At 39.8% G+C, this 59527-nt stretch overlaps 1 protein-coding gene, 1 long non-coding RNA gene and 1 pseudogene across 2 annotated transcripts; 1 reads left to right on the top strand and 2 right to left on the bottom strand.

Annotated features, from left to right (window-relative positions):
• Positions 1-2688: 2688 nt before the first annotated feature.
• LOC115797335 (uncharacterized) lies at positions 2689-5188 on the bottom strand. The gene is made up of 4 exons (XR_004021403.1): positions 5073-5188; positions 4392-4534; positions 3551-3697; positions 2689-3312 (listed from the first exon to the last, which is right to left on the bottom strand). It is a non-coding gene; the product is annotated as an uncharacterized LOC115797335 (long non-coding RNA).
• A 595-nt stretch (positions 5189-5783) lies between these two features.
• Positions 5784-8390, top strand: LOC115797334 (uncharacterized). The gene is made up of 4 exons (XM_030753890.1): positions 5784-6315; positions 6570-6674; positions 7084-7291; positions 7434-8390. Exons 1-4 carry the CDS (start codon positions 6143-6145, stop codon positions 7896-7898), a joined length of 951 nt encoding a protein of 316 aa, XP_030609750.1. The 5' UTR covers positions 5784-6142; the 3' UTR covers positions 7899-8390.
• A 6696-nt stretch (positions 8391-15086) lies between these two features.
• Positions 15087-51701, bottom strand: LOC115796621 (G2/M phase-specific E3 ubiquitin-protein ligase-like; annotated as a pseudogene).
• Between the last annotated feature and the right edge of the window lie 7826 nt (positions 51702-59527).

The following is a 59527-nucleotide window of genomic DNA, read 5'->3' as shown; positions in this document are numbered from 1 at the left end:
CACACACACACACACACACACACACACACACACACACACACACACACACACACACACACACACAGGCCATCCCACTACTTGCTGTGGTGCAGAGCTGTTATCGCTGTTTTGTACTGTTTATTTATCAGTGATTCTAGGTTTCCTGTGCTGACAGCTGTTGTCATATAATGATGTGCGCATTGTTGTGAAGATGTTTTCCCCATGAGCTGCCTCATCAGAAGTCATATTTTTTTATACAGAAAATAATAGGTTTCGGTGAGTTCAATTGCAGCACCGACATTTCAGGATGATAAGGTGGATGCTATTTCCCCAAGTGAAGCCTGCCCCATGCAGGCTGACTTTCATTTATCCAAACAATGAATGAGCTTGTGTGCAGTTTCCCCTTTTCAGTGAGAACAGGCGTGCGAGAGAGCTGAGCGGTATCAAACATAAGGCTTTTCAGCAGCTGACAAACAATTAAAATGTGTTGAGCAATTATTTTATTTCCATAAAACTGAATTTATAGGTAGAGAGGTACATGCTCTTGAAATATAGGACAACATTTATAGTACACAGATCACCTTGGTTGCTGCCCACTCTTTCTACATGACTAACTGGTTTTCACACATTCATGCGTTCAGGACTGAAAGCAGCCAAATGTCATAAGAGGCTTATCTAAACAGAAAGCATTCTGATATTGGATAAACACTGGCTGTTGATCTTTTCTCCCCATCCAGTCTTGTTTGATAGCTCCAGGATGAAGATCGTGCCAATGACACCTGTGCATCCTGGTTATACTTCCTAGTAAGAGAACGTTTGTGTCGAAGAATTGTTTGAGGTTATCTTTTCATCAATTACAGCTAAACAAAACACTCATTTGAAGAGAAGAACATAATAAAAAAATGTCAAAAGGTGAATTGAACATTAGACCTCCACTTTTTGCCCTAATGAATTATCTTTGGGCTGTGCACAACCATTTAGCAAGCAAATTAATTTTAAATAAAATGTCTTTGTTTAAAGCAAAGAGAGATACATTTAATCCTGTCATTATAATAAATTGATCAATATTTCTTACTTTGGAAGAGACTGTCTGCCCAGACCTGTATTGAACTTGGAAACGTCAACATTTGTCTACGGTTCAATTTTTGCCCTGACAGAGCGATCAGTTTTTCCTGATAAGATAACGTCACTCTTGCAGCCATGTTTACACCATCTGGATGACAGGGAGGAAGGAGTGCTACTGAAAACCTGCCATGAGACGGCAGTGAGGCAGGCAGGATGTGGATCCAAAGTGCAGGACAGACGTGAACTCAAAACACAGCTTGGTAGCACTTTCTATTACAGCTCGGTAATAATGTGGTAATAAGGGGGTAATAATGGGGTAACAAGCTGGAAACAAAAGGTAATAATGGGGTAATATACAGGACATTATCATCCAATTACCAAGGTAATTACCAGCTAATATCCAAGTAATACCACTAGTAACAACAGCGAAAAAGCTGGAAACAGAAGGTAATAATGAGGAAATTTAACGGTTATTGCCATCCAATTATCAAGGTAATTACCAGCTAATATCAAGTAATACTGCTGGTAACAACAGCGGTTACAATTGAGTAATATTCCACTGAAATTTATGTAAATGGATCGTAAGGCCCCCAAAACTGATGGTAATGCTGTGGAAACAGAGATATGCCCATGAGGCTAAACCCTTTAGTAATAGTAGCTTAAAAATGTGGTAAAAATATTGTATGGAGATAGCAATAAGGAAGTAATGTTTATGCATTTAACTTTTCATAATTTTTAATAAATTGTAATAAACGCAAATTTATGAAGTAATATTGGCTAATGTTTTAACATAATAGGATGGTATTACCATGTTATAAGGCTTGAATTAATTATACCTTAGGTTCTCAGCATTCTGCTTTGCTTAATAGCCTAAATATTATGCTTAATGCTTTGGCTTATTAAATGGAAATATTTATGGTAATTTCTTTGTAATAAGCAGGAATCAGGGCTGCAAAATGCAAAACCGACTGTTTCTATGCAATAACCTATTAAATCAAACTACAAGAAGTGTGAGCATTATCTGGAAATGCTCATGGTAGTTTCTGTGTATTAAGCAGGAATCAGGGCTGCAAAATGCAAAACCGACTGTTTCTATGCAATAACCTATTTAAGTAAACTACAACAAGTGTGAGCATTATCTGGAAATAATGGTGGTAGTTTCTGTGTAATAAGCAGGAATCAGGGCTGCAAAATGCAAAACCGACTGTTTCTATGCAATAACCTATTTAAGTAAACTACAAGAAGTGTGAGCATTATCTGGAAATAATGGTGGTAGTTTCTGTGTAATAAGCAGGAATCAGGGCTGCAAAATGCAAAACCGACTGTTTCTATGTAATAACCTATTAAAGCAAACTACAAGAAGTGTGAGCATTATCTGGAAATAATGGTGGTAGGTTCTATAGCAATAACTGCAAAAACCATCAGATTACAAGAAGAAATTTCTGCTTGTTTACATATACTAAACTAAAAATGCTGACCAAATTCCTTCATGAACTTGCAGTTTTATTGTCATTTTCCTTAAAGAACAAAGCAATGTCTGTATAACACAACATGGATAAACTTGAATCAACCTTATAAAAATGATAACTTGATCAATGCCTGAACATAAGTAAATAAAGAAATATTGTATTCTAAGATATGAGATCAGGATTTACAAAATGAAAATACAAACAAACAACCAACATCAACAACACAAAGACATGCGAAAAAATAAAACAAAGTAAATCAATAAAACAACCCTATGGTTTCACTTCTTATGGGTAATATTCAAAGAAAAACTTATCACACATGAATAGTTATCACAAAGAAATTAATAAAACATCATCCAATCCTGGAAATAGGTGGAAAAAACAGACTTCTCATTAACTAAACTATTCATGTTAAAACTGCAAACATTTTCTCAAAAGGTTGTGACAAAAAAATAGAAAAAAGCAAGAAGAACTTCCTAATTCCCTTTGATTTTGTAAGAGATGGGCAACAACTCTCTCTCTTTTTTCTTTTTGTCTATTCTTGCTCTTAACTCTGGCTCATCATCAAGGAAAACCTTCACCTCTTTTGCATACTTAAGGAGTGAGCCGCCAGTAAAGGGTGGAACCCTACATTTCTCCTCGCTGTCCGCTACCAAAAGGACTTCAGCAATGACGGCTGTGTAGGCAATAGTGTTTCGATCCACGTTGAGTTTTTCACAACTTCGGTTCAGGCTGTGTGTTTTCTTGAATGTTTTAAGAACAAACATATACCTGTGTTTGACATCTTCTGGGTGTTTCACTGTAAAAGCCAAGAACAAAACAATCACAACACATCCAGAGGTATGAACAAGTAAGTATATATGTGTTGAATTGTTTCCAATATTTACACTCTTAATACCTAAAATGTTAAATCACACAACTGAGCAGTCATACAAGACAGAACTCACTGTGACACATAGCTATATGACTGTGTCAGCAAATCTGACATTTTCTAAAAAAAAATGTAAAAAAAGAATGTTAACTGCTACATAACATACTTCTTTTGCCAAACTGTGACACTTTCTTCTTCTTCTTCTTCTTGGCCTTCTTGCTCTTTTTCCCGTCACTCGGTGAAGAAGACGACTCAGAGTCTGAGGCTGATGAATCTGAGGAACTGGAACTTGAGGGGGAATGATGTCGTTTTGCTGAGAATTGTAAAAAATAAATAAATAAAAAAATAAAATAAAGTGTACTGTGAAAAAGAGACAAGTGGAGTATACAGTTGTGATCAAAAGTTGTGACAATGGCACAAAGTTTTGTATCCATCTACTTTTACATGTTTATATTAAATTATTTATAAATGTGTCTATGACACAGTGAAAATCTATCACAAACAATTCGTCCGTCCATCCATCCATCCATTCTCTTCCGCTTATCCTTTTCAGGGTCACGGGGGGGCTGGAGCCTCTCCCAGCTGACATAGGGCAAGAGGCAGGGTACACCCTGTACAGGTCGCTAGCCTGTCGCAGGGTCAACACAGAGTGCTAACTCGCAAGCAATTCATATTTTTCAAAAACTGTTACTGGCAAATAAATTTTGCTTTCTTAGTGTTGCAACTGCTGAAGCCTTTGGCCACGACTCTAAAAACAAACCATTTTTTTCATTGACCGGACTGATGGAAGATGACTGACAGTTGAAGTTCTTCAACAGGTTAGATTATAAACTCTAAAAAAATGGATGAGGCTTTAGATTGTAGGTGTCCTCTGTTTTTATATATATATATATATATATATATATATATATATATATATATATATATATATATATATATATATATAAGCCATATTGCATTTTTAAATTATCAATCAATCAAAGCAGATCACAATTTCTGTGTTTCACCTGAAGTAGTAGGGATGTTATCCAGTGCTTTTTCAGCTGTTCTCTGAGGAAATTTCTTTCATCTTCAAGGACAGTAATTTTGTCTCTTAGCTGCTGAATTATTGCTGTAGCAGTTGGAGCCAACGTAGATGGAGTTCCTGGCGCTATAATGGTAAAAAATATATATATCATCACAAAACAAAAGAAAAAGGACATGTTTAGATACAATGAAAACCAAGGAATCAATTTTGATGTTTTAATTGTATTATACAATGTATGGCAACATTGTTGGGTTTTTTGTTTGAGTTTCTCTTTTCCATAATGTTCTTCTTCTACAACAATTAAATTATTTCGGTGTCTTCACTGTTGTGTTATTAGCAGATTCTAAAATATATGTTACGTTTCAGTCTATGGCTGCCAATAAATACTAACTTTTGCTTCAAACTTTACTTGTGAATACAGTCAAATTCTACAACAGAATGCTTTTTAACATATATGACAGTTTGCGCTTACAAAAATGAGTAATGATAGGTATTTTCCCCCTGTATTTTTGAAGACTTAATAGTGAACTGTAGGAAGTTTGAGAGGAGTATAGAATTAGGGGGTAGTGATTTATAAATACTGGTGCATTAAAGGTGTCATACTGAAAAAGCCTACATGAGTGTAGTCAATTAATGCTTGTGGATAAGATTGTATACTTACTTTCTCCTTTACCCTCTACATTGTCAAGTTGTTCCACCTGTGCAGATCCAGCACTGCCATCAGCACTCACAGATGGATGTACCTGGTTGGCTGTGTTGTACCTTCTTCTTAAAGGCATGGCTCTGAAATGTTAGAATATTGTATTGGAAACATTCAATGGTTTACTGGTAACTTTGGAATATTTAATGGCTATCGTTAATAATGAGCCAGTAATATAGTTAAGCAAATACAAAGTGCAGAATTTAACTTTTTTTTTTTTTTTTAAATAAGGATACAGGAAATACACCTGACTATAAACCAATAACCCTCTGGGTCTACACATATACACAATGGTCCAATATCAAGTATTTTTGACAAACCTCAAAACATCAATTATCAGGATCAAAATAAACCACACAGTGATTCAGACTGACACAAACTAGTTCCTTCGTTGTATGTATGTATATATATATATATATATATATAATAAAAATGTGCCAACCCCGAAACATCACAGCATGTTATCAAAAAAAGACAAAAATGTGCATAATTTTCTGTAATATTAAGAATTCATGTTCTTACCTTGCAACCTTACAACAGTAGAAAGTATGGCGATTTTATTCCAAAGACACTCTTGTAATCCAGTGGTTTTTGCCAGCTTGGAACTGTGAGGTACGCCAAAAAAGGAGGCAAAGTGTGGCTGTTGGCGCCAACTTCTTCTTTCTCTCTCCTCCAGAGATAAAAGAAAATGTGCATATTCCCACCAGACCGCAGTCTGCCACCTACTGGCAGCCGGTTCTTTCCAGCAGAGCTTAGTTTGGAGGGGGAAGATTTAAAGTGATGCACAGGCACTCCTACGGCTGTAACGAAAACAGGGTACATTGTCCCACTTAACTGAATCTAAATTGACAATAAATCCAAATAAATTTGCTTTTTGCACTTAAAGAATGAAGTTATTTATTATTTTTTATTTACTTTTCTTACTGCCGTGGAAGCAGAGTGAATGGGGGACCATTAACTGACGGACCAGACAGCTGCTTTACTATCTGGCGCCAGTATGTGATTCATACTCGACTTGCAGTCCATTCAACATGAACACCGCTGAAAAATTATTAAACATAACACAAAGGGGAAATAAGAAGAAGCTTGTACTTATAAAATGGCTTCAAAAACTGAAATTACTCTCAAAAAAGAAGAGATGCTCTCTGTGTGAAAGAAAAATGAAAATGAGAAAAGGTGGCAACACAAGAGATGGATATCGCTGGTAAGTTCTTGATTTCCTATAAATTTCTTAAATTTGACCTATGTCTTCCATATGCCTGAATTACACATTTCTAGGTTAGTTACTTGCATTTGGAGAGTACTTTGAAAGTACTTTAGTAAGACATTTTGTAAAATACCATCAGCTAATCAGCACAGTCACAAAAATTTAAAATATTATTATTGTTGTTTATTGATATTTAATGTATTAATTCATGTATTCATTATGTTTTACCAAATGGCATATTTTGTTCAAAGGGTGTGTCGAAGACATAATAGATTCATGTCCAAATCCATAAGAGATGGGTCTATTTTCTCAGGCTCTCGCTCCTCCTTGACTTCTTGGATGATGTTCATGCATAGGTTTGTTACACAGACATACATATAGTCATGATAAACAGTAAGTACATATGTACTGCATGTAGTAAACTATTTTGACTCATAGCATAATATTAAACACAAACTGTTGTAAAATTAGGTAAATGCAACCTTGAATGAGCAGCAACAACATTTCATTATTTATTTAATAAAAGCTACGCAAAAATGAAGAAGCAGTATATGAAAATTAAGTACTAACTAAGTACACCCCATGATTAAGTAGTGTGTAGAACCACCTTTAGTAATATCCCTTCTATTCTACCACATTATTATTTTATAATAATTTCATACATGTGACATAACAGTAACACCTTTTACATGATTAAGAAGTCAGTAATAAACTGTGTTAATATCACATTAACATTATTCATATAGGTTTACTACATTGCTGCAGGTTTGCACAAGGGCTAAGACTGAGGCAAGTGGACTTAATTGAAGAGGGAGTCTGTGGAAGCAGCCGCACTTTGTCCAAGATGTCCAAGACACTAAGGAGGGTGTGTGTGCAAGCAGTTAAGCACCTGAAGAGGAGGGGGAAAATGAGAATAGGTGGAAGACATGGTTTTGTTGTCATTGATGAGAGCAAGTTTTGTCACAAGAGAAAGGTAAAGATATGAATTTATTTAAGATATTAATTGGTGAATAATGGTGATAGGTACATCTGTATCTATGAAATTGTTGTTCAGACAACTGCAAATAAATCATGCCTTAACACTGTCCTCTTTCCAAAAACTTCTAATTTTTCAGTATGCACGCGGGCGATTTGGTGCTACTTGGCGCAGGAGAGGCTGGGTTTTTGGATTGTTGGAAGTCAATCAACGGAGAAGGAGGCCTGTGTTGAAATTTGTTCGCAGACGAAATTCTGAAAGACTACTTCCTATTATACAGCGATATGTTAGACCTGCAAGTACAATTTTGAGTGACTCTTGGCGTTCCTACTGCAGACTGAGGCAACATGGGTATATACACTACCAAGTCAATCACCAGAGGTTTTTTGTTCACCCTGCTACAGGAGCACATACCCAGCATATAGAAAGGTCCTGGAGAACCTTTAAGCAAGAGGTGTACCGTTTCAGAGGCAACATGACTGAGAAGTCACTGAGAGAGATCCTACATTTTATTGAGTGGAACTACTGGCTGGGTAGACAACACAGAAATGGACCCCTTGGTCGCCTTTTCAAGGATATAAGAGCCATACATCCAGTACAATAACATCACCCCTGTGGCTGGAGCCTTTTTGCATGGAGTTTGTATGTTATCTCCAGATCTGTGTGGGCTCTCTCTGGCTACTCTGGCTTCCTCCCACAGTCATGCATGGGGTTAGATAAATTGGTGATTAGCTCTAGGTCTGACTGTGTAAATTGACCCTAGTTGTAAATGTGAATAGTTCGTCTCGGCATTAGCCCGATGACAGACTGGTGACCTGTCCAATGTGTAGCCCATCTCCCGCAAATGACAGCTGAGACAGGGTCCAGCTCCCCTGGAAAAAATGCATAGATGGATGGCATTTTGTTTTTGTGTATTGGACATTTAAAATATGTATTCCATTGTCATCCAGATATAAAATGTGCTGTGACAGAGGATCTTCTACACTCCTATGCAATTTCAAAAACTATTTTAAATAGACCTCTTAGCTATGCTTAATATTGTGATCCTCAAACAAATACAATGCAGTTATTTTCCAGCGAGCTTTTAATGAGTGTTTTATGCATGTTTATTTTTTTAAATCTAATACTTAATGTTTTTTAAACAGGTAGTTTAGCATTTTCCATGTGTTTCCAGTTCATCATCAGAACTCTTGACTTTTGTTTTATTCAGTGATTAACTTGGCAATAAATACAGTCAGTTTACAAGCCTGATTCTTGCTTATTACACAGAACCTACCACCATTATTTCCAGATAATGCTCACACTTCTTGTAGTTTGCTTTAATAGGTTATTGCATAGAAACAGTCGGTTTTGCATTTTGCAGCCCTGATTCCTGCTTAATACACAGAAACTACCATGAGCATTTCCAGATAATGCTCACACTTCTTGTAGTTTGCTTTAATAGGTTATTGCATAGAAACAGTCGGTTTTGCATTTTGCAGCCCTGATTCCTGCTTATTACAAAGAAATTACCATAAATATTTCCATTTAATAAGCCAAAGCATTAAGCATAATATTTAGGCTATTAAGCAAAGCAGAATGCTGAGAACCTAAGGTATAATTAATTCAAGCCTTATAACATGGTAATACCATCCTATTATGTTAAAACATTAGCCAATATTACTTCATAATTTTGCGTTTATTACAATTTATTAAAAATTATGAAAAGTTAAATGCATAAACATTACTTCCTTATTGCTATCTCCATACAATATTTTTACCACATTTTTAAGCTACTATTACTAAAGGGTTTAGCCTCATGGGCATATCTCTGTTTCCACAGCATTACCATCAGTTTTGGGGGCCTTACGATCCATTTACATAAATTTCAGTGGAATATTACTCAATTGTAACCGCTGTTGTTACCAGCAGTATTACTTGATATTAGCTGGTAATTACCTTGATAATTGGATGGCAATAACCGTTAAATTTCCTCATTATTACCTTCTGTTTCCAGCTTTTTCGCTGTTGTTACTAGTGGTATTACTTGGATATTAGCTGGTAATTACCTTGGTAATTGGATGATAATGTCCTGTATATTACCCCATTATTACCTTTTGTTTCCAGCTTGTTACCCCATTATTACCCCCTTATTACCACATTATTACCGAGCTGTAATAGAAAGTGCTACCCACAGCTTTTATTGTTTTAACACAACGAAAAGATTAACAATATCAGGGCCGCAGCAAACCCAAAAAAAAACACACTGGGGAAAAGGCTCAGGACCATGACAAACCCACCAATACTGGTTAATTTGTCGTGTAGTTTGACACGTACGCTGTCAAATATGCTTTAATTTTGCAGAACTTTAGATCTTAGTGGAAAAGTAGAGAAGGCGCTGTCAGAGAAGAAAATTAAAAAAAAAGAATTTAAATTATATCATAACTGTGCGGTGGTCCATGTAAACTCCCCCCCGCTGTCAGTTACCTACAAAGCTCCACTCCAAGAAAATCTTTCCTTTTGAAATCAATGCAATCCGAAGAGCCACCTGTCTTGAAATTATGTTCAGTCACATTTGATAAAAGCGTTAAATCTTACATTCCCAGCAGTGGACATGTTTTAACATCCAATCCTCTGCTATTATATCAAAATGAGGAATTATGCTCATATTGTTCTCCAGTGTGCAGGCACATGCAGTAATGCCTAAAACTGAACCTACCCATCTACAGTTAATATGCTCTGCAGTTGATATCTTTAAGCTAAATTCACAGAGAAGCATTTCCATCGTAGCTTTGCATCTGTTGACATCAAACGCCAAGTTTTAGCTTGATGTCGGTGAAGCCTTCTCTGACAACAAAGCTCTTTATGGTGCATTTTACACTGTGCTGTCATGCGTAGTGACAGTAAATCATTGTCTTGATGACAGTCATTGCAAACAGAGTTCCCTTCCTACCAGCTTTGTCAATCAAGATTGCAAAAAGTGTTTTTGTATGTTTTACTATAAATGTCAAACCTAATTTGACTTTCAGCTTTTCAAAGAGTTTTAAAGGCGAGCAGTTTATGTGAGGACTCTGCTCACATGCAGGCTTGTAAAGAAAGTCCTTACAAGGTTACATATTTAACTTTGAGTTTTAAGCATAAAGTTGCCATTTAATTATTCTTACTGACATAAATTTCATGTCTGTGTGTAGTGAAGATGAAGTTGGGGAAACCCCCAACAAGTGTTCGAGTGCTGACCCCCAGCATTATAAAATAAAGCCAACACAGAAGTGACAAGAAAAAAAATGCAGTTCCTCTAATGATCACTTGAGGCTGGCTTCAAAAAGTATGAACAGCCCATCCAGGAAATCTGTGCTCCAGTTTTGCTGCGTAAAACTCACCCATTTTATTAGTCTCTTACTTAGCCCTGATTAGCATGCATCTGTGTCTGTGTGATGCACAGTGGTTCTCAACTCCTGGCCTCCTGGCCCGGTGTCCTGCAGATTTCAGATGTCTCTGATCCAACACACCTGAATCAAATGGCTGAATTACCTCCTGAGTATGCAGTCAAGTTCTCCAGAGTCCTGCTAATGACTTCTATATTTGACTCAGGTGTGTTGAAGCAGAGACACATCTAAAAGCTACAGGACACCGGGCCACGAGGCCTGGATTTGAGAACCACTGGTTTAAGGATGCAGCTTGATAAGACATCCGTCACACTAGCCTGGAGATCAATTGGCAACACCCTGGCAAACAAGAGTTGCTAGGAGAAAATGTAATGTGTATTCACTGGTTGGTGAGTGGTTGTTGTTGGTTTCTAGCAGTTGTTTGATTACAAAGAGAGTGTTGCACAAAAAAACATCACCTCAGCTTTCATTGCTACCAGATTGCTACAGTTGCCTGTATTTTGCATTAAAAAAAAACTTGCTAGCAAACACTTGCCAGCTGCAATTACAATCTTTTTTTAACTGATTTAACCCTGGCCCTCTAGCAATCACTTACCAACCGGTTTGGGAATACGCATTTTTTTGACCTGTGGCTGCCAGGGGGGTTGCAGATTGGCCTTTAGCCTTGTGTAACAAAGGCCTAACCAAGCTAGCAACTTATCCAAATACGGTCACTTCTGGGTTAAAAAAATCCAACATGGTGGTGGCCAAAATGCTAATGTTGAGGCTTCAAAATGCAGAGTTAAAAAAACAATGGGTGATGTCAAGGTTGCTATTTTTCAATCTATGGTTTTCTCTCAATTGCTGTTCTCAAGTCAGCTGGTTTTCCCTGCTAGAGTGGTTTCTATTATTATGACCTATTGCTATCTTTTTCAAGCATATTTTGACGGCAACAGATTTAATTTGGGGTCAAAAAATGACCCCAGGACATTACGAGGTTTAAAATAAGTGGCCAACTGTCATGTACATAGGAGCAAGTAAAGTGTGATCTGGTGTTGTCATCTCTGGATGAGGCGGACCACATCACACAGCCTAAAAAAATGGGACTTTTTCCACATACAGTTTATGCTTGCTGTTGTCATCTTTGCGTCCTTCCATGGTGGCTTATGCCAAAATCTTTGCCAAAATGCTGTTATGGCTTATTGTGAAACTCACATTTTTTTCATGTATTATTAAATTGTTACTGTTTTAAGATACAAGAATCTTAAAAGTCACTGATGGTTATAAACAAGTTAAAATCAAGATAAATGGTTTAAAGGATTTAGCTGTATAGTTTACTTAAAGATGTCATCAGTTTTCATATGTTCAATAAATGCTGCTCCCTTCTTCCAGCAGTACCAGCAAGTGTTTCCTCAGCCAGGAGGTATCAGCTCAAGCCTCCTCATTAAAATCGATCTTTCTTTATTTTATATGATCACCTTTACAGCGGCAGATTCCCAATTTGGGGGCCTTTTGGCTTTTAAAATGACAGTGTGACCTATTTCCAGCTACATTTAAAAAACAAACAAACTTAAAGCCAGTTTTCTGTTTTAGGCAAGCGAATGTACTTATATTCACCTTGGTGTTCTTTTTATTTGTGGCAATAATGTATTTACTGTATGTACACCTATATAATCTCCAATAGACACTAACTCTCGCCCTATGGAAGCTAGGATGTTGGCTGAATGATGGATCCTTCAGCTCTTGTCATAAATGCATCAAGGATGATGTAGCATTGAAAGAAGGGACATAATAGCAACCTTGTGTCTACATGCATCAAACTTTAAGTCTATTGGATACATATTGCACTTCAGGCTTCCAAGAGAATGACAGGATTACTAAACTCTCACAGCCTATAGGCACTTTAAGACCATGCTCGATATGATCCATTATTACATTCAGAAATAGGAATTTAAATTACAAACTTCACATGAATCCATCCATCATCTGTTTTCCAGTTTTCAGATATGACAACAGACTGATATTGTAAACAATATGCCAAAGGAAAGAGAAGCTGATGGAAATGCAGAGAACCAATATAAATGCAGAGTACCAGCGCTGTTTGCCACAGTAGTAAATATTTCTTGATGTTTTTCCTCATTGCACAATATATTTAAAGAGAAACTATGCTCCTGACTGACATGAATAATTTGTGTTTCCGTTTCAATCTGACAGAAGAGCAATAAGGGCAAATGCTGAGGGGAAAAGGTGGACGAATGCAGTGAATGACAGTGCGTCACATTTGACGTATGCAGACGGGTGAATGCTGAAGGACCAGAGATGATAATAACAACAGAAGATAGCAGGAGAGGATGTGACTCGATTAGTAATGGAGCCGTGAAGGAATGTGGACGTGTAAGATGCGTAGAGGTGAAGCACAGTGGATGATTAAAACAAGTGTTTAGTTTAGAGCTCCGTTGATGAATGAAACGAAAGACTAAACATGAATCTTCAAGTAACCCATCGCTCTGTTTTAAAAATAAATCCTCGGGGTGTTTTGAGTTATTCTAAAGGAGACTCTAAGAATTAAAGGAGAGGTGAATGCAGGGGATGCATGAAAAACAGCATCTGCATATTATGTGTGTGTAACCTTATCAGGTTGTTTCTATTTCTAATGAGTTTGGCCCCTCATGTGTTTCCATTGCATTCCCATCACAGGGTTTCAGGGTGTTAGCCTTAGGAGGTAAGAATGCTTGTTTGGGTTTAGGAAATAAAAACTAGTCTGTTAGATTTAGGGAGTAAAACTGATCACTTTAGTTGAAACAGTAAAACTGCTTGGTTAGATTTAGAAAATGAAAACTACTGTTAGAGACAAGTAATAAAACTGCTCAGTGATGTTTTGGCAATTAAAGCTACTCAGTGAGGTTAAGGCAATAAATACTTGGATAGAGCCATCCATCTATTTTCGGTCACGTATCCAGGGCCAGGTCATGGGGGCAGTAGTCTAAAAACCCTCCTTCAGCTCATCTGGGGGGGGACACGAGGCATTCAGGAGCCCGCTGGGAGACAGAATTTCTCCAGCATGTGTGGATTCTGCCTCGAGCTGCCTCTGATTGTAACATCAAACTGTTTTTGGACCAATACAGCGTCGCAGGATGCAGGATTGCTGTCTTTGCAATTACCTTCTCTTTTTGTTAACCAACAAACAAGCTGACAGTCTTTCACAAACAACCATTTTGGACATGAGTATTATTTTCAGTGTGTCATTGATGAGTTTTCATCACATCCCAGCAGGTCTGTGAAAAAAAAAAAAAAAACTCCAAAAAGACCCTAAAAATCGGGGAGCAGCAGCAGGGAGCCGAGTTCATCTGGAAAATCTCAGCTCTGCTGACCTGCTGGGAAACAAAAATGAGTGGGAATGAATCCCCAGAGCCAACAGCTCCTCAAAATGGAAACCGTAGTTTTGCTGACATTTAAGGTTATCGTGTTTGTGTTGTAAGACGTGGTTCTGTATCTAACAACCTTGTGCCTTACGTTGGGAGACGTAGGAGAGAAAAAAAAAAACAGAAACGGCAGCACAACAACAAAAGTTCCAACACGTCTGGGAAAACTAAAACACTGTGCAGCGAGGAGACAAAAAGGTCACAAAAAAATGTAGTGACGGGCAAAGAGAGGCTTTATGAAAACGGTTGAAGCAACTGTGTGTGAATTGTACTGAGGCTTGGAAACAATCTGGGACAGTCACGCCTAATAACTACTTTTGCTATTGTCACATCTTGATGATGTCAGAAATAATTAAACACACAAGTACTGAACAAGTTTAAGCGAAGCTGCTTATTACACCAAACCATCAATAATTATGATCTACGCATGTTTTGGGAGAAATCTCCACAGAACAAAGCGAGAAAAACTGTGTAGTCAAAGACCGTAAGCTGTGACTGTAAACAACTGCGTGTTTCAGCAAATACTATTTTCTCCCTGTTGTGTTAATATGAATGAGGGAGTTTCAGTTGCTTATGGATTCGGGGTAATGCACAGCAAACCAATTTATGAAATAAAATACATTGTAAAAAGGCTGCTGTTTCTTGTGACGAAACGCAGGTTTTGTAGATTTAAATGTCACCTAGTAATCTACTTATGCTTGTAGAAATTAAGAGACAAAATCAAGTAACAGTTTTTATATGTAAAGATTTTTATTCAAAAACATTTTTTTTAGGCTGAGTCTGGATCTCTTTTTGTTAATTGCCTCCCCAGGCTTGGAAAAAATGCATTCACAGGCCCCACTTGAGGGATGCAAAGGTATTTTTTTTGCCAATAAATAAAGGTGAGGATAAACAGCATGTTGTTCTTGCCAATAAATCAGTGGCTCGTGTGTCCTTGGAACAAATGCATCAGTTAGGTATTTCTTGACATCTACTGTGGCATCGGCAGTTGCACTGTGGGTACTCTGCGTTTCCATAAATCTGCTTTCAAAAAGTTCCCACAAACTGTAGAAGTTTTTGTTGCTGTGGTCGATGCTGCCACGTCTGCTGCTCCTGCTGCTGCTGGTGGTGTTTTGTGGTGAGCCTGCAGATGTCGATGGCTGTGGTTCTGAATTAACAAAAACAGTTTTAATGGTAGGGTCAGCCAGTTCGTTAAACAGCATACAGTAGACATAGCAAACACAAAACTTTCATTATTTTTTATATCACCTCATACAGTGAAATGAAAACATACCGGGAATGACATCTGGTGTGCAGGCCATCCTTCAAGTGTGAGCCTAACATAGAAAACAGGAACAAACCATGAAACATTAATAAAATTAACTGACATATCTTGATGGTCAATTATGTACCAACTCCAAGACTATCCTGTTACTGGAACTTACCTGCTTGTGTAGCGGGCTCTAGTCCTACATGTTGAATTGTTGCTGACAGTTTGTACTGCAGCTTTCTGTAGAGTGGGATCACTTTTGATGCTGACACTCTGCTCCTCTGACATTTCAGTTGTTGCGAGCTTAAATGGCTGAAGCAGTGTCGCGCATTCATGAATGAGTCCATGTTCTCAACTTGTCAGAGGAACAATATCAATGTTGAGATTGACAAGTGCAGCTCCCACAGGCTCACGTTGCTCATACAGCCGTTGCAGCATGTCAAATGTGCTGTTCCAGCTTGTCTCCACCTCTTGAATCGGTTTCAGTGGAGGTCTGCCCATCAAGCCCAGCATGTTCACCAGTTTTTGTTTTTTTTTTGTTTGTTTTTTTTGGCCTTGGTGCTGAATCTGAACAATCCAACTATTTTTGGGGCTTTGTTGCGGATTTCTTGCAGAGCGGGTGTCTGGTCGAGAGCCTTCTTTAAATAAGATTTAGAGCGTGAGCAAAGCAGGGTACGTGGCAGAGGTTTAACTATATGCTTAAAGCCATAGTTGCTCCATTATCAGTGACCATGCACTGACCTGGTAAAACCTGGTCACCCTGAGGAGAACTGTTGCCATCTTTGTGTCACTTGTGAGATAGTGGCAAGTGACCCCAAAGTATCCATCCATGACCACGTCAGCTGTAAGACTAACAAAATCAGCCTTCTGTAGGTCAGCCTTCTTTTTCTCCTTGGTGATGGTGTACGTCTCCACTTTTCTTGATGGCAGGATATAGCTGGGGTCAAGCTGTTGGACAAAAGCCCTGAAAAGTTCATCCTCCACAATAGTGAAGGGCTGCAAATCCTTCACCACCAAGTTCACCAGAGCCTCATCCAACTCTCTCTGCCTGCCTTTTAAAAGAGAACATAAAATCAATCCCAAAAGAGTTAATTAAGTAAATGTAGCTTCAAAAACTGTTTTGGGTATGAGGCTATTAGCTGAAGACACAGCATTGCCAAAATACACTGAACAAATAAGCACCGTGAGTTTTAATGGCTTGAAGCTCAATCTGAATAATCTTTCAAACAATGCATACTGTGATTGCATGGCCCAGGAGCCAGCCTATCTACAGGGGGAACATTACCTCCCCCCAGCACCCTCTAAAACGGCAGGATGAGCACTCCTTAAATGGTCCATCATGGAAGATGTATTACTGCAGTAGGCCAGCTGCCTATCACAAATCACACACCTGACTTCATTTGGAGTTTCCAAATGGAAATGCTCGCACACTACAGATCGAGATCTCTCATGAGCATTTTACATCTTAATCTATCCTATCTGGCTACACCTATGAAATTATTATACTCTTTTTGTCACTACTACTGTGATCAACTCTATTTTAAAGCAAATTAATTTAATGTAATCGTCCCTAACTTTCTGCTTTTAAGTAACCAATTAGTATACTAACTTAACTAATCTATCACTTGCTAAATCATGCTATCAATTGCCACTCTGCTGTTGCTATGAAGTGTCAAAATCTTCCTATCAAAATCTCTCACCTCTCTTAAAAACCCTCTAAGTTTACTTTTAAGCTTTCTGGGAGTTTCAGCAGGTAAGCCACCTATCGAAACTACAGTGAAACACACCAAAGCCTCTGTTAGCTGTGGCCACATGATGTGGGTGTTTTGAACCACGAGTCGAGCAGTGTTTTGAAACCTCCGCGCTTCGGAAGCTCGACACAGTGTCGAAACATCTGTCTCGAGTGTCCCATCGCTAATTCATGTGTTCAGATGCCCTGTGCTTTAGGCTAGACTAAGAGGAGAGAGTTATCTGGGAGTGAGAACTTAGAGGCCGGTGTGATTGCTGCTGCCACAAACTCTGATAAATGTGCCACAACAAAATATTCAGTATTGAAACACAAAAGTGTGTCAGCCATTCACACACATTAATAATTAGATTGTTTCCTACAGAGTACATAGAGCATCATTGCCATCACTTCTTTTGAGTACATTTTTTTTGTCTATTTATTTCACACTTGCCAACTAGTACTTTGCATTTCTAGTGAATGCTGCTGAAGAAAAACAACTCTGTTTTGTTCTCACAAAGTGAACTCCCATTATTTGAAAATGTTAGGTAGGATACCTGATATTTAAAAAAACACATTATCAACAGACAGTATTTACATATATAATCTATAGATATACAAGGCATGGAAGAAAGGAAGAATACCTGATAAGTTTGTGGTTTGTATCCACATGAACCAGTGAGTGGGAACCTTTGAGTATGTTCTTCTAGCATCACAGCCTAAATGAGTCATTCTCTCCAGAATCCCTGCAGAGTCCACCCTGTGCATGGATGCTGAAACCTGCTCCCATCTGACACTGCGTCTCATTGCTTGCAGTTCTCTCTTCATCATTCTATAACCTATATGAGGCATCCTCAGTTTAACTAAATGAACAAGGTTGTCCAGCTTCTCAGCTGTGAGACAACAGTATGATCTCTTCACTGAGAGTTCAAATTCACGCATCTGCCCAAATCCTGTTGACACCCAGTACCTTGGCTCTACTGGTGATGGACAGCTGCATGTTGACGGGGTATTCAAGACAGAAATAAATTTAGATTGTTCCGTAAAGGTGTGAAGAACCTCTATTAGAGGAAACTTGAGGTCTCTTCTGTTTTTCCAAATGAAGAAGTTTTAATAAGTCTGATAAGGCATGAACATGTTGTGGCAGTTCAAATACATTTGCAAAAGAGTGAACAAGTCTAATTTCATGACTTAAAATAAAGTTAGAAAAAAAAAAAATCAGATTCCAAAGGCTGATGCTGCAGCATCCGCTCCATCAACTGTCTCCCAATCAAAGGAGCCTATAAGCATCAAAATACTGCATATTAATGATGTGAAGATATTCTATATCTTATCTGATATCTGTGCTCTTGTTTGATAGATTAGCTGAACACAGTACTTTAAATATATCACAGCACATTGCGAATGACTGCGGTATTCAGCACAGATTTTTAATGAGAAAGTAAAAAGTAGTTGTGATTGCATCATTTATCATATGGCAACTTTTTTTTAACAAAAGAAATAAGAAAATGGTCATTTTAACTGTAATTAAGGAGGATTTCCTACACACACACACACACTACACACTGTGTGTGTACATTAATAGTGAATGAATAGACATATGGCTCACCCCTGTGTCTTAAGAGTCTGCTATGGTGCTCTGCTTTAGCAATCCCACCAGGGACCTGAAGTAATCTGATTCCTGTGCTCATTAATGTGCTGTGCTGGGCCCTTATGGCAGCAATAATCACACCGTCCTCTAAGTACTTGTGTGAGGGACAGAGGGAGGGGGGTCAACAATAGCTCCTGCTCTTACAGACCTTTGTAAAACTAGGATGCAACTAATAAACTAGTTGGGGGGAAAAAACTTGTAAAACCTCAAAGCCAATCAAATTTGTTGGGACCAAAAAAGGGCCAATGAAAGAGATTTACATGCAGCTAAATAGTTCTGCCTGAACTTGTGGCAGCCATTGCATAGATTTAGATAGCTGAGACTTGAGGTGGGTAAATTAGAAAAGCCCCATCCTTTAGTCTGTCCTCAACATGCCAAAGCAGGGGACTGAAACCAAAGTGTAAGCAAAAAAAAAAACCCACAAGTGTGAAAAAACACTGGCATCGTTAAAAAAAAAAAAGTTAGCATATTTCTGTGCTTCAAGCAAGGATTTTTAATGTTTAAATTTAAATGCAGCTTTTTTAGTACCAAAAAAAAACCTTCTTTTACTTTGTGTATTTCAGTGCAGAGTTTTCATTTTTCAGTTTTAGTTTTTAGTGGCACTGTTTGGGTTCCTTAAGGATCAGACTCAAAGGAGAGGGGATGTATTGGCACAACTCTGAGCCATCCATCAACCAGGAGATTTAGAAATGTTAAGGGATCAGCTGGAGAAGTCTGTCAGGGATCAGATGATACCTTTTTGAAGCACTGGAAGTGATCAAAGCTCCAACACAGAAGTAAGCAGGTGCTAACTACATGAAAAGTCAAAATGGGCAAAATCAGAGGACGGTGTTTGATGTCAGATAAATTACAGCGAGTTATCCATTTGCATTGTTGCCTTTCATATTCTCTGAAACTGATTGTTGTGTAACAACAAAGGTTTAACTCCATTATAAAGTCTTCTACAAAGATTAAGAAATAAAATTTAAATAAATATAACAGCTTGCATACAGCAAGGTTGCAGTTTTACTTTATTCCACCATGAAAACTGACCTTTCAAGCACACTTGCTAATCAGACATGATAATCACATGGTCCAGTAACATGAACACTGGGTCCACCTGGACCATTGAAATCCACCTGACACTGATCAAAGCATCCATCTAAGTTCTGGTCACATTCTTTGGTATAGTGTGCATACAGTGGTGACACAAAGTGACAGCCAGAAAAATCATCAAGAATTTGTCTCAAAGGAAAAACTAAATGATAAATGAATTAAAGGAAAAAATAGGAAATGAAACAAATTATATAAATTAAAATAAAGTTATAAGGGCAATTAAGTAAAATATAAAAACAAATTCACAAAAAGAAAAAACAAAAAAAAAATAGTTTTTTTATATCAACAAATCAAAAAGAGGAAAAATAGAAAAAAGGGGAAAATAATGAAAGATTTATTGAAAAGAAGTCATTAAAATAACATGATTTCTTTAAAAAACAAAACAAAAAAAAAACAAACACATAACAAAAAAATAGTAGTATAGAAGTAGAAGAAAAGTACAGATAAACCTTCAGTAAGCGGTCCTTCCATCATGCTAATTAACGTTCATCAAAAGCAGAAAAACACCACAAAAGGTGCACAAACAACAGAAGGCATGAACAATTTGAACAGAATCACCAGTGAGATGAAATCCTTTCTCAGGTTTTCTCTCACTTCCTTTCAGCAGCGCGGAGAAAAGCTCTTAAGAGGAATCAAAGATGGAACTCGTGCTGCGGGCATCAAACAAAACCGCAAACAGAACCCAACAGTTTGGAGGCGTTCTGCATCACAATGGTGGTTAGTAGATCAAATCTACACTTCAAGGACACAGGCTAAACCCACAAGTATGGCCGGACTGCCACAGAGTACTAATGACCCAGCAGCACCAACACTGAAGCTGGAGGAAGCCCATGCTTGTTTGTGTGGGAAAATACAACTAAGAGCTCAGAATTTGTGCTCCCGTCCTTGGGGTTGTTTTCTTGTCACATTTCCAGGCATCAAAATGTATTTGTGTTGTTATTCATCACAGCCACAATATTAAACAGCTGGCTAATGGCCACATTACGAGACAGTAAGTGAAGATGACAAACTCCAACTGTTGGGCCGCAGAACAAAACTTCATCAGCAAACAAATACCCAAACTAAACCAAACTTTTAATGAGTGCACTGTGAATTCACTAATGTTAAAATGGTTAAATTATCCTGTCAAATCCCGTACAAGATTTGTTTCTAATTAGTCATTTATCAGCCAGAAAAAAACAAAAGCGACCATTAAATGTTTTAACAAGTGTTTGCATTTAATCAGTGTTTGAATCTCATTTTCTTCTCTGCTCAAGTAAGTTAACCGATGGTGCTAATGGAGCATCCTTGTGTTGAGGCCATTGATGGTCTGAGGGAAAACCAATCACGTCCATGGCCACCTCACACAAATTAAACATTCATATGGTCTGACTCCGGTTTAAATAGATTTACATACATTAGGAAAATCTCTGCTCACTTCTCTGAGAGGTTTGTTTTGCTCTAAGACAACAGGAGGATGTTAAGAAAACAATTAATTGCTGCCCGCTCATATTGTTTACAGGCTGGATTATTATGGGGCTCGTCTGTGACAAGAAAACATGATGTGAGAACAGAAATGCCCATGTGTCTGGTTTCCTAACTCAGTGCCCTGACATGACTGCAAGCTATTACTTCAGATAAAACGTGGTCCAGTTATTAAATGGACCACGTGAGCTGTAGGTTTAGGTAGGTGGATGGGTGGTTGGTTGGGTAAGTGTGTGTGCCATTAATTAAAATGACTGAATTGAGGTGTGCTTCATGTCACACTTCAGCTATTAAATTTAGTTTATTTTGTGTCATATTTGTGATTTGTGTATTAGCTATGAAAAAGCTGAATGAACTTCCTCTAAGTGCGGCGATTCCATCATTTTCCCCGGATTGTTTCTGTCTGCCGTTCATGTGAAACAAACAATCGAGCCTGAAAAACTAATTTAACTCATCCAGCTTCATGGCAGCATTTTAAAGGTAACACAACAGAAAAATAACCAAACAAATGGAATACTTTAATTTGTACTCTGAAGGATTTAGAAAGGCATTCTGGGAAATTAAGTAAATTGCTCAATTAACCAGAAGTAGATTAGGCATGTCTAAGGAACACGAGTAAAACAAATCAATTCCCTTAATTGGGACTTTGGTTGTTTTTATCAGAGTTTCTCTTCCATCTCTGCACCAGTGAACAAGTAACTCATGACAATTCTAAAGACATCCAGGCTGAATGTGTGAAATTTAACTTGTATGTCAGGTATCCAATTTCCCATTGGGAACATTAAAGTTTAATCTCCTCTGATCCAGGGTAGCTTGTCTTTGCAATGTCTCTCTATCACCCTAAAATTATTACACCATCTTCCTCCTCCTGGTTTCACTCTATTGAGGTCTTTCACCTTTTCTTCCCTCTGTGCCTCGCAGACCTTCCTACCTCTGTTTTATATCTTTCCTCTACGCTTCAATTGTCGATTCTTTTCTGATTTCTGTCATTTCTCCTTCAGCTCTGTCATTATTATTTTTCATCATTTTTACTCACCTCCCCCCTCATTACAGCCCTTTTTGGAGAGAGATATATCTGTCATCCAGCCATATTTCCCCTCAGGATTTCCACTCTGCCTTCTTTCATTATGTTTACACTCCCTGTCCTGCCATCCTTTTATCCAGCCATTGCTTCCCTAAGGTCTGCTTGCCACTCATGTAAAAGCAAAAACAACTCCAATTACCATGCCATCACAGCAGGTGCATGTGTACAGTAGCAGTATATGTACATACGCTATATCTGTACAGACACAGCACAGAAGTATGCCATGGGATTAGCTGCGTCCTGGGCAGTGAATCCTTGCAGGGAAAACGCAGCGCTGTGACTCACCAGTCATATGTCACATTCAGTCATTCAACTTCTATTTATTCCCCAGAGATATGAGAGGGGCAACCTGAATTTCAGTGACAGTGAATCAATTTCAAAAGCAACAAACAAGAAAAATAAATGAATAAAAACATAGAGTAACCAAAACAGAGGAAAGGAGTGATCACTGTAGGATTTGGTAATACGCTAATATAAGAAACTCTTATTCTCATTGTTGCAATTTGCAAGTTAAATGATGCAACATCAGGTGCTACTGCCATGCAAGTTTATTATAATCTAACTCAAGGCAGTTTTCTCCACAGAGTGCACTTTAAGTAAATGCTGAGCATCCACCTGAAAAATGATGCCAATGCAAAAGTATCAAAACAGGAAGTGCAGTTCCTCTAGTGGCCACTTGGGGTTCACTTCAAAAGTTAGTTAATCCAATGGACTCAAAATGTCCAGCAGAAATAAACTTGGTATCAGGGACATTGTATTTAGTTGGACTGATTCTTATAAACATTCAGTCACAGAAGGTAAAGCTCTCGTTACCTGTGATGTACTACAAGATTTTATTTTTATGCCCCGTTTTATTTTTTAATCACTAATTGGGGCAAAACCAGAATGTCTCTTTCCACTTTTACATGGATGGCACATAGATATACTTACCACTGAAACCTGATGACCCTGGCTGTAAATTTTAACACAATGCTCTTAACAAATCCATACCCTGCTTGGTAAAGAATAATTATTGCAAAGTATTCTTATAAAAAGAAAATAATGACTTTGGTGAGGCCAATTTTTTCTGTCAGAGGACTTGATTTTGCTCAGTGGCTGCTTTCTTTTTTAGCGTAAGTAAAAAACACCAGGGTTAAAAAAAAAAAAAAAAATTAATTGGCTACCTTAAAATGCCAAACTTGAGCAGTTAAATTTTTGACCAGAACTACAGTATAATAGTATAATACCTTTTAAAAAATAAAATTTAAAAAAATCTTTTACTGTGGGGAATGTGTAGAGAACAGGGATAAGAGAAATATGGTTAATTTACCTGTTAGCCTTAGCTAGTAATCACCATCTTAGCAGCAAAACAACAGATGTAATGAGGAGGGAGCAGGTTTGATTGTGAAACAGTTATTATCAACTTAACTTCTGATTGACATGTTGTTAGCCAGTGTTGGATGCCACAGACAAATCCGCTATTTTGAAATAGGGCATGACGAGGTTTTATAAAATCAACTTTGTTCTGACTTAGAATTTACCATTGAGCCGGCTTAAATAAAACTGTAAGTTAGATTTGTTTTTCCAAAGTTCCTGATTTAAAAAAAAATAAATAAATTCCCCTTTTGTTGTCATTGAATGTGTAATTGTGCAGCAAAAACAGCCTAAATATTAGCTTAGAACCAGATAACAGTAAAACCAGAAAAAAACAGCTCTCCTGATAACTATAGCCTAGCTTAAAAGTATTGTCTCATATGGCAAATTAATAACCACCAGCTTAAATCTCTATAGTTTAATTTATTAAGCTAAAACATTTTCATATTTTTACCTACTAACACCCTGCATCTTCATATGGGGACATCATATTTTGTTGTTGTTGCACCTTATATTTCATTCTGATCAATAATTTTTTTATATACTTTGTTAAGCTATGCAGTAAAATATACCTTTTTTTTATGTATGTGACAACCATGTAACAAAATACAACTTCCTATCAGTAGAGGAAGCTTCAAACAGGAAGTAATTTAGTTGATCTAATTTAGACCCTTTTTCTAAAATTTTTTCTTTTCCAATACAAGGACATTATTTTATAGTGTTAATATAAGAAATAAATAAGTTAAACTAAATGAATTCAGTGAACCTGCTGGTATCAGAGATTTCTCTGGTGAGCCTCAATAAACCTCCTTACAGATCTAGTTTTGCTTTCCTCTCTAAACTCTCTGCGGTAATCTCACTTTTTCCTTTTCCTTCTTTTCATCTTTTCTTTTCCTGGTTTTGGGCCTTTCTTGTTCTTCCCCCCCTCTAATGCTGCTCTTCACGCTCTGTAACCTTTTATCACTTCAGACCAGCAGAGGGGGAATTCTGATGCGTGGGCATCAATTCAAACACAAAAGGCATTTTTCTCTAATCGCTGAGGAGCTGACTGTTTCTCTTGATGTGCGATTTCCATTTTTCACCTTTTAGTCATCACCTCTGGTCTGGCAGACCACATCTCTCCATGTTGCTGTTAATGTTCTGTGGACTAGTTTGCATAACCAGATGTACAAAGAATCAGTTTCTTAAACTGAGATATTACTACCAATAGTAACAGCAACAACAATTAAAAATATACAAATATTGGACTGTTAAAGTTAAGATTTTGGGTTCACTGACTGAATTAACCACATGGTTGGTTCTGTCATCACCGTCATTCAGGAACTCAATCTTAATCCTTCAGCAAGCTTAAACTTGAGATCCTTTTAGATTTTTATCTTTCTCTAATGTCCACTTAAGACCGACTCCAAATGTGAGTCAGTCCCCATAGACTCCCATGTTCAAATGTTTAACTTTACAGTAGAAATAAACAGATTTACAGCCTGCTACAAAAACGTTTGGTCTCTACATTTAATCTGACCCTTCACAACAACTACACAGGAGCTGGATATTAAATAATAATAAGCTATATTAATAGATGTAATTGCTAACTTTATGCGAGGCTTCTTCTAAACTAGCTGGAATCACTGCATCTGTATTTGTGGCGTTGATTTCTTTTGGATCTACCGAGAAGTTTGTGCTTCAGTTTCAGTAAGAACGGCACGATCAAAATGTTTGCACCTCAGTCCAGAAAAAACAAAGGCCTCACCTGTTTGACATTTAACCACGTTGGTAGACATGTTGGCTATTAGGTTATCTCACACTGGCTCTTGGTTCAGCCCCACAGAAAAATGCAGATTTTTGAACTATAAAAGGTGCTTCTTGTGTTTTTAAAAATCTAACTTCAGCTATTAACACAATGTGAGAAACCAGAGCTATGACTTCTTATAGACAGAAGAAGATAGATAGAATAAACTTTATTGTCATTACACATACAACAAAATTGATCATCATAATGTCATCCCGTCATACTATAACGAAATTTCGTTCCGAACAACCATCCAGAGATGGGTGTCCACAGCCGCAGCCACACTGGCGCCGCCGGTGTATGCCCAGAACACATGAAAAGATTTCAGCTGAAGTTGAACCAAAGTCCAACTGTACTTTCATGTAAGTCCAGTTTTTATGGTGTGGTGTGTCACATTAGGCATATCCGCTCTCTATGACATCATGGAGAACCAAAAAATTTTGTGAATCTTCTCAGATTCTCAGAGCAGGGTGATGCCTGAGTTTTTGTCAATTATTTGTTCATGCACTGACCTCATCATTTGAAACATGTTTAATATGAGCATCCACTATTCTGAAAGGATCTATATGACAGGAAAAAAAGATTAATAGCTTCTCTTAAGCTGCCTGTAAAATGAAAAACTAAATATTTACCAAATGATTAATGTTACTGAAGAGCCGGCTGCTTTGCTGAGTTAGCCCGCAGGCCATAGAAAAATTATGAATTCATATGTACTGTATATGCAGCTCAGATCCTTTTCCCTTCTCCTCATAAACAACCAGATGAGTGCACAGGCTCTCACCTGAGCTGACTCCGAGCTGCATGCTGCTGTTTGTCAGGTCATGCTTCAGCGAGCCGGCTGCTTAGTCAGATCATCCGTAGATGAATGATTGTATGGATGGATGATTGTGTAGCTTAGGGCCTCGTCATCTTAAGATTTAGTAGATGCGTACTGCTCAGGACTTTGTGCCCATCAATCTGAGGGTGGCATGATGGTGATTTCAGTGCTGTATCTCATACCTGGCATCTTTCAGCCCATGCAGGCTTTGTTCATTTCTCTTTTGTGCAGCAGCTGTGACATCTCAGCGAGGTCACACTTCTCTCTGCTGTTACCGATTATGCTAAATCTATCAAACGTGATTAAAGCCATCACAGATATGGAGCAATGTAACGCTGTGGACAAAGGCGTTCAAGCTTATTTTTCTCATGAAGGATTGGATCAGCAGAAAATGTAGATTAGGTTAGTGAATGTTGGATGATTTTATGTCCAGATGAGAGGAAGTAAAGCAGCTTTGTCAAACATACAGTGATGGATGACAGCTTGCTTAAATTAGAAGTTTCTTGGTAGTGTGCAGCGTGAGATTTAATATGGCTTCACCGGAAATACAAAAGGTAACCAAGGATATTTGTAATCTGGGAGACTTATGTTTAGAGATCATTAATCCCATAAATAAAGTAAACTTTATTTATATAGTACCTTTCACAGATAAAATCACAAAGTGCTGCATAATTAACATTATGCAGTTAAAGCTAGGCACAAATCAAGGAGGGGAAATTGATGTATATGTTTGTTTATGATCACATTAACCATTTCTAAGGTTTCTAATGGGCTCAAACCACAGCTGGGGCTGCTTGGAGTCAGAGGCAGTTCATATTAACATTTGAGGGGATTGTTTCTGATGTCTGTGTGATTCTCTTCTGTAGACAGTAGTGGTGTGCGATACTGCAAAATTTGGTATCGATCTGATACCGATACAGATACTTTTTAATAATTATGAAGAATTTTCATCAAGTTTAAGTGTTTTGTGATTTTTTTCCCTGCTTTGGATCATTAATTAGTTAAAAACCAGGATATAATTGGGCAAAGTTTATAGGTAAATAGAAAATACTTTATCAAAATAAAAGTTAACAAAACATCCATCCATCCATCCATTTTCTTCCGCTTATCCGGGGCCGGGTCGCGGGGGCAGAAGCCTAAGCAGAGAAGCCCAGGCTTCCCTGTTAACAAAACAATTTTCCCCATACATTGTGATGGCTGGATTTTTTTCTTAAAGTGGTCAAAACGATCACTCAAGAACAAATAAAAAAAATTTTCAGGTAGAGTGTTCAGAAAGTATAATACAAAAATGTAATAAAAAGCTGTACAAAATGATTACTACACAATGTTATTAAACACCAAAACACTGCAGGGAGGGGAGGAGCAAAGTGTGCCTGCTCTGTGCTGTGACAGAAGCAGCATTTAAACAGTCAGCTCGCATCTTTGATGAAACCGCAGCGCTGCATACAGCAGAGAAACTGAAGCTGAAGTATAGATCTCATTACACTGGTATTGATCAATATCAATACCAACATTGGTATCGATATTATCGATATTTGTATTGATCCGCCCGCCACTACTAGATAGTCCACCACAATCAGCTGCTGTAAACACTGAATTTTCTGTAATAGTTTAACTGTTTCTAGCATCTTATTATTGGAAATGAGCGTTATTGAGCACAGCTGTAAATCCGTAACAGACCGATCAGCATGCATGTGCAGAGTGCTGATGATTTATGAGCAGTATTTGTTTCACTGTAAGAAAAACTGAAGAATATAACTGCTTTCATTTTTGCAAACACGGAATTAATAATGTATGTGAATAGAAACAAAAATGTAAATAAAGAGGGATGTTGATGAGCTGAGATGGTTTATATTTCTAAATTTAAAAAAATCCATCCATTTTCTTCTGGTTATCCCAAAATTGAAAACTAAAAATCTACCCAACAAACCAAAGGAACCATGCAAATACACAATTTTTTTAGTACAGTCCTGCCCTCCCAGCATAAATGAGACTTTGGTTCAAAAATAAAAGATGAAAGTTTTCAAGGATGTCAAATTTGGTGAACAAGTAGGATCTCTCCTCCTTCTTAAAACCTATGCAAACTCATCAGATGATCAGCAGACTGAAACTTGGAACCATCTTACTGTGAAGTGACTGTAATAACCAGTGCACCTCCGTTCCACCCCAACAAATTTCCCATGAGTCTCATACAGAAAGTCATCATGCATAACCCCAAAGAAGCAAATGTTAGATATAATTTGGAGTGTTTTCTCACACTTTTCAGTCCTGCTCTTATACCTGACCATTTTCAGAGGAATGTTTTGTTTTTGTTTATTAAGCCACTTGATGACCTCTGAAACCTTCATGCATAAATACTGAAGGGATGAACCGGTGTTGTGTCTACATATAACAGGCAATATTTTGTCATAAAGCTGTTGACAGCATATGTAATTGGTTTTTAAAAAACAAGGAATTCTATTAACAGACTCAAAACCAAATGCTGTTTTAACTTAAGTGAAATGTGCAAAGTTGAAGGAAACCGGAGGGAGAAGCAACATCACAGTTTGGTTATTCTTTCAGAAAAACTTGTCCAGATGCTCCCCGCTGTGTTTGCATCATTAACCCAACGATCACACAGAACACTGTTTGCCTTTCTGTTTGATTCAGTTTCAAAAACCAGTCTGAGGTTACAGGAGTGTAATATTCCTACTTATCTGAGGTGTAAGAACTTCCTATTTTAAGAATTTCCTATTTTGTACAAAACTGATGTTGATATATTCTATTTTCTGCTGTATTTTCTACTCCAAGCCAAATGAAAATCATTTTATTTTTAGAGAAAAATGATCAAATCCTTTTTTGGGAAATAAAAAATAAAACAAAAACAAACCTGCAGGGTTTTCTTTTAATCAAACTTTCAGGAGCTCTGTACAACGTGGACATGTACTGACAGTTATGGTTATCTACCTGAGTAAAAGTCTAACTGGCTATTATGTTGCCTGTTACTGAAAGCAAATGGTACATCTTTGCTGTGTGCCATTACATGATGTTTTTGATGGCTAAATTCACTGTTTATATAAAATTTGTACCAGGTTGGGGAAGTAATTTGGCAGCTAGCCAACCAGCATTTTTACTGATCAGCTCCACTGATTATGATAACACAGTGAAGAGAGCTGCAGTTAGCCCGCTAGCTGTAATTTAGCAACACTAAAAATGGAAGAATGAACAAGAAGCACTCAGACAGCATAACCCTCTGCCAAGGCAACGCACTGTCTGAGCAGTATTTACTTTTAAAAGAATAGTATTATATTTTTATATAAATTAATTTTGATTTTTTTGATCTGTTAACTTTAAATTTGTAGTGCAGTAAAAATCAGATGAGCGCAGCATGACGCATGTTTTCTTTGATTACACAAACATTATGTAGTAGATGACTCATCAATAACTTTGGGTTATTATATAATTTTGCGTGTTTGTTGTATTTCTGAGTAAATATGCAGCTCATTCTCTCTTGACAATACTTTCTTTAAATATATAACATTTTGTCAACATGAAAGAAAGGCAGATGTGAAATGTAAAAGTGAGCTCAGAGGTCAAAGGTGACATATTTAGATGTAAACTATAATGTGGTATTTATAATCTCCATATACCAAAATAATTTAATTTAATTTAACTTAATAAATATGTGCATGTGTGTGTGTGTGTGTGTGTATGTGTGTGCGCATGTCCCACCGGGAGGAGGCCTCGTGGTAGACCCAGGACACGCTGCGGAGATTATATCTCTCGGCTGGCCTGGAAACGCCTTGGGGTCCCTCCGGATGAGCTGGAGGAGGTGGCTGGGGAGAGGGAAACCTGGGCTTCTCTGCTTAGGCTCCTGCCCCCACGACCTGGCCCCGGATAAGTGGAAGAGAATGGATGGATCGATGGATGGATGGATGGATGGATGGAATTTAATAAATATAATTTTCTAAATGTTGTCAATACAAAAAAAGGCAGCAGAATTTTAAGCAAACTTTTAAAAATAAAACATTCTATGAAAGTTTGACCTTATTTGACCTTAAAGAAAAGGTCAGAGGTCCAAAGTGATGTGATATTTAGAATCTCCATCATTCATTCCTATATGCCTATATGCTGTTACTACAAATGATGGCAGTAAGAAACGGTTTTAATAAATATCTCTATATAGCATTATTATGACTTTGACCTTCAGATCAATCTATTGACCTTGAAGGCGAGGGCAGAGGTCAGATGTGATATATTTGAAATCTTTATTTGGTACTCTATATGTTGACAACACATACCACACCTGTAAGAATCATAGTTTCTTAGTTACAAGCTTTTAGTCAATGCTTGACCAATAAATAATTAAGTTGACCTTGAAGCCAGATTTTAGTGAATTGTTGAGATGACTCCACTCTACTCCCTAATTCTTCTCAGAATTGATGAAAAACATTTCGAGCTATCATGATTACAGACAATGATATTCACACACGCTACCAAAAACATAATCTCCTTGGCGGCAGTGATTAGACAACCTTATCCAATCAGGAGAGTTTTATTTGTGTTGTTTTTGCCTAGCATGGTGTCTGTCATGCAATACTTCCAAGAGGTCCCTTATGAAACTAAGTTTATCTTTATTTTTTACTCTTTAGTGCTCCTTATTCTGATACTTGTGTGATTTAGTCTGTGATATTTATAGTCTGTGATGTAGTTTGGTGTGTAATAAAATGTATTTGTCTGTGTTAGCAGGCTAGTAATCACTAACATTAGCCAGAAAAAATACAGCTGATAGTCAGATTTGAATTTCTTGAATTAAAAAAAACCAAACAGTTCCTCCTTGAATTGAATCTCCTGCTCACGATAACTGTAGTTTTCCTCTGACAGCCAAATTCCTGTTTGACAACATGCTTGCTAACGCAGTCAAATCCTATCTGATTTTAGTCTGTTGTGCAGAGGAGCCTGCACGACTGTTAAACATGGCCAATTATACCCTAAATCCCAGAGGGTTAATTTAAAAAAAAAAACAAATGGATTAAAATACCTGTGTGAGGGTTGTTAGAGACATTTTTTAAAGCATAGCATATGCTCACAGAGATGCTCACCAGGAGTTACATGCTGGGATCTCATTGTCGAGTCATCTGACTTAACCTCTGGTGGAAATGGCGTCCAGTATATTCAGCAAAAATAAATAGATTGTGGTCAAATGACTGTTTACCAGAATTCAACCAAAGCATGCTCAGATTTGATTGGCCAAAACAACTCAGTCCACACACGACCCAGAAAGCATCTGGTATGCCTTCCTTTCCTACAAATTCTGCAGATTCATGTGCAAAATCTTTTTATAGACATCTCCTGGGCAGCAGTGTTTATCAAAGGCTCAAATCCATTAGTAATTCCACAGCTGGGATTGCTCTCTAGAAAAGCTACTAATGGACCTCGTAGGGCACGAGTTGTGTCAGTGATGACAAATAGGCTTGGAGTGTGGGTAATCTGCTTTGTAGAGCTCCTTCAAACTGCTGAAATTTAAAGTTGTGGGCACTGATAAGATTACACTTAGTTTAGCAGCTGAGTGAATAATTAATGCATCTTTGATGAGGCAAAATTAGAGAATAAAATAAGCTGTATAGACTGTATGTCTACAGGAGCCTGAGTAGCTGCTGAGCTCATCAATGTGGAACAAAAGATGGGAAATAGATTGTTCTTCAAAAAAGTGAAAGCAGTTTAGCAGTTTGACTGGTGATGTTTCTATAGTTGAGGCCCTGTTTTCTTTCCATTATCCTGCCTATTTTATGCAGCTGTAGGTCATCAATGCAGAGAAGGACAGCTCGATGAGGAGAGGAGTGATTGCATAACCTGGTAAATAAGGATGAAAAGAAATACAGTTCAACACAATATGAAGAAAGGGTGCAAAGAACGAAGAAGAGATCAGGCAGAAATAGAATTGAGACAGAACACAAGATCACTGCTTCACCATCCTTCACTCAATCACACACGAGTGTGTATTTCTACTATCTTACAAAGAAGACGCACAGCACCACAGGTGTCATTCAACACGAGAGCACATTTATATTATGCAAGACTGTACATTCATATTACTTCATCTTTCAGGATGTTTTGCATCAACCACTTTTGGGAAAATTTTCTTGATTATAATAAGCGAGCTGGTAAAAGGCAGCAGCTTCTTTTTTATGCTGCCTATGCTGTTTTCTATGCTGTCGTGTGTGTGCGTGTGTGTGTGAGTGTGTGTGCATGTGGGTTTTGATTTCCATTTGAAAGTGTTGTGTGTCCTACTTGTGCATATTGGCACGCTTTGGCTCTCTTACATAACCACCTTGCAATCCACCCTTGAGCTTTGGTGAAAACAAAGTAGCTGCAGATGGGTCTTTTTTTTTTTTTTTTTACAAGCCAAATGTATCGAAATGTATTTGCAAAATGCCGCCTAACTGATATGAACAATGCAAAATTATAGTTTTTGAAGAATCTGATAATGAGAAACAGCACTTTATATGAAAACAGTGGTTACCCAGAAGGCTCATGACACAGATCAGTGGAGCTGAGAACAGAATCAGGAAAGCTAGAATGAATAAATAAACCCCAAACATATTTATGGTGTCAGATATAAATACTGCACACAACTAAATCTTAATTACTTTTTGTAATTTAGAATTTTATTGTGCGAGGTAAAGTAAAATATTCTAATACATATGTATATATATGTAATGTAAATACTGACTGTGACAACTAATATCAACTTTGATATTTTTTGGCAACTACCGCAATGAAAATACTATAGTAATATTGTAATTAAGAGTACAATTCTGATACAGAAAATAAAAATACAGTAAGACTACAGTAAACACTATTAGAAACTTGCTAGCAGTAAGGTTCCAGAAAACAAATGAAAATATGCCAATCTTACTGTAGATGAAGATAATTGGTAATAAAATAGTAATATTCCAAAATAAAATGCAGTTATAACACTGCAAAGTCATGCTCTAAATGTGAAAAAAGCAATAATGCTGTAATTATAATATAGTAATATTGTAAATTAAGAGATTAGTAATTTAACTAGGAAAAAATAAAATTGCTTTATATGAAAATACAGGAATAATACTGTAAAAAAATGCAGCAGTAATACTGTAGATGTTGAGTAACATTAAATGAAAATAAAGTACTAATACTGTAAACTGTCCAATGTAATACTGTTCAAAAAGAAAATTGTTATAATAGGTTTGCAAATGATATCTGGCTGTCGGTAATTTACAGAAACCTTTTTACAGTGTAGAATTAAGCCATCTTGTGGTTACATCAGCATTAAAATGCTGTGGACTTGACATGGGCAAGGCCGAGCGTTTTGTGTACCAGATGCGGCCAAAATGTCACAACATACTTGACATGTGGCTCATAAAATGTGGGTCTGTGGCTGAGATTGGTTGGTAGACTAAACCAGAGTAAACACCATCAGTCAAGCTCAAACATGTTACACACAGCTGCAGATGTTGGCAAAATTTGCGCCAAACCTTCATTGCTAATTTAATGGGTTCTCACTACGAGAGGAATGATTAAAGCATGGAAATGCCACATGATTTAGCTAAACATGCTATGTACCTCTCAAATAAGCCTAATTGGCATATTATCTCCAAATACTAACCACTCTTAAAAGGAAGAGCAATACAGGTATATGAGTTACACTCAATTATTCATGTAAAAAAAAAAAGAACAGCAAGAGCCATTAACACTTAATTTCTCATACATGCAAATGCTGACTCAACTCAGAATGAAGCCAATACTATATGCTCACAGCAAAGGACCCAGATAGGACCCATTAAATCTACAGGCTGCTGTACCTATATCTGACTAGGGAATTTGACATAGCTGCCTTTGGGATTTAAGTTTTGGAGAATTATAGAACAGCTTGGTTATGGCTGCTTCATAATCAAATATCCATCCATCCATCCATTTTCTTCCACTTATCCTTTTTAGGGTTACAGGAGGGCCGGAGCCTATCCCAGCTGTCATAGGGTGAAAGGCAGGGTACACCCTGTACAGGTCACCAGCCTGTCGCAGGGCTAACACAGACAGACTGTTCACACGCACCTGTAGGAAATTTAGAATAACCAGTTAACCTAACCACGCTAATTGCATGTCTTTGGACTGTTGGATGAAACCGGAGCACCTGAAAAAGTCCCACACAAAAAGGCCTCAGCTTGGATTCAAACCCAGGACCTTCTTGCTGTGAGGCTAAACTGCTAACCACTCAGCCACCATGCTTCCCCTCATAATCAAATATATTTGATTAAATTACCAATTTGAAGAAAATGCTGTTTATCATCCATCAGTACATCAGTACAGAGTTTTTTTTTTCCTATGATGAAATGCTGTTATTTATTTTATCAGTGTTTAGACCTTCCCTGCAATTTTGTTGCCAAGGACAGCTACCCAGAATTCCTTTCTGCATCCCACAGGAGCTTGACCTTCCATTGCTCTGTAAGTTGTGAATGTGGGCGGAAGGAGTGATGGCACAGGTGATAGCAGGAACTTCCAGCTCTTTGAACTGAACTTGGGCTCCTGTTCATCATACAGATGGGGAGCTGTGCCAGACATCAAATCAAAGTTTGACCAGCTTTGGTGTGCATGTGTGTGTTTGTGCGTGGGCTGCTAACCACGATAAAAATTTGTATATCTGTGGTGGTACCGTCATTATGTTTGGGGTATTTTGCATGTGTGCTACTAGAAAAGCTCAGATTCATAAGAAGAGTTGTCAGTGTCTAATAGTCAGAACATAGCAATTATACAATCTGGGGGTAAGGCCTGTTTCTGTATATTTATGAACATTATTAGAAGCTGCTCGTCTTCAGCAGGAAAGCTCAAATCCAATGTGCCTCTGGAAGGTTTTCCTGACCCACATTTACACTCTGACTCTTGCTGACTGTGACTACTACAGGACTATTATATTTCTCGGCTGGCCTGGAAACGCCTTGGTGTTCTCCCAGATAAGCTAGTAGAGGTGGCTGGAGAGAGGGAGGCCTAGGTTTCTCTGCTTAGGCTGCTGCATCCATGTCTCAGCCCAGGATAAACAGAAGAGCATGGATGGATGGATGGATGAATTTTTCATCTCATAGTTAATTGCAAAGCACCAGATGTGGCAATATTACCTGCTGCCAGCTTGGTTTAGGTACTGAAAATTACTTGTATGGGTTTAGGAAGAGATTGTAGTTTGGTTTAAAATACAGCTCTTCATAGCAGCAGCTCTTTAGATTGAAATACGATGACTTGGAAATGGAAGATGTTTCTCAATAATGCCACAACTCTGTGCATCATTCACGTCCACCAAAGGACACCTTGTTTGGCCTGACAATTGTACTTGGTTTCTAGCACTTCCCATGGAAGTGCTCATTGGTTGATATATCAGACCATTCATTGGTCCAGTTTTGATGCTCATGTGACATGCAAGATACTGCCTGAGAAGAACATCATGTGGACAATTTCAGGCTTCTCAGATGTCACCAAGCCAACAGAGTTGCCCGTACTTCATCCACTGCTTATTATATTACAGTTTCAGTGTAATCCCCTTTAAATCTAACAAGCAGCAAAATTGTTTGGAATGGGTTGGGGGTGTTTTCATGAAATGTAGCCATTGCCATTCTTTCCCTTTTGTTGTATGAAGATGTGCAATGGAGGAGACAAAAAAAAAAAAAAAAAAATCACACTTGAATGGAAACCAGTAAGTGGTCCTCTATTATCTCCTGTTTGCTCTGCTTTATCCAGACGTGTCACTCCTCTGTCTTCCCTCCTTCCCTCTATCAGACCTCCATCTGCCCATTATCAGGGCTTTATGTTGTTAGCCGCTGAAATGGACAGATAAGAGAAGCAAGTATACAGCCCCAGGCTTAATAGCACATTCCCAAACCAACACATACACACACTCACACCACACAGAAATCCACAATCAATCCTTTAATGGTGATTAACAGAGAAAGCAAATGACTCTGCTTGCTGACAGATTCATAGAAGACCAGTTTAGGCAGGAAAAAAATGAACATATGGTGCTGATTTTTGCACAGAAAAAGGGAATATATTTCTTTGTGCATTTCCTTTTGAGGAGCCTCGTCAACAATAAACATTTCTCAAACCTTAATTCTTAAACTCATTGAAGGGAAAACCAGATATAAATCTGACAAATGCCCTCACGTGCCAAAAGTGTGATCAGTTTCTCAAAGTGTTTTGAGTGTCATGATCTTCAGGAAATGCAGACTGAATGTTGTGTAGAGGACCAAAATGCGGATGTGTGGAGGCAGGCAGAGGTGAACTTAAAGTGAACTGTTTATTATCAGACTGTTAGGAGTAATCCAAAAGGTAAACTAAAGTCCAAAAGAGGAACACTGGAAACTATGAACCACGAAAGACACACAGGATAAGAAACACTAGGACTCCGGGAACAGGAATAGGAATAGAAGTGGAGACAGCTGGGGAGAATGAAACACGGTTGAACTGAATTACACAGGATGAGACAAGGAAGGAAAATTAAACACAAAGCACGAGGAACTCACAAAATCAAGCAGAAAGTGCAAAACTAAAGGGGGAAAAACATAGACACATAAATGAACTTTAAAAAGAAGACCTGACACAAAAGGATGTGACGCAGGAAAGAACTAAACTCTGAAGCAACTGGGAGCTTGTAACAAAAATACATCAAACATGAAAAAAATACATGAAAACAATAGAAACATTAAACAAAGAAAATCAAAGAGAATAATTAAACAAAAAACAGCACTAGAAAGTCCAAAAAAAAAAAATCTCTCAACCACTGGATCAAAAGACCCATCCCAAACTTTTTTAAGTTAGAGAAATTTTCCCCATTTTCTACACTGCTGTATACAACATGTGCTACTTTTCCAGAAATCTTGAGCTGTTCTCTTCTTAGGGTATCAAATATGGCTGTCTTGTCAAAAGTTGTCAGCACTGCAGAAGTACTCATACGGTGTCCCTTGACTTTGCTATCCTGATTGTTATACACACAACCAGTCTTGTTAATATATGTTTTGGCCATTATTACTCATGTGATGAATAACAGGTTCAAGAAGACCTCAAGTCTTAAACAATATTACAGTAATTCAGTAAGGGAGGAGCGGTTGTTGAGAGGGATCTCCATGGTCTTCACAGCATATTTTCTATCATGCCTCCCTCCCCTCACTCCCAACTGGTCAAGGCAGATGGCTGCTGCACCTCCCTGAGCCTGCTTCTGCTGGAGTTTTTCCTTCCCACTGTTGCCAAGTGCTTGTTTTTTTTTTTTCTGTAATTATTGTAGGTCTTGACCGTACAATATAAAGAGCCTTTAGGCAAATTTTTGTTCTGATTTGGTGCTATATAAATAGAATTGAACTGAACTGAGTAACAGGGGAACAGTCAATTCAGGGACGCAATTTCTTTCAGACACTTGACACACCAAAATGTATTAATAGCAAAAAAATTATGTTTGGTGTAGTACTAGTGCAAGACAAGCTTGTATCGTCTATCCAAAGGACATAACTCCAAAAGAAAAGGGAGAAAAAGGTGAAAAGAGCAGATTTCCTATCATTTTCATAAATGGTATTCAGGAAAATAATTTCTCTAAAATGTTTTACTTTTCAAATCTTATTTTTTCACTTTCTTTGCATCGAAGACAATGAAAAGGACAGAAAGTAAAAAAAAATGTTCCTACTTCCTAATCTGCCCGGCCTTTATTTAAAATGTTCACATTGTGTAACTGTCCTCATTAAGCAAAAGATGTCTCCAACGTACATTCATCTAAAAATGACCACTTACCAAGAGAATCCTCACACTCCGGATCTAAGACACAAAACTGAACCTCAGAAAGATAGAAATGCAAGAACGCACAAATAGTGTGTTTCTCTTAAACATCAAAAGAAAGGAGAAAATGTACTATGTGAGCAGAGCTGACTGAGCACACTCAGTGAATCCACCCTGAAGAGACAGGGATTAGAAATAGAAATGATGTGGAAACATTTCCACAGTGGACAGAGTTGAAGTACGCTGAGACTGCTACTCAAGGACCAGTGAATATAAACAGAGTAAAAGCCAGAGCTGACTGGCATGAATATGATGCAGTCTGAAAAACAGGATTCCAGAGTAAGCAATAAAAATAATAAGTGAATGTAACAGTAATCAACACGATGAGTCAGACACTTTTTTGTGATCAAGGCGTTTAAAAGTAAAGATGGACCTTTGCCTTAAAACCAGTCAGCCTTGCCTGTTTCTACCCAATCTCCTGATTTCCTCCCAGAATGACTTCTGACTTTCTGCCGGACAAACTGGAAAGCTTGACATTTACAATTTGATCTATTTTCCCACCACTGATCCTCCAATCCAAAAAAACACTGAGTGACAGCTTGAGTCGGCCTACGTCTGGTCAATTTTCTCTGGGAAGGAGAAAGTGGTTTGTGTGTTTTATGTATTTTACTTGTTTATTTCGTTTCTTTTTGTTTTGTTTGACTTAGTAAAAATATGCTTTTCAGTAAAAACAACAAAAAAAAAATTGTAAAAATTTCCTGAATTTTTATTGTACAAAAATTCCTACTTTGTAAAAATGCTCTCACACTGGGCCTTATTCACTAATTAATGTGCAGAAATGTAGAAAAAAACAGCAATGATGTTGAAAGAAAGAAGCCTGCACAGCTGCTGAGTGTGCAGGCAAATAAGGATGGTGACTTTAAAAAAAAACAATGGTGTCTGAGGAGGAAGCCAGAAAAGTTGCAGCTTTCCAGAGTTTTTCCACAGGAGTGACAATAGTTGAAAAAAATAAATGCAAGGCTCAGGCTGAAAATGAAAAAAATTAATATTGGTTCCCTTGAGACACTCACTGTGGCCCAAGTAAAAAGAATGATAATTAATAGTAGAAGTAGTAGTCTAGTAATAGGAGAGGCAAGTTTATTGATCTAGCACCTTTCAAACACTACAGTCATTTATTCAGGATAAAATAAAACCAAAAATTAAAAGGGAAAAAATAATCCAAATAGTAAAATAACACTAAAAATAATGTTCAGTATAAAATGTGTATTTAAATTTACTACAGCCAGGTCTTTATGATTTGTTCCTATGCATGATCTGAAGTAAATCTAAATTTGTTTGTAGAATGCAAACAAATTCAGATAAGAAGAAAATATTGATAAATCACAGATTTGTAAATGAGACCCATTATACAAAAGTCCAAACATTTTAGAATATCTTTGTTTGTATATATGTCCTTGGTTGGTAAATTAACCTGTGGGAAAAGCCAGGTATTCCATATTTACCAAAGCAGGACATTGTTTAGTAGCATTTCTGCAGTTTTTGTAAATTTTTGTCATGTTGGGAAATGACCACAGCTCATGATGTAAAAACCCCATAGTTTCTAAAAGTTTTCTCATTTAAAAATGCCATTACTTTGTATGTGTCATAATTATGAAAAATGTATTTACTTGATCAAAATGTCAGCCCTTGTGAAGAATAGCCCCTTTTTGTAAAAATAATCATGTTAACTCACTGTAAAAGACTATAAAGGTTACACCAACAGTGCTTTTTTTAACTACATTTGCTGGGTAATTAGAAAATTAGCGCCTCAATTAAAAAAAAAAAAACACTATTGATTTCAATATTTATGATGAAAAGTGTTCAACCCTCAACTCTAGCATATGTGGTTGCTTGGAGTACTGACCTCTTCCCCTTGTCTTCTGCTGTAAATAGAAAGGTTCTCAGAGTTGACTCAGCCTGGTTAAAGAAAGCTCTGAATACCCGGATACGTCTCCATAATCTGCTTAGCGACTGGAAATGTCAGAGGGCTGATGGCCAAACATGAATTGAGCTGAGCTGGGCATGAGCGGCTCGCCTGTGGAGGAAGTTGCAGGCTCTGCGAGAGTTTAATGTTGGGGATCAGGCAAGGGAAAGTCAGCCTTTATAATACATAATAGCTTCAAAGGTTCAATCTGTGACAAACACTTTTGATTATGGTGCTATACTCTGCTGCTGTTACTGCTCTTTAGTATTTTAATAGCCACCTGCTGGTTATTAGGCTTGTTCAAAGCGTGCAGAGAAATGTTGATCACTGCACAAAGTATGACAGTTCCTTTTTTTTTTTTTTTTTTTTCTTGACTTGAGCCTGACAAGCTCTGATGGCAAGCAAGCAATAACCTCATGAGGTCAAGGCAGAAAGCCAGAGAGGCTGAATGCATTCATATTACATTATGGATCATAGACTGTTAAATTGTTCAAAATTAATTCCTTTTAATGTTTAAATTAATCAAATTAACACATAAACCTGTGATTTTTGGCACCTTTAGACAAACCCAGGCCTATTAGCTGTGGCTTCATATTTAAGAACACTTTTGCTTTTTTTTTTGTAAATTTTGGATATGCTTGAACAATTCATTGTATAAAAATTATAATTAAAAAAATATATTATTTTTAATAACATCCCCACTTTCTAAAAGTCTGTCACCACTCAAAAGTGTGCCCAATCTGGAAAATGTCCGCATTTAGTTAAAAATGTTGCACAAATTGCCCCCACTTTGTAAAAAAAAATTTTTGTAAAAATGTCCTCACTTTGCCAAGAATGCCTTCACTATGTTAGAAATGTCCTGCCTTTGTAAAAAAAAAAAAAAGTCCTCCATTTAAAATAAACAATAATAATAATAAAATTACTTTTTCTAATGAAGAATGTCTTCACTTTATAAAAATGTGCTCCACGTCGAGTTAACACTCTTTTATAAAATCCCCACATTATAAAATGCCTTCACTTTGTAAGAAGTCTGCACTTTGTAAAAAAAAAATGCACATATGTTCCTACTTTTTTAAAAATAAATAGATAAATAAAGCCTGCATTTACTAAAAAGTCCGCACTTTTTAAAAATGTCCATACAATGTCCAAAAAAAAGTCCTCATTAAAAAAATCATCAGTTTATGAAATATTACCATTTAATAAATAATTTTTTACAATGGCTTTCCTTTGTGAAACTGTCCAATGTTTGTGAAAAGGCTTCATTTTGTAAAATAGCCTCACTTTGTAAAAAAAGGGGGAAAAAAAGTCTTTATTTTAAGGAAATGCTTGCTCTCTCTAAAAAAAAAAAGAAGAAAAATGTCCCCGTTTCCTCAATGTGCAAAAAATCCACATATTGGAAAATGGCACAACTTGCCAATGAAAATAAAATGTCCCTACTACGGAAAAAACAAAACAAAAAAGCCCACACTGTAAACATATAAGAAATCTACACTGTAAAATTCCCTCACTTTACACTAATTATTTTTGCATCAAATAATTTATGAATACATTGTGTTTAAACATTAGACTGGTTGAATTTGTAAACCGTAACACAAAACTTTGTCTTTTAGAAAAAAAAACTTTACAAACAGCAGATTACTTTTCATAGAGTGGGCAGTGACAGCTGGCAGATCTATGAGCCTCTACGCTGTTCTGCCACCAACAGTTTCTGTTCATTATTCTGCTTAACATGTAGCTTTCCACTGTTCTGCTAGCAGTTTACTGACTGGAGCCAGAATCACCAATCATTACAGTCAACCATGTAAAAAAAATTTCCTCTAACGGGACTGTGATTCGATCTACCCACTATCACACTGAATTAGACGGGAGGATGTAGAAAATACAGTTTGTTTTCCTCTGCATTTTATCTTTGGCCCGCACCTTCATTTGTGCCTGCATAATGATGTGAACTTTCATCCCATCAAACTCTGCTTCGTTGGTTTATCTCTAGATGCACATTTTAATGTGTGTACTGTATGTCTGTGCCTTTGTGTTGTTTTGTTTGGACATTAGAGACTATCTTATCTAAATGCACTGTATAATGATGTGTGCATGCCTGCAGGGTTGTGCTTGTGTGTGAGCCGGTACGAATAAAAATGCTCAATTAAATGGAGCTGCTCCTTACTTCTAGCACATAATGGATTTTCCTCACTTCTGCCTCCTACAACAGACAAATATGGAAAAGTGAAACAGCAGCGTAGGACTGGAAAAACTGGGATCAAAAATACAAAATAAAAGAGGCAGAGGAAAATGTGGAAATTCTATAAGGCTACAAGCTGAAAACACGCTTTGATATTCACCTTTCAAAAGGAATTTTAAGGGCTTTGAACCCGCCAACATTAGCATTTTTTACACTTGGTCATGTTTACTGTGGAGATGGTTTCTGATCTGCTGCTCTTATGTTTACAGTTTGATTTGTCCAGATCAAATTACATGGTTAATCTCAGGGGGAAGTCCAGTCATAGTTAAAAAAAAAAAATCAACATCAATTAGCACAATGTCCAACTTGAACTTTCTACCAGAGATTTTCAAGTGTTTTTCTTTCATTTTCATTCAATTTAATCCCTAAAAAAAAAGTCTAACATATTAAAGATGATAATAATAATAGCAGTAGTGTCATGTCCTGGACCGTTGGCCCAGCGTTTTGTGTTAGTTTATTTCCTAGTGTTGTGATATGTCTGCGTCTCTGTCCTGAGTCTGTGCCTGTTCCCCGTGTTTAGTCAGTATGTTCCTTGGTTTGTCACTTCCTGTTTATTTTGACAGTCTGGTTTTCCTGTGCTTTGTGTTCAGCTTTGCTTCCCCTGTGTAATTAGTTTCATTTGCCTCACCTGTTGTTCCCTGCTGTTTCCTCTTGCCCTGATTACCCAGTGTGTACTTAAGCCCTCAGTTTTGTTTTGTTCTCTGTTGCGTCGTTGACGTTGTGTGTCCGTGTGTTCCTGTATTCCTGTGTTCTTGTGTTCCTGTGTTCCCTGTGTCTGCCCGTCGTCTCCCTTCCACGGTTTTTGTATTTGTTTTTTCCCCGTTGAAATAAATCCCTTTTATGTTACGCTGACTTCTGGAGTCCTTCGTGTCAGCCATTCCTCGTCCATTTCCTCCCCGGCCATGACAGAACGACGCAACCAAACTAACCCTGCAAGCTCCGGCTGCTACAACGGCACTCGCCTGGCGCTGGGGGGACCAGCTTTTTTGAACGGTCCCCGGCGACGCCGCTCACCGCCCCCGCCTAAACCGCAGGTCTGCCGCGTGGGCGGACTGTTTTTGGCGCCGGCCGCTCCCTCACCTGTCACTCCGCTTGCTGGTCCCTCCTTTTCTCAGCAGTCGCCGCAGCCACGGAGGACGAGATACCGGAGGAAGCGGAGAGACGTTTTCCTGGAGCCGGCGCCCGGAATGACTCCAGAGGAGTCATTTTTCCGATTCCTGGGTCACAGGGGTCCTTGGCCTCCCACCACTTCCGCGTCACCACTGCCTGCTGCTGACGGAGGAAGACCAAGCTCCCAGCAGCATCAGAGAGAATCGCCGCGGGAGCAGAAAGAGCAACTTCAGCCCGTCATGTACTCTGCTGCTTCCTCCCTCTCAGAGGAGAGCAGGAAAATTCTGATCCGAAGAGTGGACCGATTATGCTTGGACTTGTTATCTGACCCGTGTAAGGAGGAACAGGAAGCCATCACCACCAGGCTTCAAGACCTGATTGCCAGTTTCCCTTGGCTGTTGGACTCCTTGCACGGGTTAGTGAAAGACTTTGTAATCACCACCCTTCACCTACAGCCAGCACCACAGACCACTGCTGCAGCCTCTCAGCCACTCCTGTCAGTTCCCTTAGCTTCTTCCCAGTGTTCCCAGTCAGCTGTAGCTCCAGCTCCCCCTCAGTCGCAGTGTTCCCAGTCAGCTGTAGCTCCAGCTCCCCCTCAGTCGCAGTGTTCCCAGTCAGCTGTAGCTCCAGCTCCCCCTCAGTCGCAGTGTTCCCAGTCAGCTGTAGCTCCAGCTCCCCCTCAGTCGCAGTGTTCCCAGTCAGCTGTAGCTCCAGCTCCCCCTCAGTCGCAGTCCCAGACCCCTCAGTTAGCTCCAGCTCCCTCTGCTCACCCTGCTCCAGCTCCCTTAGCTCCAGCTTCCCCTGCACCCGTACCTGTTCCGCGGGTGGGGGCAGCCACGGACGGGCTGACCTCTGCACCCGTACCTGTTCCGCGGGTGGGGGCAGCCACGGACGGGCTGACCTCTGCACCCGTACCTGTTCCGCGGGTGGGGGCAGCCACGGACGGGCTGACCTCTGCACCCGTACCTGTTCCGCGGGTGGGGGCAGCCAGGTCCAAGCCTTCGCATCGGTCTTCTGTGTTAGCTGCAGCAGCAGGGTCTCAGTCAGCTCTAGCTCCAGTCGCTCTCTCTCGCCTTCAGTCAGCTCTAGCTCCAGTCGCTCTCTCTCGCCTTCAGTCAGCTCTAGCTCCAGTCGCTCTCCCTCGGTTCCCCGTGTCAGCTGTTTTAGTGCCCTCTCAGTCAGCTCCCTCTCAGGCCCCAGTGTCAGCTAGCTCTCACCTCTCTGTTTCCACGCAGCCAGATCTCCCTAGCCCTCAGGCTGCTCCCACGCAGCCAGCAGCGCTGTCTCGCACTCAGTCTGCTCCAGCCCCTGTAGCTCTCCCTCGCACTCAGTCTGCTCCAGCCCCGGTAGCTCTCCCTCGCACTCAGTCTGCTCCAGCCCCGGTAGCTCTCCCTCGCACTCAGTCTGCTCCAGCCCCTGTCGCTCTCCCTCGCACTCAGTCTGCTCCAGCCCCTGTCGCTCTCCCTCGCACTCAGTCTGCCCCAGCCCCTGTCGCTCCCCCTAGCACTCAGTCAGCCCCAGCTCCTGTCGCTCCCCCTAGCACTCAGTCAGCCCCAGCCCCTGTCGCTCCCTGTCCACTCCACTCTCAGTCAGTTCCAGTAGCTCTTCCTCGGTCCCCAGTGTCAGCTAGTTCCTGGCCTGCTTCCACGCAGCCAGTCGTCTCCCGGCCTGCTTCCACGCAGCCAGTCGTCTCCCGGCCTGCTTCCACGCAGCCAGTCGTCTCCCGGCCTGCTTCCACGCAGCCAGTCGTCTCCCGGCCTGCTTCCACGCAGCCAGTCGTCTCCCGGCCTGCTTCCACGCAGCCAGTCGTCTCCCGGCCTGCTTCCACGCAGTCCCCTGCACCTCGGCTAGTCCCCGAGCAGCCCCTGCTGCTCAATAAAGTAGCAGTGTGCCCGGTTCCGCGGTCCCAGCCTACGCATCCGGTGCCTCACTATGTAGGCCCCGTTCAGCCCATGGGCCCCGCTCAGTCCGAGCCGGTGGGGGTCTCCGCTCAGTCCGAGCGCCCCGCGCCAGAGGGCCCCGCTCAGTCCGAGCCGATGGGGGGCCCCGCTCAGTCCGAGCCGATGGGGGGCCCCGCTCAGTCCGAGCCGATGGGGGTCTCCGCTCAGTCCGAGCGCTCCGCGCCAGAGGGCCCCGCTCAGTCCGAGCCGATGGGGGTCTCCGCTCAGTCCGAGCGCGCCGCGCCAGAGGGCCCCGCTCAGTCCGAGCCGATGGGGGGCCCCGCTCAGTCCGAGCCGATGGGGGGCCCCGCTCAGTCCGAGCCGATGGGGGGCCCCGCTCAGTCCGAGCCAGGGGGTCCCGCTCAGTCCGAGCCGATGGGGGTCTCCGCTCAGTCCGAGCGCTCCGCGCCAGAGGGTCCCGCTCAGTCCGAGCCGATGGGGGTCTCCGCTCAGTCCGAGCGCTCCGCGCCAGAGGGTCCCGCTCAGTCCGAGCCGATGGGGGTCTCCGCTCAGTCCGAGCCGATGGGGGTCTCCGCTCAGTCCGAGCGCGCCGCGCCAGAGGGGCCCGCTCAGTCCGAGCGCTCCGCGCCAGGGGGTCCCGCTCAGTCCGAGCGCTCCGCGCCAGTGGGTCCCGCTCAGTCCGAGCCGATGGGGGTCTCCGCTCAGTCCGAGCGCTCCGCGCCAGAGGGTCCCGCTCAGTCCGAGCCGATGGGGGTCTCCGCTCAGTCCGAGCCAGGGGGTCCCGCTCAGTCCGAGCACTCCGAGCCAGGGGGTCCCGCTCAGTCCGAGCGCTCCACGTCACCCGAGGGTTCCCCACCAGAGCCCGGGGTCGCCCTTCTCCGCCGCCGCATGCCCCGCGGTCGGCCTCCAGTGTCTGCTCCCCGTCGCCGCCGCCGCACGCCCCGCGGTCGGCCTCCAGTGACCCCTCCTCGTCGCCGCCACCGCTGGGAGCGCGGTCGGCCTCCAGTGACCCCTCCTCGTCGCCGCCGCATGCCGCGCGGTCGGCCTCCAGTGTCTTCTCCGCGTCTCCGCCGCCGCCGCCGCTGGAAGCACGGTCAGCCTCCGGTGCCTGCTCCCCGTCGCCGCCGCCGCTGGGAGCGTGGTCGGCCTCCAGTGACTCCTCCTCGTCGTCGCCGCCGCCGCTGGGAGCGCGGTCGGCCTCCAGTGACTCCTCCTCGTCGTCGCCGCCGCCGCTGGGAGCGCGGTCGGCCTCCAGTGACTCCCCCTCGTCGTCGCCGCCGCCGCTGGGAGCACGGTTGGCCTCCAGTGACTCCCCCTCGTCGTCGCCGCCGCCGCTGGGAGCGCGGTCGGCCTCCAGTGATTCCTTCTCGTCCTCGTCCATTTCCTCCCCGGCCATGACAAGTAGCAGTAATATGGATGAATTCAGCCCTAAAATATTGACGTTTGTGGAGTTAATATCAACAGCTTTTGACAATATAATTAGTTTCATGCATACACAAATATTTGGTGTGTCCACTTTGCCAAATTTGAATTTTTATTGCTTTTTCTTGCCTTTTTTTTCTGGTGGTACATCAAATATTTGTAGATTTTGACCTTTACTAAAGAGAGCGAAGCAAGACAAAAAGGCATTTTCTGTGCCATTTTGTTGTCTTTCTGATAGGAGGATTACGGTGGCCAGGAGGTGCAAACCAACATTACAAAATCTGAAACACTTTCACAAGGTCCAAAGCAAATTTACACGTCAGAAAACAAATTAACATCTCTCGGAACACTTCTACAAGGCCTGAAACAAATTTACAAGTGGCTAAATCAACCGGAAAGGGTAGGTACTAACTTTGAGGCTGACCCGGAAGTGATAACGGAAGCGGGCATTTCGACCCAAGATGGACAGCAATTCAGTGGCATTTTGCCCGTTTTGTGGGGCACATCTGAATAGATTAATGCGGTTTTGGTTTTTGTGTGGACGGTCCTTTTTTAAATGGCACAGAACAGACAGAAGGACCAGATATGCTGCAACAGTGCATACAATATTTTAATGAGGGTCACTCATACACTGTAATCGTAGACATGATGTCATGTTTACATGGTGTACACATCAGCTTGAGGTCTCTGAAAAGCAAACTGAATGATGCCGGGTTATATCGCAGAAAGGATTTCTCTTCTACCGACATCATGACTAGGGCAATAAGACTGGAACGTAGTGGACCTGGACAGCTGTTTGGCTACCGCATGATGTCATGATGTAGCAGGTACTCAGACAAAAGTACAATCTGCGAGTGAGGATGTAATGAATTTGCTCCGGGAGCTTAATCCTCAAGGGTGCGAGAGGAGAGCAGGCAGAAGATTTATCAGAAGAACCTAGCACTCCATGGGACCAAACTATACGTGGCACATGGATGGTTATGATGAACTCAAGCCATTCGGGCTGGCACTTTCAGGGTGTATCGATGGATTTTCACATAAAGTACTGTGGCTTATATGTGACGCAACAAATAATGACCCACCTGCGATTGCTCACTATTTCCTGTCATGTGTGGGAAACCTCAGTGTCATCCCCATGAGACTGAGAACTTGCTTGCTGTAAGAGCGCCTCTTACACACTGTCTGAATAAGAATAAGATTAAGAAGCAACATGGATCTGGCAAACTGTGCCCTAAACACCATTGATCAAATTTTCTTCAATTTGAGATCAGGGAAAGGGGAGCCTGCGTGTCCGAGTGGAACAGACCCAGTTTGATACATCATCGATTCTTGGAGCTCGTGGAGACCTGTGTGCCTCTCAGCTCTCGAGGTTGAGGACGTGGAAGATGTTTACATATTCGGCTATTTGGTAGCAGGATCACTTCTGTTTGGGCTCGGAGGATACCTGATTTACCAGGAAATTAAGAAAACCTGGGCAGCAGTTCGATATCTGCAGAGGCTGCAGACCCAGGTGGACGGGCTGTGCAGAGCCATACAGACTCAGACTCAAAGCTTGTTGGACCTGAGCCGTAAAGCAGATGGGTAGTCCAGCTGAGAACGTGCTCGCAGGCAAGAGGGATTAGATCTGGAGATAAAATTCGGTTCCTGCACGGTGAGGACGGTAACTAATGAACTTGGATTATTGGATTTACTGAATGGTTCCCCACTGAGACTGAAGGCTGTTGGCTGTTGGGCTGGTAATCATATCTCTCCAGGACAATGTGTGATGGTCGCTCTTCCCCTCAGCCCTCTCTGTGATTTGTGTGAGCTGGATCTGGTGTACCACAGCCGCTGATGAACTTCCATCACTATCAGCGAACTGTTTTGTCTAGGAGCTGGCATCTGGCTCCACAATGCCCCCACCCTCTCGTCTCCATCTGCACCCCCCCCTACACACACACACACACACTCACACAATTTGCCACCAATTGCCACCAAAAACAATTGTCCAAAGGCTGTCTGAGGAAAAAACATGCTCACCTACCACAATTTAATAGTATTTTAACAAAGGTAACTGCACCTTTAAGTGCACATAATACCAACAAAGAACGAACAAAACATTTTTAGAATCCAAGTTTCCCTGCTTTAACACACCAGATTCAGATAATTGCAGTTTAAAAAAAAAGCCTGTTAATCAGTTATTCAGGATCAGGATCCCTGATCTAAAACATGCAGGGCAGTGTGCCTGGAGGACCAGGACTGAAAAACACTACTCTAAGGGTTATCCAAGCTATATGGTTCATAAACAACCAAATCCTGGACTGTTTTGAATTCCAAAGTCCATTTGTGACTTAAACACACTGTGTGAATCCAGAAGTGCTAATTTCAACAAGTTTGAACATGTATTTGCCACTGGGAATGGAGAGTCATCCAGGAACTCTATTTGTGACACTTGTTCCAAGCCAGATGTTGATAAGATAAATGTTCAGGTGTATCAGAGTAATGTAGTTTTCCAAGTAGGTACAAAAAACCTTCACAGTCAAGGAGATAGTCTACCCAGCAGGCCATAGTTTGACTTTCTTTTAGTTTCCTATTACTCCCTGAAGGGCTTAGTTGAGCTTTGCAGAGCTCAAAGCCAGTCAGTCACTGTTCACAGTGGCACAGGGGACAGGGGTCAGCAAAGTAGGGTGTTGCTGCAGTGCAGTCAGAAACTGAAGGGCTGAAGTGAGCACACTGTTGCACACTGAAGTAAAAATGTTTGTCACAGTGACTGATAACAGGTGCCATGGAGCATTTCAAACTAAACATTCCTACATAAAAAAAAGAAAATCACATCATTAAAAATATCTTACCTGTCAATTACAGATGAGTTGCGGTCAATTATATACGACTGGAGGTAGTCGGCCACAATTTCTGTCTTTTCTTCCACAGCAGCCACATGTCTAAGACAACCTGCTGTCTGCAACATTGTGCTGTGTCTCATGATTCTTGAAAGACAAAGAGGCATACCCAACACAGTAAATAACTATGTATTAATCTTGACCATTTCTATCTAGTGACATATATAGCATGCTGTAACCCTACAATACCATAAATTCATAATTCTGCAAATGCATATGTGATGTAGGAACTAAACATCATCATTAAACAGTGCAGGATCTATGTTAAACTCTGTCCTACCACACTAGATTTATGTTATCCCCTCCTCTCACAAAGCTTTCCCTATTTCTTCATCAGTTATTAAATTAACTGTTGGTTTGAATGAAGGCTGGCCAGCAAGATACTCTACAAGATCTTCTGACAGGAAATGGGGTCCCGGACCTCCATGTACATCTGAAACTGCAATCATCTTTCCTGCCAGGAAATATTCATCCTCCCTAACAGCTGTGAATGAATTCATATTGTAAAATGAAAACATACATTATTTACTTTAAGATATTGGGGGAAAAAAAAACATATTCTGTGTCATATATAAGTTTAGTAATAATTAACCATCCATTAATATAGCACATATCTAACCCTATGCATGCCATTTGTATTGTAGACCAAGAACCGATGTGTCTCCGGTCCATCAAAAATGGACCGGTCTTTCAGGTGCTTCATTAGCAGAGTTCAAAATTCTCCTCTTGGACCACCTGTGTCAGTCCCTTCCTCATAAACACCTGCATCATCGGTAAATCCGACCAGCATGTCACAGTTTTCTGAATATGATGAAAAAAGAATATCCCAGACAGTGCACACTTTTCCAACAATTTAAATGTCAACAATGTTGTACAAAGAAAAAACTGGTATGCCACACTTATAAGATCATTTTACACTGTGTGTTGGAAATTCTCCGCATTGACAGGGACCAGCTCCTCGTCCTCAACACCTGGTGCATACAGATCTGTGTATTTACTGTTGGAAAATTTAAAGTTTTATGTTAAAATGTATAACAAACAAATTTCTTGCCCATAATTATTATTATTATTTTTATACCTGTAGCAGCTCTTGTCTGGATTTGTTTCAGAAGGATCCTTATCCTCAGCATATCTGAAAAACAAGCCACAGTGACCCAAACAAGAACACTAAGACATGACAGGCTGCCACAGTCTACCCCATTACCTGTCCAGGCTGAATTGTAGCTGGATGTCCCAGTGCATCTCTGACACACAAGGAAAAATAATAAAATTATTACATTATTTATTACCACAGTAGTCATACAAGAATGCAAACAAATACATGCCAGATTACTCTTGGTTGTTAAATCATTAGAAAGGTCCTCTCTCTGTGAAAAAGGCTAGATGCAAAAATCTACCAACCTTTCATCTTCAGACTTATGTGGTTCAAAAACCTGTGAGGAAAGTGCATACATTTATCAGCAGTTTCTAATAGCTTCCATAACTGTTCCCTTACTATATGCATATGTATAAAAAATGCTAAAAATCACCTAATAAATAATTGATGTACCACTGTGTCAGCTCAGTTGAACTCAGCCACGCTCCTTGATGTGATGACAAATCAGAGCCTGAGGTATCATGCACTGCTGTAAAAACAAACGTCAGATCATGTAGATACTATAGATGTATCCCTCAGTAGAGTAAAATATGTAAAAATACTGAATCTTGGCATTCTGGATTCTGGAATATGGCCTTCCTAGTGTCTTTTTACAGTCTGCCAATTTGAATGGCCTTTCTGATCCAGGCACATGGACTACCTCTGAGCAGTCTGGATACAACAGGATGTACTGTTCTTCTTGTATGTCCTTGTTAAATGTTCTCATTTTCTGGACAGCTTGTTGCAGTACCTCGGATGTTCCTGCCTCTGGGTCTACAAATAACGGCACCATCAATCCAATGGTTATCTATGACAAAGGTTATATTAATTTCATGTATTAAACAAAGGTAAAATTAAAGACAATACATATATCTGTGTTTCTATAAATAATGTGGTGTCCCTCCATGGTCTAATTTGTGCCTTCACAGTGAGCTGAGTCAGACAGTCCAGTACTGATTACACGATCAGTACTGTACATGTACAACTTACCTGGACATGTTTTCGTTCGTGAGCTCGATGTCTTCCTCTAGGCCCGTAGTTAAAAGACTGACGCTCTTTGGACTTTGAGCTTCGGTATTCCAGGAACTGTTTATATGACGGGCAAGGTTTTTCTGCTGAAATTAACAAAGCTCTCTCAAAAAACAAAATGAGCTAACCAGTAACACCAATAGCTTTCATTCATATAGCGAGCGTTATGCCGCACTTGCTTTGTTTAGCATTATCCGGCTGTTGAGATGTCCTCTGTGCCTCTGGTCCTTAAATCTGTTCTGTGCCATTTAAAAACTCTAAGGACCGTCCACACGAAAAACAAAACCGCGTTAATCTACTCGTATGTGCCCCACAAAACGGGCAAAAACGCCACTCGATTGCTGTCCATCTTGGGTTGAAATTCTTGCTTCTGTTATCACTTTCGGGTCAGCCTCGGAGTTAGTTCCTACCCGTTCCAGTTGATTTAGCCACTTGTAAATTTGTTCCGAACTTGTAAAAGTGTTTCTCGTATTGTTAATTTGTTTTCTAAAATGTAAATTTGTTTTTTGACCTGTAATTTTGTTTTGGACCTTGTGAAAGTGTTTCAGATTTTGTAATGTTGGTTTGCACCTCCAGGCCACCGTACAGGATCATACAACAACTGCTTTATTAAAAAAAAAAATGTTCCCTTAATGTTATCCAACTTTTTTGGGTGGCTAATTCTAAATATAATTCTGCAGACATTTGGTATTCTAATATCAATATTATGAAAATAAATAGCCATTTAAACAGTTAATCGTTTAAAAAAAAAAACAGTTTCAAAACAATTTGTCTCTTCTTATTCCTGTTTTTAATGGAATCAGGGGTTTCAGTTATGAGTTAGAGTTTTAACAGAGATAGATGTTTAACAGTCATACATAACAGGATCTCCACGTTACGCCTGACTGGTAAGAGGGAAGCACTGGCTTGATAATGAAATCAAAGCAGAAAATAAACAGCACAGCAAATAGAAGAAAACCAAAGACTTGGTTCTGGGGGTGTGTTTAAGTGTGAGACCGCACAAATGAAAAGACCATTTGATTAAAATAATTGAGTTCCCCCATGAAAATTAAGTTGTGAAAGGAACACGAGTAACAAATGGGTGAATATGAGGTGGACGTGAAAAGCAAGATAATGAAGTAAGCACAAAGAAAAGAAGAAGAGAGAAGAGATAGAGGGAAGGAGACAGGAAGAATGAAGGCAGAATGAAGGCAAAGGGGGAAGAAATACCAAAGCAATTAATTACAGCAGTAAAATAAAGCAGGTGAACGAGGAGGAAAGAAAGCAGGAAATGGAAAAACAAGAACATTTTTGTTTTAATATTGAGCTACAGAGATCTATATACTTTATTAAACTGTCTGATTAAATGAAATACAAAAGCATTTAGCTTTTGCTAAAATCACATCAGTCATAACTACAAGCTGGAAATCATATTTCAGACTTTGTAAATACTAAAACCTCCAGATGACCAGGTCCAGTGTAAATATTTCACACTAATGCAGGAAGCATTGGGGGGGCTTTTTGTTTGTTTGTTTGTGTGTTTGTTTTTCCAGTTTTAATCAAACTGGAAAATAACACTGACAGTTTTCAGTTGCTCATCCTTGTGCTCATTTTCAGCTCCACATTTACAAGCTAAAGTAGCTTATAAATATGTAGTATAGTAGTAAAGGTAGTCATATAATCCTTATTGATTGTCTTCTGATCCTTAGTTCAGATTCTGAAATAACCCATTTTAATGCCCCCCCCAAGGCGACATTGGCTGTTGAAGCAGAAGCTTTCAACAGCAGGTGAGTGTGGCTTCTGTAATTACTGTAATTATTTTATCTGAACTGAACACTAAATCAGACAAAAGCTCTGAGAAAGGGCCAGGTGGATGACAGCTAATAACAAATAAAACAGGTTTTTGGCTAAGAGTCAAGCTGTGGACAGATCAGGGGTGGAAACAACTGGAGGAGTGGAATTTGCATCATTCAGGCACAGCAGATTTTAAGCAGTGTGTGAGACAGAACAAACTCCAGCTCTCCACTATTTTACTTGACCAATTGATATGGGGTTATGTTTCTCATGCCAGGGAAATTAATAAAGTGAAGTACTCACTGTGGTTACCAGAAACCACAAGGTGAATGGGGTCAGTCCAGTGTGTACTGGGGGCTATAACTTGTCCATTTAAAGCAGAAGCGGGAACATGAGTGGTGAGTGGGTACAAAGAAACATTTAACTGCTCAGCCCCAGAATCTACTAAAGCCTGGAGAGGGAATGAATCTTGGTTAAAACAGATAGTCATTGGTAATGACAAGAGGGGAAGAGCAGGCTGAGATAGAGGCCTAAATCTGTCTCCACCATTCCTCTGGCATGAGCCATGTTCTGCCAATCTGCATTGGCTCCAGGGATAACACCTGAGAACAGTGTGGCCAAGGCTTTACCTTTTAAGAGACTCACCACATAGGAGAGTTTTATAGCATCACAAGGAAAAGAGCTGGGTGAGCAAGCAATGGCCAAGAAACACTGTAACAAAAAAACTCCCACAGCTTCCCAGCTCACCAGCAACAGGCTCGGGAGATGGAGAATGAGACACCACAGCTGTGGTGAAAGCGAGAGTGGGTGAAACCGTGAGACGAGCGATGTCCTTGGCCTCCGGGACCTCGGTTTGTGTGGGAGCGGGAATCCCTGCTGGGGTAGCAGACGGTAATTTCACTGAATCATATGAAATATTTCCTCAAGCTGTTAACAAGAACTCTGATGATGTTCACTTAAAACTTTAAGCTACAGACTCCAAAACAACAATGACCAGCAAGGAGTATGACAAGAGCAGTCTGAAGCCTGAGCTTTTTGATCACAGGGGTTATTGTACATATAGAAAATAGTAAAATGCTGAATAGGTTGACTTTAATGTTTGTCATACACATAAATTATTTGCTATAATCACAATCATTTCCACATACTGTAACCATAAAAGCAGGAACTTAAAGCAGGAGCTATATTTATTGTTACTTTGATCTCATCTCATACAAGATGAGAAAAAGCTAAACAAAAGAAGACCATACCGGCATAAATGCTGACTGTGTGATCCTTAGAACCTGTTTGAAGTTTGAATTCTTCTAAAAATGTCTGGATCCAAATCCAGATCAACTCCAAACATTCATCACATCTAATTCAAGCCAAGTCCCACATCTAGTAACATTTTCATGTTCAAATTTGCTCATAATGTTTTGAATCATTCCATCATCAAACACATGAACATCCTTGGCTGATGTAATTTAAAGGGCCCTAAGGTTGATCCCAGTGGAACTCCAGGCATGTTATTTCAGCCCAAGGCAATATTTCCCATCCAGCCTCATTATTTACTAATTAATCAAAGCCTTTTCCTGCTCTGGGAATTTGAACTACAGTTGAAAACAGCGTTGAACCATAAAATTGGAGACATAAGATGGCTGGTTCTATCATATTTTCTTATGATGCAATAATGAAATGCATGTGCATGTAAACAGCATGAAATGAAAACAAGCTTCAAATTTTGCCTCACTGCTGTGCAAATGCATAAAGCTGCAGAAACTCTATGACTTAGTCCAATGCATAGTCATGGTCAGAGTTCATATTTCATAATGGCATCATAGTAGACTTCACGTAAAAGGCCATGTAACACTTCCAAACACTAGCAAATACAACACTGTGTGTTGCTATAGGATATGTGAATACTGTAGGAGTTTTGGTGCCGCAGTGGGTCATATTTTGACAAATCTGTGACGCCTGCAGACTTAAACCTATAAACTGTTTTCTTGCCAACAGAAAAGAAATATATACAGTATATTCCCAAAAGTATTCACTCATCCATCCAAATCACTGAATTCAGGTGTTCCAATCACTTCCATGGCCACAGGTGTATAAAACTAAGCGCCTAGGCATGCAGACTGTTTCAACAAACATGTGTGATAGAGTGGGTCGCTCTCAGGATCTCAGTGAATTCCAGTGTGGTTCTGTGATAGGACGCCACTTGTGCAACAAGTCCAGTTGTGAAATTTCTTCAGTACTAAATTTTCCACAGTCAAATGTTAATGGTATTATATAAAGTGAAAGTGATTGGGAATGACAGCAACTCGGCCACGAAGTGGTAGGCCACATAAAAATCACAGTACAGGGTCAGCAGAAGCTGAGGCACATAGTACATAGGGATCTCTTTCTGCAGAGTCAATCACTACAGCCCTCCAATCTTCATGTGGCCTTCAGATTAGACCAAGAACAGTGCATAGAGATTTCCATGGCTGAGCAGCTGCATCCAAGTCTTAAATCACAGAGGTCAATGCAAAGCGTCAGACGCAGTTCATGCCCACAGCTATGTGGGAACAGTTTGGGGATAGCCCGTTTCTGTTCCAACATGAATACGAACCAGTGCATAAAGCAGGTCCATAAAGACATGGATAAGCAAGTTTGGTGTGGAAGAACTTGAATGGCCTGTACAGAGTCCTGACCTCAACCCAACACAATACCTTAAAGGATGAATTAGAGTGTAGACTGCGAGCCAGGCCTTCTCATCCAACATCAGTGACTGACCTCTGACACTGACAAATGCACTTCTGGAAGACTGGTCAAAAAAATCCCATAAATACACACTAAAGCCTTGTAGAAAGCCTTCCCAGAAGAGTTGAAGCTGTTATTGCTGCAGAGGGTGGGCTGACATCATATTAAATCAATGGATTAATAATGGGATGTCACTCAAGATTATATGCACGAGAAATGAGAAAGCCTAGAGAAAACAAATGAAGTCAGACTGGAAATTAGCTCATCTTTATCTACCTTGTACAAATTACATGTGTTTGCACTGATGTGCAAACATTGCAACTAATTTTCCAGGGCATTCAAAATATTACTGCCTCACGCATGCTGTATGAAGGCAGTATTTCCAGCGGTGCAAACCCATCTAACAGAAAGGAAAACATCCCAGCATAATTCTCTAAAAATAGTTCAAGGTTCTTGCATTAAACTGGCTCATGGGTGACAATTTGGCTCGCCCTAGAACAGGTGTGTTCATTAACAGAGTAGGTTGAGATGAAGTTACTAATAATTTCAGTGTTGTTGCAATAAAATCCTCACAGTGTTGCTAAAATTTGGTTTAAGGTGGTCATAAAACTCAGAACTCTTGGATCAGTCTTTTTCTCTTCTTGGGTTGAAATCAGAAACTTAATAATGTTGTACACCGATCATACAAATAAATATCTGCTCTTTTTCCTTTCTGCCTGTTTTGAAGGTGGCTCTACTGTTCAGCAGTTTTTCTTTTTCTGTGTATATGCTGCCAAAACTTTTTTAAGAAGTGCGCACACTTGCTGATGACTACTTAATAAAGTGCATTTGATTAGCAGCAACTGGCTGCTACTTACCATCTTAATTCCAATGGAAACAGCAAAGTTGTACTTAGCTTTTCACAGGATTACATGGCGTCCTATGAAAACTTCACATGATGTCTTTTTTCAAAAACCAAAAGGGTTTCTTCTCATTGATAGCGGCTTAGAACTCAGTGTTTTAAATGCTAGTGTACATCCCGGTGCTTCCTAAAACTAAGATTGTGTAGTTGAATGTTGGTGACAAACATGAAATTATGCCTAAGAGATCCATAATATTTACCTTTGAAGAGTCTTCTATTAATAAAAAAAAAAAAAAAGTCTAGTAAAAAAAAAATTACTTCTCTAAAAACTTGCCTAAACCAAGGTTTAGGCAAAGTTCTTGTAATGTTGTGGCTGGAATGGCATCCTGAGTCATAACTGAAAGTCAGTGTGATGTCCTTTGTGTTTGTTGCCATCTGGTTTGGCTGGTTGCCGCAGCTGTGTTTCCTTAGTGCAGAGACATAATACAGCTGTCATGTTCACTCGAGTTGCATCAGCCTTCTCATTCGCACGCACGCAATCCGCAGTGACTGAGTGTTGTTCCAGCCTCTTCGTGGCCTTTATGTGCCTTGAATGTGTCCTGGCTCTCTGTTGTGGATTAACGGCCCCTGTAGGCCAGATATTCTACCATGGAAAATGTCACAGTGTTTATGTTTCCCAGTTTCTGCCTCTGACATGCTGTTTTCTCCCTCTCTGCATCTCCCTGCTTGTGTTTCCGTAGGTTTCTTTTAATCTCCTCGTCCCCGCATCTGTCTGTCTCACATTTACAGCAACCTGCGTCTTCTGTGCCCTCCCTGCCAGCTTCTGTTGCACAACATGTTGTCAAACTGCAGGGCCAGGAAGACAGAAAGAAGGAGGGAGATAGAATGAAAGATAAGCTGGGGGGTTACATTGATAAAAGAGTGTGTTAAAAAACTGGATTGAGGGTACGCTAGTATTTTGGAATTTATCCCAAACATGTTTCCTATGTTAATATGTTCCTATATTCATGCATAATATAACTGCAACTCTTTTGGAGAAAAGCGTAAAGGACTTTTTTTTGGAAAAAATGTTAATTTTTGACACGTTTCAGTTAGAATTTGTTTTTTTTTTCTTTGTCCTCTGATGTCCAAAAGAACAAGTTAGAGAGTGTTTTTTTTTTTTTTTTAAGTGCTATTTGAAGACACATTAACCCTTTAATACTGAACCTGTCATCGAAGACAGGACGTACTTCAAATGTCCCGCCATTCACGGACTTCTGGCAACAATTACCATAATAACCTTATATTGGGTGTGAAGTGCAATTTCCCAGCTTTCAGAAACCATTTGAATTTTTCCAATAGAACAAACAGTCATGTAATTACGGTAATTCAAAGGATGTTTGATCTGACATCTGAGCCATGATATGCTCTGTGTTAACCAGCCTTTCAAGGGCAAGTAACAAGTAAGGGCAGGTAATAGGCGAATCGGCGACGATCACCTGGTGTTAGACGGTTAATTTTGGGATCATCACTGATGATGACTTGGAACCTAGAGGGTTAACCTTTTATCAGGTGATAAACCAAAACCCTTCAGTAAGTTCAGTGCAAACCTCTCCATGAAGTACTAAAACCTCATGGTTCCCAGCCAATCAAAGTGACTTCATGGCATCTCGCCCCATAGCTTTAATCATATGGTCACTTATAAGCTAACATTGCTGACCTTGATTTGCACCAAAAAAACAGAAACACTTTGAAAAGTTTACAAAGTAAAATGGTTGTCTGAGAATTTGAATTTCCAAGTGTGTCAATGAGGGCCCTATAAATGATTTACCACACCCAGCCCCTAACCCTTGATGTGTCATTAATAACCTCTTAATATCCACCAGGTCATCAGGTAAACAAATTGACACCAGTGATAAACATGTTTGGAGTCTCTGCAGACTCAGCAGAGTTAAGCCTTGATTATACTCTGTTACAACAGTCAAGTTTCATTCCTCTTTTACTCCTTTGAAGTCTGCAGCCTGGGGTGTGCACGCAGTCCGTAGATTGCAGTGTAAAATCTCCACGGATGAGTCCACGTGATCATAAAAAAATTGATGGGATTGCGGAGGTCCCTGTACATACATCACATGGACCCAAGTGGACTTGTGGATGTGGAAAGTATAATCAAGGCATTGAAATAAGCACATCTTAAATTTGTCATCTATGAAATTACGTTGCTGAAAGAATGAGTTTGCATGCGTAGAGATATTGAGATCCTTGTGGATCTGGGGGCACTTTTGAGGGCAATACTTTTATAATCTAATTATTTGCAAACATGTGCTGTGATTGTGATTTTTAAAGAAACACTAACAACTATTCTCAAGTCTCATTTGAAGACTGCTACCTCAACCATCCAAAGACTACTGACTAGTCTGTGAAGAGGATGCAAATGTTAATTACGGTGATGATTTTCTTTGCTTTCTGCATGTGGAAACTAAT

This window comes from Archocentrus centrarchus, chromosome 18 (genome assembly GCF_007364275.1).
Source record: "Archocentrus centrarchus isolate MPI-CPG fArcCen1 chromosome 18, fArcCen1, whole genome shotgun sequence".
In the NCBI taxonomy this organism is placed as follows: domain Eukaryota; kingdom Metazoa; phylum Chordata; class Actinopteri; order Cichliformes; family Cichlidae; genus Archocentrus; species Archocentrus centrarchus.
Note: the sequence above shows the minus strand (reverse complement) of the source record. Positions and strands in the feature narration are given on the sequence as shown.

Excerpts from the sequence above, each read along its gene's own strand:
- LOC115797334 (XM_030753890.1), top strand. The coding sequence starts at position 6,143 with ATGAACACCGCTGAAAAATTATTAAACATAACACAAAGGGGAAATAAG. Across the intron at positions 6,675-7,083 it reads TGGATGATGTTCATGCATAG|GTTTGCACAAGGGCTAAGAC; the intron begins GTTTGTTACACA and ends ACATTGCTGCAG. Across the intron at positions 7,292-7,433 it reads AGTTTTGTCACAAGAGAAAG|TATGCACGCGGGCGATTTGG; the intron begins GTAAAGATATGA and ends CTAATTTTTCAG.